Source organism: Pinus tabuliformis, chromosome 3_1, assembly GCF_031772625.1.
Source record: "Pinus tabuliformis cultivar Carrire ecotype Pingquan chromosome 3_1, CPIR1, whole genome shotgun sequence".
Taxonomy (NCBI): Eukaryota; Viridiplantae; Streptophyta; class Pinopsida; order Pinales; family Pinaceae; genus Pinus; species Pinus tabuliformis.
In genome coordinates, this window is record NC_142301.1 from 853,761,114 (window position 1) to 853,833,202 (window position 72,089).

At 37.0% G+C, this 72,089-nt stretch overlaps 1 long non-coding RNA gene and 1 pseudogene across 1 annotated transcript; both read right to left on the minus strand.

The window, feature by feature from the left end:
• Window positions 1-47,831: 47,831 nt before the first annotated feature.
• On the minus strand, window positions 47,832-48,663 carry LOC149190236 (uncharacterized). The gene is made up of 3 exons (XR_016256465.1): window positions 48,506-48,663; window positions 48,339-48,416; window positions 47,832-48,231 (listed from the first exon to the last, which is right to left on the minus strand). It is a non-coding gene; the product is annotated as an uncharacterized LOC149190236 (long non-coding RNA).
• An 8,397-nt stretch (window positions 48,664-57,060) lies between these two features.
• Window positions 57,061-58,559, minus strand: LOC149190237 (protein COBRA-like; annotated as a pseudogene).
• Window positions 58,560-72,089: the final 13,530 nt, after the last annotated feature.

The following is a 72,089-nucleotide window of genomic DNA, read 5'->3' on the forward strand; positions in this document are numbered from 1 at the left end:
AGCTATGCAAAGATCCAGTCCAGCATCAGCGCAGCAAACACATTGAACTACACATGCACTTCATCAGAAAGCTCATTCATGACCATGTTCTTGAAGTGCAATATTGTCCAACAGATGATCAGGTTGCAGACATCTTCACAAAGGCTCTCACAGAGGTGAAGTTCACTAAACTTCGATATATGCTTGGAGTTCAGGAAGTTGTCACTAAGGGGGGATAGGCTCTAGTGCCTCCTTCCTTCTCCTATTGTGTCATATTTGTAAATCCTTCAATCCTATCCCAAGTTGTTCTTAAGGGGGGATGTTAGGATATTCCGACACATAGGATATAGTTAAGTTCAACTTGGTCTAGTATAGAGTTAGGTTAGAGTTAGGTAAAGTGTGTTTCTTTACCGTTGTAGATTTTGTAACTTACAATCCGACGGTCACGATATGTAGTGATCCGACGGTTCACTCTCACCTCGGTATTACCGACACTTGATCCGTGGCTTGACACCTGATTGGTCCATGAGTTCTATTTAAAGCGCATGGAGGGTCATTGTTCGGGTAATCCGTGCATGAGAGAAGCTTATGTAAATTTTCATTCTTTGATTAATAAATTGCCTGTAGTACCCACGTTGGGACAGGCCGTGGACTGTTTCCCTCCTTGCACTCTGAGGGTTTTAACCACGTCAAAAATACTGGTGTATTGATTTGAGATCTGGTTGTGAGCGGTGTCCTTTTGGTATTCTTTCTGTGGAACTTACCCTGTAAATTCCTACAACCCCCAACTGCCTTGCCAAGTAAGGAATAAGCAAAGAAAGGAAGATGCAGAGAATTTATGTGCGGGTTAAGGTGCACATGTAATAATGCACGGTGAAAGATGCACGCGCCGGGACAGTTGCATGGTGAAAGATGCACGCGCCTTGCCGTTGCAGAGGGGGATACATCATACGGGTCAGAGAAGGCAAGCAAGTAGAGTAGACTCGGACTCGATGTCCATTCTCCTGTCGAATGTCGCTGTCGTGATACATACATTGACGTACGACGTTTTCGTAGTTATGTTTTCAATTCCATTCCTGTAACCTGCAAATAGGGCGCTTTTCTTACCCTCGATAGAGTATAACCTGCACATAGTGCGCTCCTCTTAACTAAATTCTAATTTTTGCGGCGTCGTGACAACATTTTCCACATTTACTGAATTACACGACATATGTCAATCCATGGGATTTTTTCTATTAACATCATTGTGGGAGAGTGAGAATATTAGAAACCAATTTAGACATTGCTGCAATACATGTGTAATTGAGCATAGTTCAACATATGTAATAGTGTAAGTTCAATATATGTAATAGTGTAAGAAACTAAAATATTTCCCTAAACAACCCATATGGCTCACATGTAGATATCAAACCACAAGACCATCTTATACAGCAATAAAATGGAACCAACTCTCTTGAAATGAGAAACGTGAGGTCCACATGGATGATGTGTGTGCATATCAAACGCTCAGATTTTGCCTTCATTTTCCCCGATAGTTGAATTCTTTGCGCGCTAACTATCCGACTAGCTAAAAGTCCAACCAACTATCTAATTGATCCACTAAGTGCATTGTGCAATCAATTCTCAATTCTCCTGATACCTACAAAATATTCAAAGGTGTTATGAATATGCATAGTTTTCTTTTCGAAATCCATATATCAACATAATCCTCCTGAAATTGAGGACATGAAATTACTTATGTAAACACCCTTGATAATTGCAGTGTCCCGAAACCCAACTATAACTTGATGTTTTACCGACCTAGATTTTGATAGAGGAACCATAAAAGCATTAGCAACTTGATCATCTTTTCTAAAATATGTATCACATTATTATGCATCAACCTTCTCCATAAATGAACATGAAAAATGAGAATGTTTAATCTTACTATGTGACACATAAATAGTCACAACTTATATGACACTTTGATTTTCACACTATACCACAACCAATGTCTCAATTTGAAAACCAACTCCACCCATTATAATGTCAAATCCATTACTATATTTGTGACAATGATGTAGTGCACCATGATACTTTACTTTTGTGGGTCAAAAACAGACCAAGTTTATTGTTTTTCACAACCAAGTTGTAATGTTCCTTTAATATAACAAATAATTCTATTTGTGAGTTTAAAGTGACCTTCATGTGGATATTGCATATAATATAGGGAAAACACTCTTTAATGAAGAATTTTGTGGAGGCATTTCATGTTACAGGACAACGAAATATATATAAAAAAGCTATCTTACAAAAAAGTTTCGCTATTTGTAATAGACATTTTGTTTTTTGGTGTACTTATATCAATAGTGTGAATCAATTTCCGCAATATATGTAATATACATCAATGCGCCATGTTTTGATACACACCAAGGTTTCTGAATGTCTATGCTAAGCAATAGTATGGATGACATATTTTTTGAGCTTCGATGTGTAATTTAAAAATTAACAACACTAGAGAACTTCTATCAACAATATGCATTGGTGTGCCATATCTTGATATGCGAAAGCTTTAAAATATACTAAATACACTCGTGTCTATGGCATATATTATTAAGCCTCAATTCTTAGTTTATATAATGAATAAAATCAATGTGTCACTACATATGTAAAAGCATATGTGCTTATCTCATCTTACAAACCATAGGTTTTTGTGAAGTAATACTTTTTTTTTTAAGATTTAAAATTACTATGAATTGAACTCTCACCATGATAACACATCTCATTGCAAATAAAAATATTAAATTAATGTCTTAAATTTAAAAGTTAAAAATTTATTTAATAATTAATTTTTCCATAAATATTAACCACACAAATACCATACCATAAAATAAAATAAAATCTTATACTAACCATACAAATACCATATTCACAATCCTTTATAATAACAACATAAATATCATAATGAAATCCTCTTAATTGTCACTTGTATTTGATGGATAAAATAAGTTATATAAAATTTACTTAAAATATCTATAATAAATTAGTAGGTATAAAATTATTTACTAATAAATATAAAAATTTATTATTATTATTACAATATTAATAAAAATAAGATCATTTATTACAAAATTATTTTGGAACTCGTATTAATATTCGTTTTATTTTCGGGGTTTTTGAGTTTTTTATGATTTTATTTATTTGATTAAATTTTAATTTTAATTTTCAGATGGCAACATTATTGTCAATTGTGAATTTTATTATTGGAGTCATAATGTATTTATATGATAGCTTGCTACGCTTGGGTTTTATTTATTAACAATATTTTTTGAGAATCTAGGTAGATTAAAATATTAGTATTTGAAAAAAGAGAAGGTGTCTAAGAACATTGCTACAACACATGTAACCGAGCACAATTCAACATATGAAATAGTGTAAAAAACTAAAATATTCCCATAAACAACTCACATAGCCCATGTTGCATATACATGTACACATATATACATTTATATATCAAACCATAAGACCATCTTTTACAACAACACGATGGAACCAACTCTCTTGAAGTGAGAAACATGAGTTCTACATAGATCATGAGTTTGCATAGCAAAACCAAAGACTTTTGCCTCATTTTTCACGGTAGTTGATTGGATTACACCAATTATCTAACTAGTTAAATATATGCCCAACCAACTATCTAGTTAATCCCTTAGTTGGCCACTAAGTCAATTGTCTAATCAATTCTCCTAGATAACTCCGGACTATTGATTGAACACCTACAAAATATCCAAATGTGTTATGAATATGCATAGTTTACTTTTCCACACCCATATATTTGCGCAATCCTCTTGAAATTTAGGAGGTGAAATTACTTATGTATATAGCATTGATAATTGTAGTTTCTTGAAGCCCAACCATAGCTTGATACTTTACAAACTTAGATTTTGATTGAGGGAAGATAAAAACATTAGAAACCTGATCATATCTTCTAAAATATTGATCGCATTATCATGTATCAACCCTCTCAAGAAATGAACATGAAGATGAGCGTGTTTAATCTTACTATGTGAAACATAAATATTTACAACTTGTATCACACTTTTTTTTCACAATATAGAACAATCGATGTTTCAATTTGAAAACCATGCCCATGCATTATATCTCAAATCCATTACTATATTTTTGAGAAACATGTAGTGCACCATGATACTTTACTTTTGTGGGTGAAAAAATGACAAACTTTAGGTTTTTCATGACCAAAATATTGGTTTAGATCCAAGAAAAACACATAGTGAGATGTAGACAACACACCATCACCATATCTTGTCCAATCCAATTCAATGCAATTGACTAAAACATCCACATCCGCTTAGCACTCCAACATTTTATACCAAGTTGTTAAGTTCTCTTAATATAAAAAATAATTTTATTTTAGAGCTTATAGTAACCTTCTTGTGGATCTTGAATACAATATAGGGAAAGCACTCTTTAGTGAAGGATTTAGTGAAGGGATTTCATATTACAAGACAAAACAAAATTATTAAAATAACATCTCTCACAAAAAAGCTTCGATATTTGTAATAGATGTTTTTTTGTCATTGTGCTTATATCAACCGTCTCAATCGATCTCTTGATTACACATAATACATCAATACATCATGTATTGATACACACGAAGGTTTCGAAATGTCTATACTAAGCACTAGTGTGTATCACATATTTTTGGAGATTTGATGTGTAATTTAAATATTGACAACACTAGAGAACTTCTATCAATAATATGAATTGGTGCACCACATCTTGATATGCATGAAGTCTTTAAAATACATAAACCACGCTAGTGTGTATGATATAGATTATGAAGCCTCACTACTAGTTTATATAAGGGAGAAAACCAATTTGTCACTACATATGTAAAAATATATGTGTGTATATCATCTTGTAAACTATAGGTTTTTGTAAAGTAGTAATTGTATTTATAGAGTTAAAATTACGATCAATTGAAATCATGAACTTGATAATTGATCTCATTGCATCTATATATATATATATATATATATATATATATATATATATCAACAATGATAAGACTACATCATGGTCATGTCCAAGAAAAACATCCTAATATGGTGGGGAATTGAACCAACGACTTAACATCTAGGAGTACAACTATCTGGTCCTAACCAGAATTAGTCGTAAGTGTTTTTGGCAACAACTCCACCTAGCTAACCAACATGGAAATCGAACCATTTTTCTTGTAGTTCTCCTTAGGTCACCTTGCGTTACTTGTACCCTTTTGGTTCCCTTTTTCCAGAGTTTTTATTCCTCAAGAAGAGGTTATGGGTAGGTAACCTCCTTGTCGATAGTTGTCTAACTACATAGGGTTGTGAGGCTCATTTGACATTATTGTCCATTGTGACTTGTGCATAAGATAAACAAAGAAAAACTAGTAATTTTACAAATTATTGTTTGATGTTTACAAGGTCTGCATCCATCATAAATTATTTTCAACTACAATGACTTACTATTTATAAATTTTTAGGGGATATTACATCTTCCCCCTCAAAAGAAAACACTGTGGTAGTGTTTTCACATCTTGAGAATAAATTTGGGTATGCTTCCCTCATGAACTTTTCATCCTCCCAGGTTGCCTCATTCGTGCCAAGGTGCCTCCACTGCACTTTAACTTGGGTGGTTACTCGCTTTTACAACGTTACTTCTCTCTGATTGAATATACGTTGCAGCTTGACTAGGAAATCACAATTGAGTTCGACCTACAACCACAAGTGCAATTTGCCAGATAGTTTTTTTTTTATCAACCAGTCAACTCACAATATATAGACATACATACATATATATACATATATGTGTGTGTGTGTGTGTGTGTGTGTGTGTGTGTACACACACACACACATATACACACATATACATACCACTTACGGACTCAGTTACCTATATATCTTGCCAATTGATAACATGCTTAGGATCATATATATATATATATATATATATATATATATATATATATATATATATATATGTATATATGTATATATGTATATATGTATATATATATATATATGTGTGTGTGTGTATATATATATATATATATATATATGTATATATATATATATATATATATATATATATATATATATATATATATATGTATATATATTTCTTTAACAAAGAAACAAGAAAAACATTATGAATACGCATGTGGCTGGGTAAGGCTAGCTAGTAAGCCACAGGTCCAATTCGGGCCAAAATCTTAAAAGGGCTGTAGTATTGGGGAGCTAATTTTGTACACCCTACTTAACACAAAGTGATCTTCTTGGGTTTCACTCGTACATATACATGATCCCCAACCTCAAATTCTCGATAACATCTCTTTTTATCTGGATAATGCTTTTGTCGGTCCTCGGTAGCCTTCAAATTTACCCTTACCTTCCTTAAAACTTCCTCCATTTCTTCCAACATATCAGGGCATAACATTAATTTTTCTTCAGGGCCAATCCAATTTATAGGTTTTCTACACTTGTGTCCATATTACACTTCGAACAAACTCATCTTTAGGGAAGCATGATAACTATTATTGTAACCAAATTCTACCAAGTGTATATAATCCTCCCATTTTTCCAGTTGTTTCATTTGTAACAGCCCCGGTGAAAATATGTGTAATAAAAGTTAAAAAATACTAACCATAGTTGATGGGACACTTATTCCAACCTGAATGTTGGGCAAAACATCCTAGTGGGTGCTCATTTGGTTTATTATGGCTAGGGAAATTGGCAAGGGAAATGGATAAGGCTTTGCAAAGAAAAATGGCATTTTTGACACATTTATTTATGAAAATAATGGAAGTTAGGAGAAAAGGAAGGTGAAAGGTCAATAGTTGAATGTGAGGAGAAAAATAATGGAAAATAAAGAAAATAGAGGCCAAATTGATAAAATGGCTTCTAAGAATCAATTTGTAACCTTTTTCCAGTTCAGTTTAGGAGCTCTCTCATTATTCCTTCTCTCTCTCTCACTCTTAGACACTTAGAGTTTTCTTAGAGCATTTTGGCATTAGATCAAGAAAAGAAAAGAAGGCAAGATAAAGGAAAGAGCAAGCAAGGAAGAGTAGGATCAAGAAGCTACATTAGTATTTTTTGCAGCTATCAGTTTGCATGTGTATTTTCCTTGCTAGATTTGACAACCATGATATTGCATGTGGCTCTTTTGCTATTATGGCATGTGTTTTTCCAGGTGTGACAGTGTTTCCAGCCTAGCCCTTCCATTTCTGGATAGCCATGGTGTGATGGCGTTCTCATGTTTTGGTTGAGCTCGATTACAAGATGGATTCAAAGCTAAGTGAGGTGGATCTTTGAATGATAGAACACATGGCCTAGTGGTCCATGAACCAGACTGTGGATCATGGTAAGGCCATTGGCTTAGTAACCCTTGAGCCAGAACGTGGGTCGTCGTAAAGACACGATTGTGTTGCTTCAATGGGCCTATGAATCCTTGCTGGTGAATGGAGAGATATAGGGTAAAGCCAGGAGGTGGGTTGGTCTCCGTTGGGTCTAGTAATCTCGGATTGGGATATGCGGTAAAGTCTAGAGAGTGGGCCTCAGTTTAGGGAAAAGTGATTTGGTGTGGATTGCGGTAAAGCCTAAGAGACTAGGATATAGGAAAATTCCTCATTGTGTAGGTGGAGAAATCTGGTGGCATCCATGCTTGTTTGGCCTAGTGATTGGGTGGAGATCATGGTAAAGCCTATTATTACATGTTTATTGTGTTGGACTAGAGATCCGAGATGGATTATGGTAAAGCATGGTTTCTATTGATGAGGGCGAGGTAGTTTAGCCTCAAGATGCCCTAGATGGTTCTTTTGGTTTAAGTCCCACATTCATGCATGGAATATGACATGGGGGTGAATGGATGAAGAGAGATTTTTCTCAGCCATTTTATGGTCGGGTGGAATGTGGTAGTCCCATCTGAGGTTTGCATTTTGCATCATCAATATGAGGTTATTTCTCCTTGTAATTCTATGAGTATTATACTAGTTTATATGTGGATCATATGGTTGTGATTTCCTCGGTATTTTAGTTTCTATTATGTTGGTTATCTATATGTTTTATGATAGTGGCTATGTATGGTTCTCATCATGTTTTTACTTGTAAATGAATGAACAATGTATCTATGACCTAATAAATGATAATGAAGAAAATGATATAAGGGAATAATTCTCTTAAGCAATTCTCAGATAAGTATGAGATCCCTATGCTTAAATATGTTGTTTACACCTATAGATTACATATTTGTGATATGTTTGATGAAATGCATGTCATGGCTAGTAGGGGTCTGTTTAACGTCTTGTTTAAGTATTTACATTTTCATCATTATTTCCTTGTTATATTTTTGTTCTGAAGGTGTCATTCAATTCTGAGCAGTGACCTGGGCCTGAAAAAATGGCTCAAATCCCAGGGATGCTAGCACAACACTCATCAAAATAGTCCCTTCACACTAGCATGCCTTTTCATGAGAGCATCCAGATCCTCCTTAACGATGTTAGGCCCATAGTATAGGATTGTCCAGAGCCTCATGGACATTATTAGGCCCATAGCATGGTGGCGTCCAGAGGTCAAGTGGTCTAAAACCTCAGTGGAGCCTAGTGCCTAGCTACCTGAGTGGTTGGGATGGTTCCTGGGAGTCTTGTAGTTGATGTGGAAGGTATGCATGTTGTGTTACCATCAATTCCACTTCGTTAAGGTCACATAGGAGGTTTAATCCAATCATAGTAGCCTCTCATCACATGTTTACCTCAGTTGGACGGTTACTTAGGCAGATGTGGGAGGAAGGTGTTACAGAGTGGTATCAGGGCAAGGTTGCACTCTCTTTGGGTCATATCTTATACCAAAAAGTGGTATAAGAGTATGTTTCACCCCTCGGACTAGGTGGGCAATGTGTTGGTCATGCATTCATGTCATTGCATGTGTGTTAATAATTCTTGAGATCTATGTGCTTGTTACATACCCATGGTGTCATTCATGCTTATAATGATGTCACCATCTGAAAGAGGATGTTTTTGTTATGAAGTGTGTCGTCATGAGTGTATGATTTGCTACATATTGTTTATGCTTGTGTACTGTCAATGTACATTGGTATGGTTGTGTTGTCATGCATGAGGTCATGGTATGTGTAGTTGATATGGTCATGCATTAATGATTGGACTATAGCTAGACTGATGGTTACATGGTTATATGCTTATGTATTATATGTCCATAGGATGTTATGATTATTTTATACATGTATCACACTGGTTTGATGATCTTGAAAATGAGATATCCTCCCTAAATTTGCTAAGGCACGTTGGTTTTTGTTATTTGGTTTAGTTAACATAATATTCCTTGCAGGAAAGAGATCAAAATGACTAGAAACATGATATACTATAAAGACTCTCCCTATGAATCAAATGAGCAACGTGGTGTTGGGCACTCTTTTGATTTGGAAGACATGTTGAGAAGCTTGAAGGAAGAAATAAGGAGTTGTAAGGTAGACAATGACAGGACCATACAGGAATAGGAGAAAAAAGTAGAGGCTAATGCTATACTCCTTCAAAGTTTGTCAGAATTGTAGCAACAAGGGCCACTTCGGATCAACCATGGACAAGAGGAGATAACTAATGGGGCATATGGCAATAGTTCTCATGGTGGTCACATTTCATATAGAAAAAACACTATTAGAGATGGCAGGTTGTTGTACACTCCAGATAGGAGAGGTGATGGATACAGGTACTATTCTAGTTCTGGTTCTAATAGGCATCATGATCGTCATCGTTAGCATCCTTACAGGAGGAGTGATAGGGGATATTTTCCTAATGAGTTTAACAATGTAAAGCCACCTACTTTTGATGGAGACTTGAAGGAACTAGAAGATGAAAAGGCTTGGATACTTGGGATGAACAGGTTCTTTGAGTTGCATGAGTACAAAGAAAATATGAATGCCAAAATAGTTATCTTCAGGATGAGAGGTAAAGCAGACATCTGGTAGGAAGATGTGAAGCGTGTTAGAGACATCAGGAAAGATGACTTGACTTGGAACGAGTTCAAGAGGCTTTTTAGGAAGAAGTAGTTGTCAGAAAGGTACTACAATAGTAAGGTCAAAGAATTCTATGAGCTAAAGATGGGATCAATGATAGATCAAGAGTACACGACTAAGTTCCTGGAGCTATTGAGGTATGTACCATTACTTAAATATGAGAAGGCTAAAGTTCAGAGATTTGTCAGTGGATTTCCATTAGCATTTAGAGATCAGATTGAGTATGATTAGCCTGAGTCACTTAAGGAAGTCATTGAGAAATTGAAGCATTTTTATGAACAGTCAAAGCATAAGAATGAATCTCAACAAGGATGTAAAGGAAAATGCAAAGGTAAAGGTAAATGGCAGCTGAAAAGAGCAAGGCCTCATAATGCAAACGAAAATAAAATGTGGCACCATAAAAGAGGTTCAATGCAGCTAGATAAGGAAATGTGTTGCAACAACATAATAGAGGTGAGGGTACTGGTTGTTTGGAGTGTTGGACATGTAATAAGGAGCACCTTACGAAATACTATCCATAGAATCAGGGTGGTAGGCCTTAGATATATAGTGCACAAGAAGCACAAATTATTGGGGATGTTGGTCAAAGCGTTCCTCATATTTATGAAACATTGGATAAAAAATAGGCAAACCATCAGGCATCTATCATTTAGATGGATGCTAAGATTTGTCATCAAGTTATTTCTATTTTGATTGAACTTGGATCTAATTATAGCTATTATAATCTTTACTTGGTGGATAAGTGTGGTTTGAGTAAGGAATTGCATGAAGAATATTGGTTAGTGCAGTTGGCTATAGGTACAAAGAAGCAAGTTCATCATTGGGTAGGAGATTGTGCATTTGATTTGAATGGTATGCCTACCACAACACATTTGAATGTATTACCATTCAGATCATACAGTATGTTGTTGGGCATGGATTGGTTGTATCTTCATAGGACCAAGGTGGATTATTACGAAAAATCCATTGAGTGTGTGGATGCAAATGAGGAACCAAGAGTCTTATAAGGAAAGAATAAAACCACATTAGTTAGGATGGTGATAGCTATGTAGGCAAAACATAGTCGCATAAAAGGGTGTATGTTATTCACAGTGCACATTTCTAATGACAATGGTAAGGAAGTTCTGGATGCAGATTTTTTGAGCAGGTACCCTTTTCTGCAACAGTTCCAATATGTATTTCCTGAAGACATTTTAGAGGTTCCACCTCACATGGTGTTGGCTTATAGGGGCATGACGCAGGTTCAGAAATGTTTAGCCAAACAAATCTCGAAACTACCGGCCCTTTCGGCAACAGTCCGTGGAGAGTGGACTGAGGTCTGACCCGAGGTAGTAGGGGAGGGTGTTGGAACTAGGTTTCGGCACCCTAGGGATGTCTTGATGAGGTATGGAAAGTTTGCAAACCGAGCCTATGCATTGCGCTACTTCAGCTGTCTGTTCAGTGCAACTACCTTCGCGCAACTAGGATGATGAGCGTGAATATTCTTTACCCTTTCTGTGCTTAGTATTATTATAGTTCTGGAACTAGTTAATTAGGCTCGATACTTTCAGTTATCATTTAACATAAACAAACATGCGCGTAATCATAAACCGTAACAGATGCATAAACCGGAATATAGAAATAGATACGTAATATTTCAAACCCAACTTATCTTTATTAATGCCTTTCATGTTATAATCCACTTCCTACCCTGTGCACATAGCTGCAGGGGTCTGCGCACACAGCTGCGGACTCTACTAGGCCTCTACGCACACAGTTTCAGAGCCTCTATCACCTACTACAACCCTCGACTTAGATTTACAGATTCAAAGCGAATATCACTGTAAACAACTCGTATCCCTTCAAATCTTATCTAAAACTTCCCAAAAACTTCCCTCTACACCTAGAGCCTTGCTTTATTTTATACATTCCCATGTGTTATAGACATTTTTGTGCCTTACAGCATGAAGCATGAAATGTCCATAATTTAAGGGATCCAAAGTCCCTAAACATGTTGTTTCTACCCCTAGAGGAACAAGGTCAGCAAACCACAGCACTGAATAAAAGTTCTCCACCTGAAAAAACTCAAAAACAAGGCAATTCTAGATCATGTCAACTGCCCCACTAAGCATCTGCGCTGAATGTCAAGTGCTCCACTGTCTACCTGCGCTGAATGTCAACTGCAAAGAAGGCTACCTGCGCTGGGCGAGTTTGGACATGTGGCACAGTCATTCCTCAAGGTGTCAATGCCCAGGAAGCTTCCAAAATGACACTTGGATCAAGGAATTCCACTGGTGATGAGTAAGAGGGTCTAAATCTCCAAGTGGAAGCAAGAACCTCCAAGTGGACTCAAGAACTGAAGAATAACTGAAGTGAGAGAGGACACTAGTCAGCTCCATGCTGGCCTCAAGCTGACTCATCCTTTCTCCAAAACTCCTATATATAGATCTCTCTCATGAGGTCTAGGGAGGCTGGAATCTTGTGAATGTAAAGAATTGTTGTTGGTTTGAGTTTAGAACTATTGGGTGATTTGCTTTGAAGGAGGTGAAGAGGAGATTTCTTTCTGCTGGGAAGGTGATGCTGGATTGGGCCTCTTATGGTTGTATCACTTCCTGAACTTTACTTCTTCCATTAATAAAGCATTTGAGGTTCTTCTATATGCATGTGTCTCAATGATGTATTGTTATACTTGTGTATTTGATTTATTCTAATCCTTGAATCAATTATGAATGTATGCTTCTTGTAGTTTCCCTCTCTTGCCATTTTGCAGGATCTTGGTGTAGCTGGGCCAGTAAAAGAGCAAGGAGCTGGGAGCAAGCAGCAAGGAGAGAAGATTGGATCAATCATTAGCGAAAGACATCGGTTAGTGGATCTCTTTCTCTCCTATTTTACTTTCATAAAGAAGAAATCTTAGATAGCTTTGCTTTGATTGTTGCTGAGGTACTATCACCCTTAGAGTGGGATAGGGTCATTCCGTATTGGATACTTTTCCCAACAACAAATTGGTGACTCCACTGGGGATCGTATCTTGTTGGTTGTTTGTGTTTTTGCTATTCATTTCATAAACACAGGGAGTACCGAATTGAACTGCATTTGGATCTTTCAAATGCAAAGTAGAGGGCAGCTACTCTAGCTCAGTTTCTGGGCATGTTTATGATTTGAAGAGCTGATCCACAAGGACTCTGAACAGCTCTAAGTGATAGCTTTTCATCCTCCTAATTACCCTTTAGTGTGTACTTGATTGATAGCTTTTGATTTGGCCAAAAACTGTGGATTTTTGAGCAATCTGTAACCCGGAAACCAAGAGAAACGAGAGTTTCTCTGTTCATTGCAGGCACTGTGAAGGCAGTCTGCATTTCATCGCAGGTCCCGAAGGGGCTACCTGTGCTGAATGTCAAATTGACAGTGTACTACCTGCGCTGAACCAGTTTTTCCTTGTGCAACTGGGGTTCCCTGCTGTTTGTTGCCCTGTTTTCATCCCTGTTTTTGCAGCCTGTTATCAGTCAATGTACCTATCTGGAACCACTTTTCTTTGCCAATATTCCGCCTCGGTTTTATAAAGAAACTGTGTTTGTTCTTTATGTATTTCTTATATCATTTGCAGTTTCCCATAACAAAAGTGAACTAGTCTTGCTGTGACCTCTTAGATCTAGACCTGTGATAAGTGTCGTTCTGATCTTGAGAGTTAGTTTGTTTGCTGTTCATAGCTGATTGGGCTTTTGCTTTCGTCGTATGGTTTGAATTTATGTATTTCTAGTGTTGAAACAAGTAAATCTTAAGGTGTCTTTTGATTTTGGACAAAAGCTTGTTTGCTTTCACTTGAAATTGAATTCAAAGTTATACAACAGCTTTCTTTTTGTAATACATCAACATTAAGAAAGAGAAAAGAAATACCTGCATCGCTCGTTTTGCATTTGATAAGTTTGCATGTTGATTTAGGAAAAAGTGCATTAGTGTGTGCTCTATGATCTGCGTGAAAAGATGATGTCTTTCTTTTCGCTCAGTAGTTAAGATTTTCATAAATCGAAAAGATTGAAAAAGATTGCTTATCATCTTAGACTGCATTTAGGAATTTGTATCATACATCTCGTGGTGAAAACTCGGAAAACTCGGTCCTTTTCATTTTTAGAGAGTCTGAAAAGGTACATAAAGTCAACTCCAAAATTCCTTTTTCGTCATCTAATCCCTTAAGTCCGAAAAAGTATAAAACAATACGAAAGGGATGAGTTTTCGATAACTTTAACGAGCCGAATAAAACAAGCGCTCGACCTTTTTGTGCAATAATCTCTCAGGTCCAAAAAGATTAAAATCTAGAGGAGGGATAGCTCTCCCGGTCTTTTAATGAGCTGGAAGGCCAAAACTCGGCAAACTTTTCATATTTTACGAGTCAGTTGAAAAGAGCTCAAAGAAGACTCGTCTTTTGAGGAACAAGTGATAAACAGGGATAGCAGCAGATTCCAGGTACAGGTTGGAATTTTCCAATCACGGCAGTGTCACAAGGATGGCTAGGTGAAATCACTCTTCGCAGCTGTTCCTCAAAATGGGTAAACAATCATATGGAGGTGAACGATCGGCCAAATGAAAGTGAAGGTGGTAGGTGCACATACGACCAAGGCTTTTATGGCTGATAAATTTACGATCACAGATGGTTATTTACCGGGATAGGTTCATTTTTTATTTAAAGAGCTTGAATGCGCCAAAACACTGCTCAATCTTATGTTTATTTTTTAACGAGCATGAACTATGTGCTAAAACTGCTCGGATCTTCGCTTTTCTATTTTTTAACGAGCATAAATTCCGCGGTAAAACTGCTCGATATACCAGTCATAAGATAAGAAATGTCCCCTGTGAGATCTCTATTTTTTAAGGAGTTTCATCTTCACCAAGCTTTACTCCATATCCTTTCTTTATGCAAGTTTGGAAACGGCTAACCCAAAAAATAGATAAATAATCGCTCTTAGCTTGCACTCCAAAAGGTTTGCATGCCCCCAAGTATAAAATACAATTTCAAGGTTGCCCCTCCTCCTTCCCACCTCCGCTTTTCTTTGGGTGTTCACAGCTACTTGTCGTCTTGCCAGTCTAATGTTAACGATACTTGTCTTCTCGTTATTTTTAATGGGTCTTATGCGATACTTGTCTTCTCGTCAGCCCAACTTTTAACAGATCTTTCGCAAGATCGCAAGAGAATAGCTACTTGCGACAAGAGAGCAGCTACTTGCGACAAGAGAAGAAAACTACTCAAAGACAAAACATTGGTGTTATTGAGGGAGGCTTACCTCTTTCTGGTTACCCAAAGATTGTTTCGTTAATCTTCCAAACAAAACACTTCCTCGGCAAAGTCTACCGAAATAGACAAGGGTGAATGACCTTTGTCAAACACGTAACTTTGACAAAAGAATCCTTTTCCAGAACAACCCCTCTTCCATCCACGGACGGGGTACAGACTAGTCATATTCTCTCGCGGAAATTCTATCTTATACCCAAGGTTTTCTCTGCCCGAAGCAGACCAGGATGCATGCCCCCTGGGTTCCAGTCCCATCTTTCCGAATCACTCGCACTCATCGGGAAGGAGGACTGGGGGTGGAGACATTTCTTGATTGAATAGACCATTCAGGGTTGGTATGTGACTATTTGCGATGCGTGATCCCGGAAATGAAAGTTGGTCTACGAGCTTGACCATTCTTCCTCCGTGTGGAAAACACATTACTCTAAAGAGTGAGGAGACTATTGCTCCCATGCAATATATATAGTCTCGTCCAAGGAGTAGGTTATAATCCAAGGGTCCTTGAACGACCATCACGTTCATTTGAACGATCTTCCCTTTCAATGTAACAGGCACATTGGGGAGAATCCCTAATGGTCGACTGGTTCCTTTATCGAAACCCGAGAGATTTCTTATCTCAGGCAAAAGCGCCGGGGAACCCAGTGCTTTCCAAGCAATAGAGGAAAGGATACTCACAGATGCCCCTTCATCAATGATAGTGCCAGCCATTACCATTCTGTATATTTGGACTATGATTCTGAATGGTATACTGGCTGGCAACCGGGGTCTGCCTAGTTGGTTCCAATCAAAGGACACAACCAGGTTGCTTGGTGGTGGGACCGAATACACGGCCGGATATGACCCTGACGATGTTCCTTCCTGCGATAAAGGAATGGGCGCATTGCCTTGACGCTCGTCAGAGTCTGTGTTGATGAAAAGAATCTGGATGGTGTCATCCTTATTCTCTTCAGTGAGGGTGTCATTTGAAGATGAATCTTCAGTGACGGTGCCATTTGGAGATGAAACTTCTGAAGGGAGAACCGGGTCAACTGCCGTATCGACCTTTGGACTTTCGTCCGGTCTGGATTCAGTAGGTTCATTTTCAATGACTGACGCTTCAGCTGACCACTTGAGCGGGCCAGCTGTATTCTCAACCAACGAAGGACATGGCACGAGTTTTTTGTATCCAGGAGGAAGTCTCAACGGTGAAACCAGACGATCTTCCAAAACTCTCTTCGCTTCATCTAAGAAGGGACAACGGTGGATGGCGTGATCGCCTTCACACAGTCTGCAGGGGGATCTTGCTCCCCCTCTTTGTCTTGAACCTTCACTTTCGCTGGTTGACGGTAAGCATTCAACATGGCTATCAGAGGTTGATGCTCCCGAACTGTGAAAACGAGGGGACCAGTCCCTTAGTATCCGGGGAATACAGGGACAATCTCTATGGAAGTGGTCTCCTCTACATATGACACATGGAGATTTAGGCCCGGTCTGTGCTGTGTGTGGATTTTTGTCAGATGTCTTTTGCTTGCCCCCAGTCGCCTTAGGCTCCTTCTTCTTCTTCTCTCTCTTCTTCTTCTCCTTCTTCTCCATGGGAGCTTGGCTTTTGCCGGCTCTACCTTGCGAAGATGAAGGATTGGAGGAAGAGTTATAGGAAGTAGAAGGCTGGTGGGCAGCTCTAGACTGATCTAACTGTTGACTCGACTGTTCAGGAACCATGGTATTCTGAACTACATTGGTTGAGAATAGCCAAATCGGCAGGCCAATTGTCAGTCCTGTAAACGACAATGTGGCCATGTGGGGCGCACCAACTTCTCCCCAAGAGGAGAAAGGACTAGGATTTCCATCATGGGGAATTCCTTGGTTGGGGCGTTCCATGCTCTCAACCTACAGATCAACGCAGGAATAGGAGGTGATTATGTTCCGTTTAAAATAAATTTTTATAACGACGCTTTAGACACAACTTGCTTTTTCACTTTTTAAGAGTCGAGAAAAAGCTAAAGATGACTCTAGTCTCCTTCGATGTTTTAACGAGCCCAAAGTGACAAATGCTCGGATGGACTTTTTCAGTTATAGATTTTGAAAAAGGCCAAAAGAAACTACTCTGGAGTTCTAGGCAGAGGGTGTCCCAAACTTTTCGCAAAACCACAGAATACGTTTTACGGTACGGGTGGTCGATCTTCGTGAATGCTGTGTTCAGTGCATTGCGATCAGTAGGGCGGCCGACACGGCTTCCTATGGATAAAGGCTTTGTTCCTATAGGGGTCTCCCAATATATACGCGACGGTACGTGGGAGCACAAGTCCGTATTGATACTTATCGCTTCACCGTGGAGGAATCACCCAACCACTCAACGCTAAGATATCACGTTTAACGACGCCGGAAAACGTCTCTAGCTTAGACCTCTATGTGTTTGCGTTATGTTTCAAAGCGTTGTTATGTAAATTCAATTCATTTTAGGTTGATCTTGTTTAGCAGTTTGCCTTTATGGATCACCACGTGAATTGTACTGCAGTACCTTGAGGATCATTATCATTATCGGTGATTCCTCTCGCGCTTGTTAACGGTTTACATCATTGGCCGGTAATCAAGCGATGTCTTTCCATGTTCGACTTCAGCGCAATTCTCACATGGATTGACTTGTACTTAGAGTGAAGATCGAACGAGTTTGAAGACCCCGGATCTAGTTTCATCCATCCGGGCTGCGATATATATTCAGGAAATAAAGACATTGACATGTGCAGCAGATGATCATCCTACTCAAAGGATGATAATTTCAGCAGAGATTTATCAGTCTATCATCAGACGATCGTCTGTTCTATGTACAGAAAAATGTATTTATAAAGCTGAGCATGGGAATGCCCGCCTCAGCTAGATCATGAAAGCAGAATGAAAAATAATGTATTGTATTGTATTTTATTACAGGTCACCTCTCAGCGGTTGAATGAAATTCGGATCCTCCTGATAAAGCATTTCACCCGATAAACGACCTCATACTTTAGGGGGCAGCTGTTATAGACATTTTTGTGCCTTACAGCATGAAGCATGAAATGTCCATAATTTAAGGGATCCAAAGTCCCTAAACATGTTGTTTCTACCCCTAGAGGAACAAGGTCAGCAAACCAGAGCACTGAATAAAAGTTCTCCACCTAAAAACACTCAAAAACAAGGCAATTCTGGATCATGTCAACTGCCCCACCGAGCATCTGCACTGAATGTCAAGTGCTCCACTGTATACTTGCGCTGAATGTCAACTACAAAGAAGGCTACCTGTGTTGGGTGAGTTTGGACATGTGGCACAGTCATTCCTCAAGGTGTCAATGCCCAAGAAGCTTCCAAAATGACACTTGGATCAAGGAATTCGACTGGTGATGAGTAAGAGGGTCTAGATCTCCAAGTGGAAGCAAGAACCTCCAAGTGGACTCAAGAACTGAAGAATAACTGAAGTGAGAGAGGACACTAGTCAGCTCCATGCTGGCCTCAAGCTGACTCATCCTTTCTCCAAAATTCCTATATATAGATCTCTCTCATGAGGTCTAGGGAGGCTGGAATCTTGTGAATGTAAAGAATTGCTGTTGGTTTGAGTTTAGAACTATTGGGTGATTTTCTTTGAAGGAGGTGAAGAGGAGATTTCTTTCTACTGGGAAGGTGATGCTGGATTGGGCCTCTTATGGTTGTATCACTTCCTGAACTTTACTTCTTCCATTAATAAAGCATTTGAGGTTCTTCTATATGCATGTGTCTCAATGATGTATTGTTATACTTGTGTATTTGATTTATTCTAATCCTTGAATCAATTATGAATGTATGCTTCTTGTAGTTTCCCTCTCTTGCCATTTTGTAGGATCTTGGTGTAGCTGGGCCAGTAAAAGAGCAAGGAGCTGGGAGCAAGCAGCAAGGAGAGAAGATTGGATCAATCATTAGCGAAAGACATCGGTTAGTGGATCTCTTTCTCTCCTATTTTACTTTCATAAAGAAGAAATCTTAGATAGCTTTGCTTTGATTGTTGCTGAGGTACTATCACCCTTAGAGTGGGATAGGGTCATTCCGTATTGGATACTTTTCCCAACAACACCATCGTCTACGGACCATGGGTAGGCCGAGACATTCTAGATTAAATTACAATATTTTAGGGCGGTCTACCCTTAGACTTGACCCATTACAATTTGCACTCTGCGTACTTTGCGGAGCCTTTACAATACCAATACCTAGAATTATGGGCTTTAAGCCCCAAAACCATTACGCGGGGGATCCGCTACCCAACAGGACCCCAACACAAACATCATGACTCGTCCTGAGTCACTTGGCCGATGCAGTAATCTTCGCGCGAAGTTCATCCAACAATCTCTGCACTTTGCTTACATTCGCAGCACATTCTTCCACTGTCTGTTATATCCGTTGTATGCGTATCTCAAATTTTTCGTTGTCAGACACAAGTTCTTGCCTGAGTGCATATATAACCTGCATGTGTGCTAGCTTTCCCTCGATCTTGGTGGTGATCGTGAATGCTTCCTTGAGCCAAGTCTGGATGCATTCTTTAAGCATTGCTTCTTTCTAACACGCGGCATCCACCTCGACCTTTAGAGCCTAGGTGTAAGGTCTTCGCAACTCGGGTAGGCGAGCGACGGGCGCACGGCACGGTGGGCGCACACGGGTGCGACGAGCGGGCGGACGTGCGACGGGCAGGCGCTCCTTGGGCGACGAAGTGCGACGAACCTTCGAACCTTATGCGACGATATATGAGAGCACATGATACTTAGTGCGAAAATGAAAGAAGAGCGAAAGGTTTATACCTTGGTTGAGAGGCTTGCACGATGGAGCAAAGCCGACTTACACTTTGGCTATGTTATGGGCGTTATAACATGATTTATGGGGTCGGCCTTAAGGCTGGACACCCCTTACATTTGAGCAGGCATGCGTATATATTAGAGGATGCAGAGCTCATTTGGAACAAGCAACTTCGCATCTATCTCTTCTACGCATTGGACAGGGATAAAAGGAAGGCGCAAAGATAAGGTAGAGTGCGCATAACTCATGTGCTCTATAGTAGAAGTGCGCAGTTTTACCGGGAGTCAAGTGTAGGTGATGAGGTACGGTTTTGAGGTGGAATTGTGCAGGAATTAAAGGAGGAGTTCTTGGTGTCTCGGGTGAGCACCCTCCTACCATATGAGGTTGGCACATGCATTGTAAAGGCTGTCTTTCCCTTGGTTGTAAATTATTCTAAGTATAGACTTGGAGTATTGCCAAGTATACTTGACGATGTATTATTGAAGAACTGTTATAATATGTTATTGTCGGGCAGACTGTTCGGGAGTTGCCCCTCCCTTTATACTTGTTTGCAATTGTTGATGTTCTTGGTTAATTGCATATGGATAATGAATGAGTATGGGCTTCATTAAGTATAAAGGATAAATGCATTTTACTTGGTTTCGAAACACAAACTTAGTAAGGACAAGTGAATTAGGCGTAGTCCATGTGCACGAGTATTGTTAAAAAGAAAGTGTTCGGTGGTGCCGCACCTCGCCGGCACGGTTGAAAGACCACCGTAGGCTTGGCGGCGTGACAGGTGGTATCAGAGATCGTGTTTGGGTTGATGATGAAGTGCTGATCCCACTGCACTATCGTGACAGGTGGTATCAGAGCAGCTGATCCGGGTATTGAAGGTTGTGGTTGTTACACAACTTCACCGAAGTGAAGCTGGTATCAGAGCAAGGTTTGCTCGTGACAGGTGTGTATACACTTGGAAATTTGACAACTGATGTTTGAGCAGGGTTGCTTGTGGCAGGTGCTGCAGGTGAAGGAAATCGTTTCACACAAGTGGAACAAGGATTGGTTCTAATTGCAGGTGACTTGGTGAACATGGAGAAGGCTGAAAAGGGCATAATGGTGGATGATGGTGAATCCAACCACAATGCGGTTAAGGCTCTCCGGTACGAAGTATTGGAACACATGACTCGATGGAGTTCTAACTGGGTTGCGATGCAAGCTGAGAACATGAAGATTCGAGAGAGCTGTTCGGAACTAAGGAGGGAACTTGAAGAACTTAGAAGCCAATGCGGAAGTACGACAGATGTTGAACTCAATGAATTTGATGAGGAGATCCAACGAAGTGGACTTGGTCTTCAAGAGCTCTTTGATTAAAGAGCCCGGCTGAGGAAGGAAAGTGCCAAGGTGGAAGCCGAAATCAAGCAGATTGAGGAAGAGGTAAAGAAGAAGCTTCTTGGTAAGAAGGTTGTTGTGATTGAGCAGGAAGAGCTCGACTACATTGACAAGTTGGGGACTCACTACCGAGAACATCCAGAGGATATTCGGAAGTTTAGTTCCATGAGCTTGATCAATGGACACTTGGTTGGTGCACTTGAGCAGAACACGGTGGAAGGAAAGCTTGAAGTAAGTCAAGCTAGAGCGGGGCCGAGTTCCCTAGAAGAGCCAAGCAAGGAGGTAAAGTACCTTAAGAGGAATGTCAAGAAGGAACATAAGCCTATTGACACTTCTGAGGTCAAATTCTTGAAGAAGGTTGCTGATGTAAGGCGCAAGACAAAACCGATAAAGGAAGATGGTTCCTTGAAGTTAAGTTTTGTGTAGGTGACCGTGAAGGGCAAGAGATTTGCAGCTTTGGTAGATACGGGGGCTACTCATAGCTTCGTGAGCAGGAAGGCAGCAAATTCTTTTAGGAAGAAAGCAAAGATGGAGAGGGAATGTAGTGCTTTCAAAGCAGTTAACTCTTCCATTAGAGCTGTTGATGGTGTGTTGAAGGACACTCAGGTGAAAGTAGGATCATGGTTCGGGAAGTTGGACTTGAGAGTTGTGGACATGGATGATCATTCTATGGTGTTGGGGCTGGACTTTATGGAGCTTGCACAAGCCAATGGTGACCCGAGACATTCTCTTGATCACAGCTGAAGGGAAGAACATGATGGTACCGATGAATAGAAGAAGTTGCTTGGGGTATAGACCAAGGATGGCTTCTATGACTTTGTATCCCAAAGATCCGAATGTGAAGCATGAGGATGTGGAGCAAAGAGGACTTGGGAGTGTGGTTCAAACAACGAAGGAAAGGAAGCTTGTTGACTTCGTTGCAAGAGCTGGAAAGAAGAATGAAGGAAGTGAGAAGGAAACCTCACGAACATGGAGACACTTGGTAGGAGCATCTTCTACTAATGATCTTCACAATGGAGCTACAAGTGAAGGAAGCCCGAGTGCTACTTCAGAGGCAGTGGTTGATGAGGGTTATGAGGGTAGAGATCCTGCTAGGATAGTGGACTTTTGCAGGTATGCTATGGGCATATATGATTTTCAGTTAACAAAGAACAAGCTAGGAGAGCTTGGATGTACATGTGAAGAGATTGAAGCTGTGCATAGATACTTGAGGACACAACATCAATCTGACACATGGGTGGATGAGAGTCAGGGAGGAAACTTCCTGGCCCTCCTTTCTCTATAGATAACCTTGGAGGAAGGTTGGTGTGGAGGCCTTGGTAGGGAGGAACCACATCAACTTTACAAGGGGCCTTGGAGGAGGCTTCTTTATGACGGGTGAGAACTTGGATGCAGATGACCAAAGGTTGAGATGGAGTCTACATGGGTTGGACATCATGGACAACTAGAGTCATAGACATCAGGTTGGAGACATGGAGCATGGCAGTCTTATGTAGGGACATTATGTGGAGCACTTGTAGAGGTGTCACTTATGGGCATCCAATGAGGAGTGCCAAGGCAGAGATGTTGTGCAGATGGAGTTGCTGATGTGACATGGAGAGTTGGAGTTTGAGGAGATGGTCTCTTCACATGGAGGAGACACACATATGGATGATGTTGGAGTAAATGTGGCTGACTTCGTGTAGCACATTAACACCAAACATCATGGATGACATGTTGCAGATGGGATGAGGATTACTTCATGGACCTGAGCATGGGTTTACTTACATGGATGGATTCTTGATCGAGTTCAGGATGTGGCAGTATGTTTTGAGAACCGACTGATGGTGACATGAGGATGTGCATTCTCATAGTTTGAGCGTGACAGTTGGACTGATCACCCGACTAGTTCAAACATGGGGACTAGTAGTGTACAGAGATATGTTGGCATTGTGTTGGAATATCATGGCAGCAGTTCACATGGGGACGACACATGATGATTGATCATCATGGATTGAGATGACATCTGATATATTGAGGTGATGATGATATGATGAAGTTGACACATTGTTGCAGTGGACATGTAGCTTGAGTTGGAGGGATCAACCTTCCATGGTGGAGAGAAGCATGAGGAGATTGTGACAAGGTGGTCATGGACATCTGATATATAACATGAATTAGTATGGAGTATCTTGGTGACAGTTGGTTGCTAAGGTGGAGCATGATGGAGATGGGATTCTACATATGTTGCAGGAATGTTTGCCTTATGTGGAGGAGTCGACATCATGGTTGATGATGATCTTGGTGGAGAGCTACTGAGATGGTATGTTGTCGAGGACGACAACGATTTCAGGTGGAGGAGGATGTAAGGTCTTCACAACTCGGGCCGGCGAGCAACGGGCGCGCGACACGGCGGGCGCTGTCACGCCCCCAAGCCTACGGTGGTCTTTCAACCGTGCCGGCGAGGTGCGGCACCACCGAACACTTTCTTTTTAACAATACTCGTGCACATGGACTACGCCTAATTCACTTGTCCTTAGTTTGTGTTTCACAACCAAGTAAAATGCATTTATCCTTTATACTTCATGAAGCCCATACTCGTTCATTATCCATATGCAATTAACCAAGAACATCAACAATTGCAAACAAGTATAAAGGGAGGGGCAACTCTCGAACAATCTGCCCGACAATAATATATTATAACAGTTCTTCAATAATACATCATCAAGTATACTTGGAAAAACTCCAAGTCTATACTTAGAATAATTTACAATCAAGGCAAAGACAGCCTTTACAATACTTTTTCCAACCTCATATGGTAGGAGGGTGCTCACCCGAGACACCAAGAACTCCTCCTTTAAGTTCTGCACAAATCCAACTCAAAACCGTACCTCAACACCTACACTTGACTCCCGGTAAAACTGCGCACTTCTACTGTAGAGCGCATGAGTTATGCGCACTCTACCTTATCTCTGTGCCTTCCTTTTACCCCTGTCCAATGCGTAGAAGAGAGAGATGTGAAGTTTCTTGTTCCAAATGAGCTCTGCGTCCTCTAATATATACGCATGCCTGCTCAAATGTAAGGGGTGTCCAGCCTTAAGGCCGACACCATAAATCATGCTATAACGCCCATACCATAGCCAAAGTGTAAGTCGGCTTTGCTCCATCGTGCAAGCCTCTCAACCAAGGTATAAACCTTTCGCTCTTCTTTCATTTTCGCACTAAGTATCATGTGCTCTCATATATCGTCGCATAAGGTTCGGAGGTTCGTCGCACTTCGTCGCTCAAGGAGCGCCCGCCCGTCGCACGTCCGCCCACTCGTCGCACCCGTGTGCACCCGCCGTGCCGCGCGCCCGTCGCTCGCCTGCCCGAGTTGCGAAGACCTTACATCCTCCTCCACCTGAAATCGTTGTCGTCCTCGACAACATACCATCTTGGTAGCTCTCCACCAAGATCATCATCAACCATCATGTCGACTCCTCCACATAAGGCAAACATTCCTGCAACATATGTAGAATCCCATCTCCATCATGCTCCACCTTAGCAACCAACTGTCACCAAGATACCCCATACCAATTTATGTCATATATCAGATGTCCATGACGATCGACCACTCTGTCACAATCTCCCCATGCTGCTCCCCGCCATGGAAGGTTGATCCTTCCAACTCAAGCTACATGTCCACCGCAACAATGTGTCAACTCCATCATGCCATCATCATGTGCAAACTGCCCATGTTATGTCAACAAGAAGTCATCTCAATCCATGATGATCAATCATCATGTGTCGTCCTCATGTGAACTACTGCCATGATACTTCAACACAATGCCAACATATCTCTCTACACTACTAGTCCCCATGTTTGAACTAGTCGGGTGATCAGTCCAACTGTCACGCTCAAACTATGAGAATTCACATCCTCATGTCACCATCAGTCGGTTCCCAAAGCATACTGCCACATCCTGAACTCGATCAAGAATTCATCCATGTAAGTAAACCATGCTCAGGTCCATGAAGTAATCCTCATCCCATCTACAACATGTCATCCATGATGTTTGGTGTTAATGTGCTACACGAAGTCAGCCACATTTACTCCAACATCATCCATATGTGTGTCTCCTCCATATGAAGAGACCATCTCCTCAAAGTTCAACTTTCCATGTCACATCAGCAACTCCATCTGCACAACATCTCTGCCCTGGCACTCCTCATTGGATTCCCATAAGTGACACCTCTACAAGTGCTCCACAAAATGTCCCTGCATAAGACTACCATGCTCTATGTCTCCAACCTGATGTCTTATGACTCTAGTTGTCCATGATGTCCAACCCATGTAGACTCCATCTCAACCTTTGGTCGACTGCATCCAAGTTCTCACCCGTCATAAAGAAGCCTCCTCCAAGGCCCCTTGTAAAGTTGGTGTGGTTCCTCCCTACCAAGGCCTCCACACCAACCTTCCTCCAAGGTTATCTATAGAGAAAGGAGGGCCAGGAAGTTTCCTCCCTGACTCTCATCCACCCATGTGTCAGATTAATGTTGTGTCCTCAAGTATCTATGCACAGCTTCAATCTCCTCACATGTACATCCAAGCTCACCTAGCTTGTTCTTTGTCAACTGAAAGTCATATATTCCCATAGCATACCTGCAAAAGTCCACTATCCCAGCAGGATCTCTACCCTCATAACCCTCATCAACCACTACCTCTGAAGTAGCACTCGGGCTTCCTTCACTTGTAGCTCCATTGTGAAGATCATTATTAGAAGATGCTCCTACCAAGTGTCTCCATGTTCGTGAGGTTTCCTTCTCACTTCCTTCATTCTTCTTTCCAGCTCTTGCAACGAAGTCAACAAGCTTCCTTTCCTTCGTTGTTTGAACCACACTCCCAAGTCCTCTTTGCTCCATATCCTCATGCTTCACATTCGGATCTTTGGGATACAAAGTCATAGAAGCCATCCTTGGTCTATACCCCAAACAACTTCTTCTATTCATCGGTACCATCATGTTCTTCCCTTTAGCTGTGATCAAGAGAATGTCTCGGGTCACCATTGGTATGGCTTGTGCAAGCTCCATAAAGTCCAGCCCCAACACCATAGAATGATCATCCATGTCCACAGCTCTCAAGTCCAACTTCCTGAACCATGATCCTACTTTCACCTGAGTGTCCTTCAACACACCATCAACAGCTCTAATGGAAGAGTTAACTGCTTTGAAAGCACTACATTCCCTCTCCATCTTTGATTTCTTCCCAAAAGACTTTGTTGCCTTCCTGCTCACAAAGCTATGAGTAGCCCCCGTATCTACCAAAGCTGCAAATCTCTTGCCCTTCACGGTCACCTGCACAAAACTTAACTTCAAGGAACCATCTTCCTTTATCGGTTTTGTCTTGCGCCTTATCTCAGCAACCTTCTTCAAGAATTCAGCCTCAGAAGTGTCAATAGGCTTATGTTCCTTTTTGACATTCCTCTTAAGGTACTTTACCTCCTTGCTTGGCTCTTCTAGGGAACTCGGCCCTGGTCTAGCTTGACTTACTTCAAGCTTTCCTTCCACCGTGTTCTGCTCAAGTGCACCAACCAAGTGTCCATTGACCAAGCTCATGGAACTAAACTTCTGAATGTCCTCTGGATGCTCTCGGTAGTGAGTTCCCAACTTGTTAATGTAGTCGAGCTCTTCTTGCTCAATCACAACAACCTTCTTACCAAGAAGCTTCTTCTTTATCTCTTCCTCAATCTGCTTGATTTCGACTTCCACCTTGGCACTTTCCTTCCTCAACCAGGCTCTTTCATCAAAGAGCTCTTGAAGACCAAGTCCACTTCGTTGGATCTCCTCATCAAGTTCATTGAGTTCAACATTTGTCGTACTTCCGCATTGGCTTCTAAGTTCTTCAAGTTCCCTCCTTATTTCCGAGCAGCTCTCTCGAATCTTCATGTTCTCAGCTTGCATCGCAACCCAGTTAGAACTCCATCGACTCATGTGTTCCAATACTTCGTACCAGAGAGCCTTAACCGCATTATGGTTGGATTCACCATCATCCACCATTATGCCCTTTTCAGCCTTCTCCATGTTCACCAAGTCACCTGCAATTAGAACCAATCCTTGTTCCACTTGTGTGAAACGATTTCCTTCACCTGCAAGCACCTGCCACGAGCAACCCTGCTCAAACATCAGTTGTCAAATTTCCAAGTGTATACACACCTATCACGAGCAAACCTTGCTCCGATACCAACTTCACTTCAGTGAAGTTGTGTAACAGCCACAACCTTCAATACCCGGATCAGCTGCTCTGATACCAGCTTCACTTCGGTGAAGGTGTGTAGCAGATTACACCTTCAATACCCGGATCAGCTGCTCTGATACCACCTGTCACGCCCCCAAGCCTACGGTGGTCTTTCAAACGTGCCGGCGAGGTGCGGCACCACCGAACACTTTCTTTTTAACAATACTCGTGCACATGGACTACGCCTAATTCACTTGTCCTTACTTAGTTTGTGTTTCGCAACCAAGTAAAATGCATTTATCCTTTATACTTAATGAAGCCCATACTCATTCATTATCCATATGCAATTAACCAAGAACATCAACAATTGCAAACAAGTATAAAGGGAGGGGCAACTCCCGAACAGTCTGCCCGACAATAATATATTATAACAGTTCTTCAATAATACATCATCAAGTATACTTGGCAAAACTCCAAGTCTATACTTAGAATAATTTACAATCAAGGCAAAGACAGCCTTTACAATACATGTGCCAACCTCATACGGTAGGAGGGTGCTCACCCGAGACACCAAGAACTCCTCCTTTAAGTTCTGCACAAATCCACCTCAAAACCGTACCTCAACACCTACACTTGACTCCCGGTAAAACTGCGCACTTCTACTGTAGAGCGCATGAGTTATGCGCACTCTACCTTATCTCTGCGCCTTCCTTTTACCCCTGTCCAATGCGTAGAAGAGAGAGATGCGAAGTTTCTTGTTCCAAATGAGCTCTGCGTCCTCTAATATATACGCATGCCTGCTCAAATGTAAGGGGTGTCCAGCCTTAAGGCCGACCCCATAAATCATGTTATAACGCCATAACATAGCCAAAGTGTAAGTCGGCTTTGCTCCATCGTGCAAGCCTCTCAACCAAGGTATAAACCTTTCGCTCTTCTTTCATTTTCGCACTAAGTATCATGTGCTCTCATATATCGTCGCATTTTATTGTCGCATAAGGTTCGGAGGTTCGTCGCACTTCGTCGCCCAAGGAGCGCCCGCCCGTCGCACGTCTGCCCGCTCGTCGCACCCATGTGCGCCCTCCGTGCCGCGCGCCCGTCGCTCGCCTGCCCGGGTTATGACATTTATGTATGAGTTAATATGTTTTGATATTATGTCATACTAATCTAGACTACCTGTGCAGGTGTGATTATTATGTATGAATGATAATTGTTTATGAGTTTATGATGTCAACATGTTAACTAGTCACTATTATGGATTTCATGACCTCATTTATGTTTTAGTTGATATGTCATAAATTTATCTCATGCTACTATGGATTGATTGTGTAGGCAAGATAGCCTCCCCTGAGATACATTAAGGTATGAGTTTTCTTATGTCATATATTTGGTGTTTGAATGTTTGGTGTCTATTATGTCCTCTAGTTGATTTATTTAACATGGTATGTTTGCAACTTGGTTGAATGTTTGATGAATTGCATAATATGAGTATGTGTTCAAATGATATTGTTTTAAGATTATTGTACTAACACATATGTGTTGACTAAGTTGATATGTACTTGAGTGTAGTAGGTGACAATTGTAGCATTATGGCTTATGATTGTTAGTTGATTGTGACCTGGTTTCTAGACTTGGTAAAGGTTGATTTCAAATTTATAGATATGATGTCTTGATTTGTGGAAGATTTGACTAATATGTGCGAACAGTTGTAGGGAAACATTCTTGGTATCAACATCACAAGGTAACATTTGATTTTCTTATATATACTTAACAGCTTGGTGAAGTTATAGCATATAGTAAGACTCAATTGTAGCAAGGTAAAAAGGTAAAGGAAAGGAATTGGGCAAGAATTCCTTTGGCTCTATTTGGAAATCCTAATTCCAAACGAATGAGTGCTTTGCATATAGGAAGTCTTCTCAACCTTAATATTATATAACATTATGTGGATATGTGCTAGATTCATTAACTTGTGTTTCATAGGTATATTAGCTAGTCTCTAGTTACAAGTGGATATGTCAAGGGAATTAGAGTCCCTTGAGAGATGGCTTGGATGTGTTCAGTTGCAAGCAACATGCTTAGCACAGTAAGGTAAGGTAACCACTGTATTGTTATGTTTATGTAAGAACTGGAAGTTATGTGTTGATGGAAGTATGATGCAAGGGATTGCATGGAAAAGAAATTATCATGGAATCTTGAAGAAGGGTCAGGTTGAGCTTTCCCTTGGAAGCATTGGGAACCATGGGGATTGAGTCATGGTGTCTGTTGTTAGTATTGAGCTTTTGGTATTTGGTGATTTGTTGTGCTTGGTTGAGGTTTTGCTTGCGTCTTGTGCATGGCCATGCCACTTTGGTTTTGTTGTCATATTGTTGTTGGTTTTCCATGGTCTTATTCTTGTTTGTTTCTTCTCTTTCCTTTTATGTTTGGGATTTGGAGAATTGGTTGGGAAAGAGGAAAGTTATTGGAGTTCAAGGAGAACTGAATGAATTCCAACATGTGATGTAAGACTCAGATGAAGCCAATGCATGTATAAGGGTAGTTGAAGGAAAGAGTATGACAGTCGGCTAAGTTGGTTGGGTCAATTAGTTTATATAGACGGTGGCAGGGAAAACATGAGAAAGTTAACAGGAAAGGTGAAGAAAATGAATCTGAGGCATCAGATGCCTTGGTTATGTTGAGATAGATGGTTATCAATGTTGTGAATGGTGTGCATAGATAAAGGGAGTTCTCTTAACTTTGACCTTATGTTATCTAGTAATTATGTTATCATCATGATTATGTTGATGTTTATATATGTATGTATGTATGTATGTCGTTGTCTGATAGGATCATGATTGTTTAATGTTAATATTTATATGTATATATATATATATATCTATATATATATATATATATATATATATATATATATATATATATATATATATATATATATATATGTATGTATGTATGTTGATGTCTGACATGGTCGTTGGGAATCATTCTCATGAAGAAATGATTGCCTACACAGGTGAACGACATGAATAGGTTCCTGGTTCATGAGGAATCAAGTGGGAAGGGTAGTCCTGAAAAGTATATGAGGTCAGTATCATGTGGATATGAATTGATATTATATTATCATAGTATATTTATATTATGGACAGGCTAGGCTAAGAGATATATCCTTGAAATGAAGGCAGTGTCGTCTATGACATGCTGGGACAAGCATAGATAAGAAACTGGAAGCAAGGTTGCTTTGTAGAGGTAGTGTAGTTTTGGATGTGCGGTACTAATGTTGTGCATATATTGTATATGTTGTACATGTTGCATCTGTGTTGTTGTGCACATAAGGTGTTGTGTATATATTGTGTGTGTACATGCTGTCATGCAATGTTATGTACATGGTGCTACAATTAGTGTTGTGTAAATATTGCATATGCAGTGTTGGACATAAATGGTACTAGGTACATGTTGGATATGTGACATTGTGTGAATATGGTGTTGTGCGCATGTTGAATATGCATTGTTGTGTACATAAGGTGCTATGTACATGTTTTATATGCAGTGAACACATTGTGTAGGTGGTCTGGTGTACAGGTGCTACTGTGTACTTGTTTTACATATGGTACTATTGTACATGTGTTATTGTGTGCATGTCATACACGCTGTGTTGAGGGTATGCAGTACTATGTATGCGCACTGTGTAGTCAGGGTATCATGACATGTGTATTCATTGTGTTGTACGCAGCGTATGTATATGTATTGTGTAGTGGTGTACACCACATGTATGTGTATGTGTTGTGTTGTGTTATACACTGGGTGTAGGTGTATGTGTTGTATGTCAGGTGTAGGTGCATGTATTTCATGGTGTGTATGTCATGTATGGTTGTATGTGTGTATTTAAACCTGTTTGAGTAGAAGGCACTGGGTGTTTGTCAGGTTTGGAAACCAATCCAGAGTGTGTACAGAATAAGGAAAATGGTAGAAGCTAAGGATTGACTAAAGGATAAGTATCAATATTTTATTTTAGTTTTATTATGCATGTAATTTATGATTCTGGTCTATGATGATTACATGTGATCTATGATTCTGGTTTATGATGGTTACATGTGATTTATGATTTTGATATATGATGGTTGTGTTTTGAGCTAACCTGATGTGATATATTTATACATGATGATTTGGTCAAAGATGCTAGTTTGACTTGTTGTGATAGGAAGCGAAGAGAATTCAAAATGTACCTTATTGATGAACCACCAATGAGGTATGATTTGAATTTATTTCAATTTATTTTGAATCTAACAGAAATTATGTGCTTGGTACATGAAAGCATGAATTTATCACTTGGGTGGTTGAAATTGACTGCAATCATTAGCCGCATCAGTGAAAGAAATTGGAACGAACAATAGTATGTTGGTAAAGCACATCAGGAGCAAGGCCATTATGGGACACTGGTACCCAATAGTCTCCATTGATTACCATGAGCATGCTATGACCGGTAAGATGGTTTTGAGGCAGGTATATGCCTTGTTGGTGTGACCTTTTGATGTTAGGAATCCTTGCCAAGGGATGGATCGTCTGGGATATGGGATGTCGCAAAACTTGGAAGGTGAGTGATTGCACAAAATGGGTGACTGGATTGCCTGAGGGATTGTGTAGCAGAGAATGGAAGGTTAGGGATATATTTGTTTTGGTCGTGAGAATTTCTAGATGGAATCAGATGTACATTGGCAGTTCACCTTGGAACGACGAGTCGCTAACTGCTCACTGAGACGACAAGTGGCACAAGGTTATAGCATTGGACATTGGATGCAACTTTGACTATGACAGTGGATTTTGGACTTCCTAGGAAGGAGGTGAATCATGGTACTACCTTTGAGGGTGGATATGTGTTCTTATAGATTCCCTTATTGATTGATATAGGCATCATATCCTTTTATTTGTTGGTTTAGCAAATGTGCATATGTGTATATGTGGTTATTGTAAATATCGTAATGAGTTGTGTTATAAATATCCAACAAACGGTATGTTTGTCCTGTTGTCATGATGTTTTGCTTTTGAGTAGGCCATTCATTGTAAATGCTACAACGAGCTAAGTTATAAATCTCTCATGGGCAGTATGTATGTTTTTCAACAGTTTTACTGAGGTCTTGTTGTGGTTTAACACCGAGGACGGTGTTCCCCAAGTGGGAGAGTTCTGTAACAGCCCTGGTGAAAATTGCATGTAATAAAAGTTAACAAAGGAAAAGTAAGATCACGATCAAGGGACACATATTCAAAGCTGAATGTTGGGCAAGACATCATTGTGTGGGTGTTCATTTCGGTTTATTATGGCTAAGGTGTTTAGAAAAGGAAAAGGTAAAAGTTTTAAAAGGAAAAAAGACATTTTCTTCACATTTATTTATGAAAATAAAGGAACTTAGGAGAAAAGTAAGGTGAAATGTCAAAGGTTGCATGTGAGGAGGAAAATGAAGGAAAATAATGGAAAATGAAGAAAATAAAGGCCTCATTGATAAAAACGCTTCTGGGGATCATTTGGCAAGCTCTTGGCTCAAGTTTTTGGCTCAAGTGTTGCTTCAGAGCAAGGAAAGGAAAAGCAAGCAAGGGAAGGACAAGAAAAGGAAGGGAAGGAAAGTAAGGATCAAGCATCTTCATCAGGAATAGTTGAAAGTAACATATTTCAGGTGTCATTTCCTAGCTGGTTTTGACATGCATGGATTTTCATGTTTTTTTATGGTTCTCTTGTTGTTGATGGCATGGTTTTATCGAGTTATGACAGTGGTTTTCAGCCTAGCCTTTCCTTTTTCCAGATGTCATGGTATGTTGGGATGTTTATCTCGGTTTTGAGCTTTGGTTTAACGGATGGATTTCAAAATCTAGGACGGAGGTGGTCTCAAGGTTCATTCCCAAAGGCCTAGGAATCCCTTGACTGTTTTTGGCGGAACACACCCTAAAGCTTGAGCGAGGAATCTCGGTTTAGGGGCTAGTGATCGGGATTTGGATTGTGGTAAAGCTTGAGAGACTGGTCTCAGTTTATGGCCTAGTGATCTGTGATTGGATTGCGGTAAAGCCTATGAGACAAGGAGAAATAAAATTCCTCAAGGACAGTGATGGATTCCATATGGCATTCCAAGTTCGGTTCGGTTGTGATCAGAGCACTGATTTTGGTGTGATCACAGTTTGGTGAGGGTGGAGGTGGTTTAACCTATGGATTCCCTTGGCTGTTTTTGGATTGGTTTATCCATGAGTTCCCACATTCATGCTTGGAATATGGTATGGGGGTGACTGGCTAAAAGAAAGATTTGGTTCAGCCATGTCTATGGCCAGGTGGTACGTGGAAGTCCAAAACCTAGTCGGATTTGCCTATGATTAATGAAAGCTAAGCTCTCTTTCTTTTTCACTTGTTTATATGTGGATTTAATGGCTGTTATATCTCTTTTATTTACATGGTGTTATGTTGGTTATAAGCTTGGTTAATTGAGTGGTGCATGTCATGGTTATTTCATGTATTCACTTGTATTTGTTAAAATGATGGACACAAGACCTAATTGATGTCATAACAGTTCAAGGGAGGCAGTGGTGATCCTTACTTTCATGTTTCATAAAAGTTTTCAGGCATTCATGCTCTGTCTTGTATCCTAGACCTGTAGGTTGCATTGATGCCAAGTGTTTGACATAATTTCAGTCCCAGTTGGGGATGGTCAAGCCTAGTACAAAGATTATCTTTTTGTTTATTAGTCTTGTCATCATGTCTTTGATGGATTCTGAAAGTTACAACAAGTTCTAGGAAGTGGGCAGAATTCTGGGCTAGAAAAGTGCCTATAATTTCGCGGATACTAGCACAAGTCTGTTGGAAAAAGTCCCTGGATGCTGGCTTGTAGACCTGTGAGAACATCCAGAGGTCCCTAGACATGAACCAAGTCATGAAACACATAGGACATGGCATGCTAAAATGTAGCTCTAGTATTATGAATTCCAAAGGGAATTAAGTTATATGTGAAAGTCCCCTAAGGAGTGGTGAAGGTTGTAGCATCCTAGCCATTATCGAGATTCATAGCATCGTCAAGCAGGGTGCATCCTGGAAATATCCTTTATTTATACCCTCACTTAATCCATAATTAATACTATGGGGAGCGTAGGTCCCGCTGGCAGGTGTGTAAGGAAGGAAATAAGGAGGAGCCAGCCCGTCCGTTCCACCGGAAGTAGTATCTCCCTTGCTTCTCTGTTTCGAGCATACATATAGAATGAGAGCGTCTAGAGGTCAAGAGGTCTAAAATATGAGTGGGATCCAGGGACAAGATGTCTGAGTGGCTGAGATGTCTCTTAGGGGTGTTGTTGTTGATGTCGATGGTATGGTTAATGTGTTTCATCGATTCCATTTCCTTAAGGTCACCTAGGATGTTTAATCCCTTCATAGTAGCCTCTCTCATCGCATATTTACCCCGGTTGGTCGGTTACTTAGGTGGATTTTGGAGGAAGGTTGTTACACTGCATAGATCTTGTAGTTTCTTGGCTTGTGTTATATGATTGTGCAGGTTCTAATTTTTGCAATTGGAGTTGGAATTGGAGCACTAAAGAAGGAGTGAAGCTCATGACTGATTCCAGGTAGGCTTCATTATGTCATCTATTTACTTTAAGGAAAACATTAGGTTCCTTGTCTCTATATTGTTCTAGGTTAGCCACCAAACCTAGGGGAGATACTTTTGTCCACAATCGTAAATACCACATAACACTCACCACCGAAAATGGGCGCAATCCAAGTACCCCACCTTCTTCTTAAATTGCATTATACTCCATTAATAATTTTAGACTTTGTTGTCAGATTTATAAATCATTTGCAGTATGTCTCTTTGTTCTTCGACTTATATCTTTTAATATTGGCTAGTGGGTGTGAAGGGAAGGGACACCAACAATGAAGATGAATTTCGTAGAGTGAAGACAAAATTTAATAATCATACACGTTGTTGTCATATTAAGAAGTATTGCAATTTCCCTGCATGGTCTTTGACTTACATATTTTAACAACATGAGTTAGTTGGTCTATAGGGAATGGAGGCTAATAGTGAAGATATAATCTTACAAGGAACTCCAATTCAAAATACATTAGCAAAGTGATTTCATTTATTTATTGTATCTATAAGAATTGACATAGACTCGAACCATTATAATAGTGTAAAATGTCTTGAAAATATATTGTGTATTCATGAAGTTTAGGAGGAAAGAGGTTTGTGTAGGGAAAAGTAAGGATTCCCTGCCCTTATGAAAGCACAAGAACATAAATAGGAGAACATAGAGAGTTATTGTCACTCCTGTGAAGGTGCACAAAGACAAGTGGCTAGAATGTAATGCACATACCACTAGACTTCATGTTTAAAGATGGATGTGTTGATTCTTGTTGACAAACAATGAAAATAGAAACATGGTTATAAAATATTCACATTCGCTCTAGATTAATCTATCGACATACTTTTTCTACTTTGTTTCATTCTTCCTTTCCAAAAAGTGGCTTGTGATTTTTATTTAACAAAATATTAGAAAAATAATATTATTAAAAAATATTTATGTAAACCCTTTCATATAAATTTGATGATATGATGGTTAGAAATTTTCAACGAGAGTGGAGGTCTATGGTCGCGATATGGGTAGGTGGGGTTTGAGGCTATTGTTAGACCTAGGTCCGCAAGAAAAATCTCATAGGGTCATCAACATTATATTTGAGGCATATATGAGGTTATTGTTAGACCTAGTTCTATGGGAAAAAGCTCATAGTGTCATCAATGTTTTGTTTGAGGCATCTTTCTTTAGTTGAAGTCATCAGGAGTTTGGACAAAGGCAGTAGCATGGACGAAGTTGGTATCTCCTCTAAGCATACTACTAATGAGTACTAGCTAGGCTCATATGTATATGTTAACATATCATATGAGGTCAATGGAAATATGATCATTACAGGATTTTTGGTGAATTTGGCTTCATGGATGGAATTGATAGTTGATTCAATATTACCTACCAAGGCTATGCTCACAGGAAGATCCTAAATTATGAGGGCATCCCCTTTATATGGCGTAAATTCCATAAGGTCATTCATGTTTTGAGGGACCGTCCTCTTCCCTACACTAAAAGATCAAGGGGAAGAATCAAAGCAAGGAGAAAGAAATGAAAATTAAAGAGGCATCTCAGGGATCCCCATTCTAGAGTTAGTCTTCTCCTGAGATATAATAGACAACACCTGAGGCAACGCCAATAGAGGAAGATTTGAGGTCGAGGACCATCTCTAAGAAATCTCTAGGACCATATCATAGGGAGGAATTCCTTTTTTCTTTTGGCCCTCCTATGACAAGGATTATCTCACCTACCTCACTTATTTTTAATCTTAATAACTCTTTTGGTTATCTTTCTATGGGTTCTTCATTCCTTGTGTAGTCAGTTCCTCAGTCTTGTAATGTTAATTATGGGTTCGATTTAGGCTCGATTTCTTGTTATTTCCCTTTTACCCCTATATGTTGCCTTGTTCCCATTCCTTCCCCTTCTAGATATTTTTCATTAGCCTCTGAGTAGTGCTCTCGCTACAATCTTATATCCAAGGCCTAATCAAAGGATCCTTCTTCCCCTTCAAAATCCATTACGAATCCCTGGAGCAGGAAACCTTATATCTCCCAAGAAAAGTTTAAAGTTTGTTAGGATGTGGCAGCTAGTAGAACAAAATATATTGTTGGGGCTCTTGTAGTAGTGAAGGCCCCTGTTCCTATTCCAAAATCATAAACCTATCCTTTAATTGTTGAGGCTTGGCTTGTCCCCCTAAAAGTGTCACCCTAAAGAGGTTGATGCAAGCTAAACCCATAAATGTAATCCTCCTTCAAGAAACTTTTGGGAACAACGAATTGATTGAAAGATTGTTTTTATCTATGGATTTGGGGTTGTTTTTTGTGGTGGTTGACACTAAACGAAGATCAATGGGTCTAGAAATTGTATTGAATCCAAAAATATGTGAAGCTCCTTGAGCCATGGGGAGCCAAAGGAGTCATAGGAGTTGACCTCTTTGACATAGGGTTGGGAATGAAGATGAAGACTGTTAATGTATGTGGACTATGTCATGATAGAATGTCCTTCTACGAAATTCTTATGGCATTATATTTTATGGACACTAAAAATGTGGTAGTGGATGGAGATTTAAATTTCTTGTTGGGTGCTTAAGAAAGTTGGGGTCTTCATGCCCACTCAGATACCCTTACTAATTTTTTCATTCATCTTTTAGAGTCTCACAAATTATGCGATGTGAACTTTGTAAATTATAAACCTCCTTGGAGGAATCAGAGAATGGGTGATGCGATGATTACGGGAGGCTAGATAATGTTTTGTTAGTTAAAAATCTATTGGAAACAATACCTCTTTTTCATTAATGGGTTGGGATGGGGGTTCAATCTGATCTCCACCCCATATTTCTTGAGCTAAAGGGTGGATAGAACAAGCGAAGAGCCCCATTCAAACTTAATTCGATGTGGTTAAAAGACGAATATTTTCAGCATATTGTGTTCGATCATTGGATACCTTTCAATCCTAAGCACAATGATTCAATTTCTACCCTATTTGAAAAAAACATTAAAAGAGTCAAGAAGGTCATTGTGAAATTGTCAACCTCCAAGAAGCAAAGGCATGTGAAGACCCTTAACAAAGTTGAGTAAGAGATTGAGCAAATAGAAGATATAGAAGGTGGGGATTATATATCAGAGGAGTCAAAACGAAGGGCCATTCAGATCAAAGACTGAAGGAAAAGATTTCTGGAGGAAAAGGAGGATTCTTGGAGACGTAAAAGCAGAGAGATTTGGCTCAAAAGTGGGGATAGAAAAACAAAAAATTTCTAGCAATTTGCTAAAGGGCTTTGAGACAATAATACTATTTGGGCCTTGGATGATCCCAGTGGGGAAAAACCCTCAACTTTAGATGATCTAGCTAGTTTGGGTATAGATAGCTTCAAAAATGTTTTCAAATCCCCTTGGGAAGCATCTTTACTTGAAGTTATCACATTGGCCTGGAACTTTTCCAGGTACAAAATTGATGAAGTCAATCACTCTCTTATGGAGTCGGTATCTGAGGAAGAGATTCAGAAAATTTTGAATCATTTTCAAAAGGAAAAAAACTCAATTCTAGATGGATGGCTGATAGAATATTTCTCTAAGTTTTATTATCTCTTAGGGGAACACCTATTAAGGGTGATGGATGAATGTAGGAAATCAGGGAAAATTTATGATTCGATCAATTCTACTTTCATTGCCCTCATTCCTAAGAATGATTCCCCAAAGAATTTCAACAGATTATAACTTATTTCATTATGCAATGTATATAGAAAATCATTGCTACAATCATTTCCTACATACTGAAGTCAGTGTTATCATATAACATTTCGAAGGAATAGTTCTCATTTCAGGAAGGCACACAGATTCATGAGGCCATATGTGGAAGCACAAGAAATGCTACACAATCTAAATATTAAGGAATTAAAAGGTAAGGTGCTAAAAATTGATCTGTCAAAGGCTTATGATAAGGTTAACAAGATTTACCTTAGAATTCTCTTGACATACTTGGGATTCGAGTTAAGATTTATAAACTGGATCATGTGTTGTATTACCTATGTATCTTTTGTAGTACACAAAAATGGCTTTGCGTCTTCCTTCTTTCATGGTGAACGTTGACTATGTTAGGGCTGCCTACTCTTACCATTATTATTTCTTATAGTGGTTGAAGGTTTGAGTAGATTGTTATTGGAGGAAAAACATACGGGTGGCCTGAAGGGTGATTTGGTGATTCGTGATATGGATATAACATACTTATTTTTTGTAGAATATGTTCTCTTATTCTATGATGAAACCAGACATGACATGTTAGCTCTTAAGGAATCCCTATCTATATTTGAAAAAGTGACAGGAATGATGATTAATTTGTAAAATTGCTCCCTATTTGAGTGGGATTATGTAGGGATGATTCTACAAACACACAAAATCTATCCCCTTTCCTCATAAATAATTTCAACGATAGGATTAAATACTTGGGCTTCTATCTGAAGCCCAATGACTATAGAAGGGTTGACTAGTTGTGGTTGATTGCAAAGATAAAGAAGAGAATAAGAGTGTGGAGATTCAGCTGACTTTCAAGGCTAGGAAGGTTGGTGCTCATAAAATTTGTCATGGAGGCCATTCTAGTTTTTTGGATGGCATTGTCATAATTTCCAAAAGTGATCTCAAATTCTATTTGCAAGATTTGTTATAGATTCCTTTGGTTGGGTGTAAAATATGGACTTGTCTTCCCATGGGTTAAGTGAGACAAAATCACCCTGCTAAAGAAATGGGAGGATGGGGCTTAAAAAATATGTTTTCCTTTTCAAAGGCCTTGAAAACGAAATCAGGTTGGTGTATGTTTTCTCCTCTTTCCATTGTGGATTGGACTAGACCCCCAAATGAGTCGAGGACTAATGTTTATGTGATATGGAAAGTTGTAGTATCATCTTTTTAGTGTGATTGAGAGGGGGTTGGTTTAGAAGATTGGCTCGGGATAAAATGTAAAATTAGGGGTTGATATATTTGTTGGTTGTGATGAAAACTACATTCTTCCATAAGATCCGGTGGATCATGTAAATGCTTAAGGGAGTAAACCATAAACCATGTGGTTGATTCGTATAGATCAGCAATTTGGGTACAGGCTTGGACTGATGTTGTTCAATTAAATATTCCAGAAGAATGGCAAGGGTAGTGGTAGAACTACACTATAGCTCTCAATTATTCTCATGTCAGATTGAGGGATACACCTAATTCTCTAAGTTGGGTTCCTTCTCCCCATGGGTAATATGAGCCAAAATTGAGATATTTATTCATCAATGCTAGAAGAGAGCCTGAAACTCCAACTTGGTGGTGGAAGAAGTTCTAGTAGTTAGGTTTTCCAGCTAAGTCTAGATTGTTGATGTGGCGCATCTTAAAAAATAAAATTCCCACGAGACAATACTTAAAAGATAGATGTTTCATGGGTCCTAGTTGGTGCTCTATGTAAAGGCGTATAGGAAACAGTGGAACAACTTTTCTGGTTTTCCTTTTCACTATTGTTGTCTGAAATATTGTAAGACAGTCTTTATCTTTAAATTCTATGTGGTAGGGAATTTCTTGCAGCAAAACTTGGAAGCTTTGGTAGGAGTGAGAAGGCCCAAAAAAGTTGAGAAATTTATCTCTCGTCATAAATTGGGGCATGTGGATTGCTCGAAATAATGCTATTTTCCATGAAAAGTCTTCATTCTCGGAAAATATGGTGGCTCAAGTTTTAACCACGTGTGATTTAATTTATGATTCCATATCAATTCACATACCATATAATATATTTCCTGAATAAGTGGACCATACACATACATACGCATACTTTGATGGGGCTTCCCTCCCTACGCATACTTTGATGAGGCTTCAACTTCAAATATTCAAGGATTCTATGGTTGTTAGTAATTGGTTTAATATGGTCACCATATGTCAAATGCACATACTACTTCCCATTTTGGATGAGGTTATGGATTTAAAGTAGTGTTTTGACTAGATTTTTTTATGTCGCACCTAAAGGGAGACGAACTCCATTATCGATGGTATTTCCAAGGTAGGTGCAAAGCACAACTTGGGCACATGGAAGGTTATGGAACAGGATGGAGCCACTTTCTATGAGCACTTCCACATAAATTTCATTGAAGGCCTGCAACTTGACCTATGATCTTCTTAGAGGAATTTTTTTTATTATTAATTGTGATTCTCTTATGAGAACTTTCTAGAAGCTAGTTCTTCCTATTTTTGAGTTATGTATTTATAGTAGATAAGTTTTCAGATAGTGCTATGACTATCGTGCTATTTTTAGTGGCTAGTTAATTTCAAAATAGTTTTTTTAAATGCACACTCATGCATATACAAAAATGTGTTTTTCAATTAACTTAATCAAAAAAATTATAAATAATAAACAAAATGCAAAACATAATACAAATTAAGGTAGTATGGTTAAGGTTGTATATTCTTTTTAAAAAAGAAATTCTCAATTTAAAAATAAAAAGTAAAAACAAATGAGTTAGAAATAAAGAAACTTTATAGAAAAATAATAACTTAAAAATTAAAAATGATAATAATAATAATTAAATATATATTTATTTATAAATATTAATGGATAATATTTCATATTAAGTGCATGTAAATTGAAAAGTTAAAAATATGGAAAATAGACTTATACTTCATCACCGGGTTATAATGCATTATATTTTTCAAAAGAATAAAAGAATTTGAAAAAGTTTAATTTCGAGGTTTTACGAAGAATCTTCAATATATTTTATTGAAAGTTATGAGTATTTAATAAACATTGAAAAGTAAAGCGTGTAATGTATGAAGACGTGTTCACAGTGCAAACCCTAAGTTTCTGGTCCAATCTATCTCCACCTCGCTCCCTTAAAAAAATCCCGATTTTTCATTGTCTGCGACTCCTTGTTGGGTATTTAATGAAACGGACATCATAATCAGGGCTTATTCAAATTTCAAACAAAGCACTTTCGTTATATTATTTAGTGTGAAATAGGCTTTTTTATATATTTTTAATTCAATTATTAATAATAATTATTTAATTGAATTAAAACTACTTTGATATATAGGTTAATTTTGGAATAAGGTTTATTGGATTTTAGTTAAGTATTTCACTAAATGGTATATATTCATTGAGGCCTCATAATCTCATGTTTATTTAAATTTTAAATTAAGCATTTTTATTTAAGTAAATTATTATATTTATTTTAGTAAATTATTATATTTATTTTGAAATATTTTTTTTAGTTTTAATATAATTATGATATATTTTGAAAATTTTTAATTTAATTGTCTATAATTATTAATTGTGATTTAATTTTTATGGAATATTTTGATTAGTATTCACAAATTAAAGATTGGGATTTATCTTTAAAATGGTTTTTCTCTTTTTTCTCTTTTAACTAAATTGATTAATTAAAAATGTATATCATACTAGTAGTCTAATTAATAGACGAAATAATTTTTTTTCAAATTTTTTTCTAGTTAATTTTATTCAAAATTGGATAATGTTTTTTTAAATTCTATAATTTTTAAAAAAATCATAAGTTTAAGTTGTTTAATGTGCAAAGATTTAGTGCATCAAGGGTTTTTTATGCATTCAAAAGAGCATTTTAAATGATAAGAAATCACAATCTTACTAAAATTTGTATTCCTTATTCTAGTCAAAAAGCAAGTGTGATATGAAATGACTTGTAGTTTTTTGGCATGTCTTGTTGATAAGTCATAGTATTGACATATGATATTGTAACAAATCCATTTACACATTAAAAATATTTATAAAATGATGGGAGTGAATCTCCATGTTTAAGAATATTGTATATATATATATATATATATATATATATATATATATATATATATATATATATATATCTATGAGTGTAATATGAAATGGCTTATGGTTTTTTTGGCATGTCTTATTGATAAGTCTTGGTATTGACTTATTGTATTATAATACATCCATTTACAAAATAAAAAAATTTATAAAAAAAATGGGAGTTAATCTCCATGTTTAAAAATATTGTTTATATATGTGTGTGTATGTTCAACTTATATGTTAATTTTTTTTAATAATAATAATAATAATAATAAATATTTTGATGTGTATTATAAATTGATATCTATTAACATTTACCAGTTAAGTAATTTATATACAATTTGTATAATGATACTAGTTATTATCAATATATAATAGAGATTATTCACATAATATTTTTAAAAAATATGACATAATATGCTAAAAAAATTATATTTCAATAAAAAATATCCTATACATAAACTACTCACACATAAAAAATAATTATATTTTTTTTTGGTTATTTTAACTAAATTGATTAGTTAAAAAATATAAAATGAAATACTATTTTTTAAACCTATGATATTAGAAAACTCTAATATTATAATAAAATCTATTTACACATGTTTTTTCTTATTTTTTTAATAAATTAATATTGTGAAAATGCTCGGATACATATCGGAGATCATTAAATGATGCATTACCATTTAAGTCATGTCCTGCGCCGATTACCAACTATTGTTTTTTTTTAATAAGTTGATACTGTGAAAATGCTCGGATACCTGTCGGAGATCATTAAATGTTCATAACCATTTAACTTATATCCTTCGCCAATTACCAACCATTTCAAATTTTAAGAGATGTTGTATGGATTAATCCATGACATTGGTAGATGCGTGAAGCGCAAATTGATGGTCTGTATTTGTAGGTATACCTGTACTTACAAGTTTCATAGCGGCGGGGCCTATTTAACACGTACGATAGACCAGAGACAGGCGAGAGGATGACCATACAAAATCATTTTCTGATGCTCACCACTGACAATGGGCGCCATCCGAGTGCCCCATTTTTTTTTTCTTTAAATCACCAGTATTATGCTTATGCTCCATTAATAATCCGGAACTTTTCTGTCAGATTTATAAAGTATTTGCTGTCTACCTCGCTGTTCTTCGGCTCATATCGTTTAATATTGGTTCGTGGGTGTGCAGGGAAGTGGGCCTAATAATGAAGATGAAATTTAGTGGGGTGAAGACAGAAATTTATAATCCTGAACTTTGCAGTCTGCCTGGCTGGTCTTCGGCTTATATTTTTTAACTAACATTGGTTAGTTGGTTTGCAGGGAAGGGAGGCCAACAGTGAAGTTGAATCTTACAGAGAACTCCAATTCAAAATACATTAGCAAAGTTATTTCCCCACTTCATTGCATTTCTAAAAATCAGCATGGACTCGAACCAATATAACAGTGCAAACTTTCTTTAAAATTTATTGCATATTCATGAACTTTCGGAGGCAAGATGTTCGCCTAGTCATAACGGAAGGATTCATCTCCCTCGTGAGAGCAAAGGAAGAAAGAACATAAAATGGAGAGAATTAATGTTGTTGAGGTGAAGGTGCAAAGGGACGAGTGGCTAGAGGTAAAGCACGTACTCGAGATTTCCTGTTCAAAGATGGACGTGTCGATGGCTGCTGACAAACTATGAAAGCAGAAAAGACGGTTAGAATTGATTAGAGAAGGTAAGCATTAATGGAGAGACTGGGCGGAGATGTGTATTCTCCTGGAACGTTCTTTGCTCCTTCGTATCCGCTTTCTGCATCGTTTGCACACTTCCGTTTCTAAAAGGTTGCTTGTTTCTTAATTTAACAAAATATTGAGAAAATTATAGTGTAACTAAAAAAAATTATGTAAGCATTTCATATAAGATACTTTTACAAATAATAAATCAAATGCAAAATATAATAAAGATAAAGGTTGTATGGATATTTATATAAAAAATTAATCAGTGTAGAAAAGCGGTTTTAATAAAAGTTAACGAATATTAATAAAAAATCAATATTTAATATTACAATTTAAAATAATGTTTAATATTATGATAAGATTGATATTGATTAATATTAAAGGATAATATTTAATATTATAATTCTAACCATGATAAAGATGATATGATCGATAAGAATGGATGTCAAATGAAAAAGTTAAAAACATGACAAATCCGTTTAGAGTTAATTATATGATTGTAATTAATTAACTAATTAAAATAATAATAATTTTAAATTGTTTTATGGTGGGAAGTAGCACAAAAAGAACAGTACACTGTCATCAAAGAAGAAGAATATTCTAGAGAAAATGAGTCACAAGAAATCAAAGAAGAAGGAAGCAACTCTCAAAACAAGCAAGGAGAAAGCCCGCCCCAACAAATCAACAATTATGAGGATTTGAAGACCGCAGAAAATAAATCTTCATCTCCGACTATTTTCAAAAGAACGAACACAATAGATCGCGAAGCTAAGACACCAATGTCCCAAGAACCAGACGAGATGAAGGAGATGCAAGACAAAGGAAGTTGGAAGACCGTAGAGAAAAGAAAGAAAGCTACAACACCAATCTCGCCAAGAAAGACGAGGAGCCAGACAAGTAAAAATTAAGAAAATTGTAGGTCCGATAGACCAATTTGGTCTGAGTGGACGTTAACCATCATCATCATCATCATCATGAAGTATTTTTAATAATTTTTATAGAAAATTATAATTAATTTAAGAAATAATGGAAATTAAAGTGATTCCATATAAATGATTTTTTTAATTTAAAAAATATTAAAATAACAATAACACATTCATATATCATTCATAATTTTTGGATACCAATAAAAATATATTTACCATGTCAACAAACTTCATAACTTGAATAAACATCACAAGTATAAACGTAAATTCCTGTGTCTCAACAATATGGTATTCAAATATATAAATTATATAATTTATGTTGGTTGGAAAATATGGTATTTAAATATAGAAATTAGATAATTTAAGTTATTTTAAAATCAATATACATTTGGTTTTTCTAATTAAATTTAAATTTAAAATAAATTTATGTTATTTTTAATAATATTATTTATATTTATATAAATTTCACATTTTTTATATATAAAAAATATTTTTATATATAATTTTATTAAAATATTAATAATTTATATATCACATATTTACATTGATATCCTTCTTATTGGAGTTGGGCACTTTAATCATTTTCTTAATTAATATTTTTGATTGGATGGCCTAAATTGAAATATGCCAATATATTCTCGTAGTTGCCACTCCATCAATGATTGGAATTCATACTATTAACTTCCATGCATATCTAAATCACATGTTTAAACCATACTTAAATTAACTTTTTACAAAACATAATTAAAAATTTACTATACCTATTGTTCATAACCACCTCTCATAATTACTATAAAAAAAATATGCATTGAAACGTGTCCAACCATTTGTGCATCTGTCCCTATGCATTCCTTTGTGAAACGTATGCGGAGTTGGATGTTAAATGTAGTGGATGAACTAGTGAATGATAAATGGAAAAGTGCACGAAAACGTTATGTGCCCACTTCCTTGAGTATTTTCCATTGATTTAAAAATATTACCAGTGTATTAGGACAAAAACTGAACTGTATAAAAACTTGACAGATGTGAAGGGTTTATGTTTATGGGAAGCTATCAAATTCTGTCTTTTTGTTATTCTGTTGTTTCTTTCTCTGTGATGCAGTTTGCGTTGCCTTATATGATTAAGAATCAAGACTGCATCACCTTATATGATCAAGAATACTTTCTTCAGGCATTTAAGGCCATAGCTTCATCTTTTTACTCCCACACAGTCACTACTACATGTAGGGGGTTTTAAGACAATATTTGAGTCAATTGTCTTAACTTGAGACAAAAAGAAACTTGTTTATTGTCTTAAATACTGTCTCTAAGCGGGTGTGGCAAAATATAATGTCACAAAAATTTGTCTTTATAAAGACAATATAGAACACATATTATTATTGTCTCTATAAAGACAAGAATTATTGTCTATTAAGAGACAATTTGATTTGTCTCTCTAGAGACAATTTGATTTGTCTCTCTAGAGACAACTTCATTTGTGTCTCTTTAGAGACAATTACATTTTTGTCTTTTTAGAGACAATAGCTGAGATTAAAAACATATTGTCTCTATAGAGACTATATGTCCATAATTCAAACTATTGTCTCTCTAGAGACAATATAAAAAATTATTTAAAAATAAATAAATAAAATCATTTTGAATGTTCTTTCAAAGTAGTTTCACATTCAAAGTTCACAAATAGTACTCGTGTATGAGAGAAACCACCACAGAAATTCCTGTCTGATAGAAACCAACACATATGGGTTATTAATATTACATTTGTTTAGCAAGAGGGGATTCAATTCATTACTAAATTTACGCCCAAGTTTTACTACTTCAAATGGGAGTCAGAAGTTTGGATTTAAGATGCTACCTTAGCTTTGATAAGCGTTCCATCTCCTAGTTTTACTATAGTTAAAGAAGAATCTGTAGACTGTTGAATGGAAACGACTTTAGATTTAGAAAATGCGAATCTTTATGCAGAAATCAATCAAGAGCCCAATTAATGAAATGGCAATACCTTTATGTGTTCGACAGACAACATACCACAAGAATGCCTAGGCAGGCTTGATAGCCACAGTTATCAACTATGTAAACCAATTTCAGAGTTAAAATAAATCCTCAGACATAGCTAGAATTTTCAGAGAAAGTTTTAACAAGCCATAATATATTACAAGCAACAATCATCGCAACTAGCATTTCCCCCAACAGTACACAACGAAAGGCACTTGAGCATTCTTGAAATATTTGAAGAGTACAAAAAGTTCTTGTGCAAAATGTGCAAGAGTATATAACGGAAAAAATTGTCTTAGCATATAAAAATAGCTCTGTAATGGAGTTGAACTAAGATAGCTTAGCCAACTCCACCGATGAAAACATCTGCACAGTACCCAAATCACATATAGAGAGATGCGATAATGCTATTCTAAGCCCCAAATACAAATTAGAATTAAATGTCGAAACTCAAGAGCAAACTCCAATGATACAAAACTAATTGAATCCACCAATCCCTAAATATGCAAAAGCATCTTAACAAAGCTATTCAAAAGCATCATCATCGTCATCTGGAAGGGGTTGGGCCGCAGCTGCTACAAGTTCTGCCTCGTACCTGACAACATAAAAGATTGTAAGCCAAAGTTTCAATCTTTTAGAAATGGAACAAATTATTTCAATAAAAGTTAACAAAAATTAATAAGAAAATAGAATTCTACTTACTGCTGCTGGGTTGCAAGGTCTATCTGAACCTCAGGAGGAGCAAGAGCAGGTGACTCCACAAAATGAAGGTTTGGATCCCTATAAAAATAACCCATTATAGAATCAATGCAAATTTTTTAATATAACATTCATATTAGGGAGCATCAGAAACTAGATTAAAGGCTCACCCTGAGAGCTTCCGTGCCAAGTACAGGAATGGCTTCTCAAAGTTGTAGTTACTTTTTGTAGATATCTCATAGTACTGAAGATTCTTCTTTCCATGAAAAGGAACTTGCTTAGCTTTCACTTGCCTATTCTTCACATCAACCTTGTTTCCACAAAGAACAATAGGAATATTCTCACACACCTTGAAATTCACAAAGATATTTAGCTAATCGGTTCAAGCAGTTGTGCCACCACACAATTAAGGAACCTTCATTTCTACTTAGAGATCCAACCCCTCTACAAAAGAGATACCTGCAAAGATCTTTGTGCCACGTTGGGACATTCTTGTAAGTCAATCGTGCAGTAACATCAAACATGATAACTTCACATTGCCCATGAATACTGCAACAAAAAAAATCCCAATCAGTAAATAAGAAGGAAACAAATAAATAGAAGTGGAAAAACATGGAACCCTCGCCAATTCAATCAGGAAAATGCCAACAGAAACAGGAAAATCAAACCAGTATTGATCAAAACAACCAATAACAGAGTCTGTCTATAAATTCAAAATTAAGCTAAATTAAAATTCAAATAAATATAAGTGGAAAAATACAGAACCCTCGCCAATTCAACGAGGAAAATGCCAACAGAAGCAGGAAAAGCAAACCAGTATTGATCAAAACAACCAATAACACAGTCTGTCTATAAATTCAAAATTAAATTAAATTAAAATTCAAAATAAAGAGACATAAACGAGTAAAACAGAGTGCTGATAAAAAGGAACCAAAAAAGGGCTCATAGTTTCTCCATTGTCATTGATATTGAGGGCTAAAGGTGTTGCTACTGAGCCCACACTACATACATATCAACACGGGAAAATAGAATTGATAAGTCAAAAGTTCTCTTGGGATCGATCCAAGTTTAAATCCATGTAGGACCTTTTTAAACAAAAAGTTGAAAAGGCACCCAAAAAGCTTAAATGTACAGTGGTCCAATCAACAGGTGTCTACTACACCTGCAGAGGATGACAAAAAACACTACTTTCGTAAAGTCCCAAGAGACCAAATTTCAAGTGAAAATCAAAATCAATCTGGCAAAATACAAAAATGGGAAAATAATCAAACTAATTATTGACGTACCTTAACCACATTTTGTCATTAAAACTTACCTGACTAAGCTATAAAGTTGGGTCAGCATTTCATCCTTGGCTTTCTCAACTTAACAAAGCACCATAGCCTCCAAATCATCAAATCATTAATTCAAGTATCATGGACTGAATAAACACTGAGATTCTATATGGTTGTATTGTGTGCTCATCCACATGGATGTCTTACTTTGGGAACATTTGCAGCAAGACTATTCAGAACAGCTTCCACATAACCACGGACTTCTTGAGCCATCATTCTGAGCTCCTCCTCCGGATCTACAGGCCTTCTTACCATGGTTTCCTATATTATAAACAAGAAAATCAAACTGAGGTTGAATATTAAGTTGGGAAATAATTTTTCTATTCTCATCGTTGTATATGGTCATGGTATCCTAGGCTAAAATGTGTATTGATTCTTAAATTATTTAATAGCAAACATTTTGATTATGTACATGTTCAACTTACGATGGAACTTTATGTGCTTCATTGCCTATATGCAAGTGTTTCAATACAAGCTATAGTTTTTCACGATTATACTTTGGGTTACATAAAGTAGTCTTGGCCTCTGGCCAGCTAAATATTGCCTACCCTCTACCTTATATCTATTTAAGTTTTAACAGTGGAAATAGTTTGTCTTGAAGATCGAAGAAAACTCAAAGGATGTTAGTCCTAGCTGAAAGCAAAGACTAGCAATATATTTTCATTTTCTGCTAAATAGTTCTCTACCAGAGAAACCAAATTTTTTGGTTACCTGTAATTATTCGTAAGTTGAAAAATTGTCCAGCAGCACAATGCCTACTTATCTGCAATATAATTGTCCAGCAGAAAATAATGTGACTAGCATGCATTTGAATGTAGTTTACTAATTTTTTAACCTTAAACAGACATGTGAGTACTCGATAGTAAATCAAGACAATTCCATATAACATAATGTAATTCAGTTAATGAAGGCTTCTCACCAGATCATGCCATCATTATGTCAGTGGTTATAATATATACAATGTACAGTTGAGGAGGAACTTCTATTTATGGATATATAATAGTGAAATCAACTCAGCTTCCATTTTATTTGTCTCAAACAACCTATGAAAGGTTTGTTGTAGTATAGAGGGTGCATCTTTATCCAATGCTTTAATTGTCTTTGCAGATTGACATTGTAATGGGCCAAAGGTTAATGACTCTATCTTCCAGCAAGAATTGGTAAGCAAATGAATTTCACCAATGGCTCAAACATAGAACCAAATTTCAGGAATGGCAGACTAGTGCCTTTCTTGCTAGGAATATCCTAAGAATGGTCCCTTCATACGGGATGTCCCAGTGACATCCAATGAGCCGTTCCCACAAAACTCGAGATGCATCAAATGATATTTGTGGCATTCCTGTTCTCATCCCCATTCCATAGAAAACATGTAAAAAACATAGGAGAACATGGATGCCTCAAATATCATTTGAGAATCAAAGTCTATAGAACGATGTCTCTAGAGGGGCTCAGGAACTCTGTTACATTGTTACATTCCAAGCATATGTAATTATTCTGCTTCAACTTTAGAAGGCTTATTGTAGCGTAACTGCCAGGTAATTTGTCAGAATTACGCCCAAGTTTTACTACTTAAAATGGGAGTCAGAAGTTTGGATTTAAGATGCTACCTTAGATTTGATAAGCGTTCCATCTCTCAGTTTTACTATAGTTAAATAATAATCTCTAGACTGTTGAATGGAAACAACTTTAGCATTGAATCTGATCATTCCTAGAGCCAATTCTTTTGCAAGGGTATCTAGAAGCATACTCCTTTGCATGCATCGAACTTCATGATTTCCACTGATAGACAGGAAAAGTACTTAGTATTACAAAGCATGCGAAAAAAAAGATGACCAAAATAGTTAATGGGATAGAAAGTACATCATGTCATAGTGGCAATGAGGGAGTGCTGAAGCCATCTCCTAGATGCAGAAATGACTAGGAACAGAAATAAAGAATACAAACAAGTATGCCCTAGACAAAGAAGCAGCAGGTGAAGCATTAAAGCTAAAAAAAAGAAGCAGAAGCATTAATCTGAAAGAACCAACCAGTAAAAAGTGAGGGATTTGAGACGAGAAGCATTGGATCACAAAAAGGGCAAATCAAGAAAACATCCAATGTAAGTGAGATTTTCTTTTAAATAGAAGTTTAAGGTACCCTCTAGATGCGAAATAAAAAGCTACCTGATATCAATCTGGATAGCCATATTTTTTCTCCTCTATTTTATTATGTTGTTTTTGGATACCAGGTTTCATAGGTGCTGTGATTGCAAAGAATGTTAAGAATGTTGTGCCCAATAAGAATTGGCTTATATGATTTTGAATTTCTATTGGTTAAACTCAGGGTTCACACCTTTTAGGAGTCCATATTCTAGCATGGCATGGACTATCTGCCATGGAAGACCCCTCTAGTGAGCCCTACGGTCATTGTAATCTTGAAAATATTCAAATGAATATGGACATTTTTCTAACTGTCCACTGGGTGCACCTATATCAACCCCCTGTAAACGGTAAAACTAAAAACCTATTACTCTAAATGCAACGCTGCATGCCTTGAGATAAGTTGTGTGTTGGCCATTGTGGTCTTATTGTTTTGGCGATCAAATCCTGAATGCATGAGGGCAGAAACAATAATATGGTGAGCTTTTACAATTTCTACATATATGTTTGCTATGGTCTTGCATGCTTTTCGAGACATTTATCAGCCAAGAGTTATGATGGCGTACTTACCATTTTCCAAAGCCGGTGTACGAGAGCTGTTTGGTAAATGCTGAAGGGAAGGAAGTCACCTGTGCCCTGTAAATTGGCATACAAGAAGCTAAATTATAGTGGGAAGAGCAGCTGGAGGTAAAGTACAGAGGATCAAATTGAATGATGTAATGACAATACCCCTGTAACTGCGGATGCTTCAGGCAAAGGGACTCTGCAACACCGAGAACATCGAGAGCCCTCCATAGTAGTCTACATACACAAATGATAGTTTGAATATATCGACTAGTCACTAAACAAAGAATGTAACTTATGAATTCATGAGGCAAGTGCTAGAATGCAGGGTTTGGAGCATACAGACAAATAAAGAGTATAATTGAGTAATTCCTAATGAATAGCTAAAGTAGCTTACTTTAAATTGTGAGTCTCCTTATAGCTTCTACTCTAAACGCAACGCTGCATGCCTTGAGATAAGTTGTGTGTTGGCCATTGTGGTCTTATTGTTTTGGCGATCAAATCCTGAATGCATGAAGGTAGAAACAATAATACGGTGAGCTTTTACAACTTCTACATCTATGTTTGCTATGGTATTGCATGCTTCCCGAGACATTTATTAGCTAAGAGTTATGTTGGCATACTTACCATTTTCCAAAGCCGGTGCACGAGAGCTGTTTGGTAATAGTTAATGGGATAGAAAGTACATCATGTCATAGTGGCAATGAGGGAGTGCTGAAGCCATATCCTAGATGCAGAAACAATAATACGTTGAGCTTTTACAATTTCTACATCTATGTTTGGAAGGAAGTCACCTGTGCCTTGTAAATTGGCATACAAGAAGCTAAATTATAGTGGGAAGAGCAGCTGGAGGTAAAGTACAGAGGATCAAATTGAATGATGTAATGAAAATACCCCTGTAACTTCGGATGCTTCAGGCGAATGGACTCTGCAACACCGAGAACATACACGAATTATAGTTTGAATATATCGACTAGTCACTAAACAAAGAATGTAACTTATGAATTCATGAGGCAAGTGCTAGAATGCAGGGTTTGGAGCATACAAACAAATAAAGAGTATAATTGAGTAATTCCTAATGAACAGCTAAAGTAGCTTACTTTAAATTGTGAGTCTCCTTATAGCTTCTACTCTAAACGCAACGCTGCATGCCTTGAGATAAGTTGTGTGTTGGCCATTGTGGTCTTATTGTTTTGGCGATCAAATCCTGAATGCATGAGGGTAGAAACAATAATACGGTGAGCTTTTACAATTTCTACATCTATGTTTGCTATGGTCTTGCATGCTTTCCGAGACATTTATCAGCCAAGAGTTATGCTGGCATACTTACCATTTTCCAAAGCCGGTGTATGAGAGCTGTTTGGTAATAGTTAATGGGATAGAAAGTACATCATGTCATAGTGGCAATGAGGGAGTGCTGAAGCCATCTCCTAGATGCAGAAACAATAATACGTTGAGCTTTTACAATTTCTACATCTATGTTTGCTATGGTCTTGCATGCTTTCTGAGACATTTATCAACGAAGAGTTATGTTGGCGTACTTACCATTGTCCAAAGCCAGTGTACGAGAGTTGTTTGGTAAACGCTGAAGTGAAGGAAGTCACCTGTGCCCTGTAAATTGGCATACAAGAAGCTAAATTATAGTGGGAAGAGTAGCTGGAGGTAAAGTACAGAGGATCAAATTGAATGATGTAATGACAATACCCCTGTAACTGTGGATGCTTCAGGCGAAGGAACTCTGCAACACCAAGAACATCAAGAGCCATCCATAGTAGTCTGCATACACAAATGATAATTTGAATATATCGACTAGTCACTAAACAAAGAATGTAACTTATGAATTCATGATGCAAGTGCTAGAATGCAGGGTTTGGAGCACACAGATAAATAAAGAGTATAATTGAGTAATTCCTAATGAATAGCTAAAGTAGCTTACTTTAAATTGTGAGTCTCCTTATAGCTTCTACTCTAAACACAACACTGCTTGCCTTGAGATAAGTTGTGTGTTGGCCATTATGGTCTTATTGTTTTGGAAATCAAATCCTGAATGCATGAGGGAAGAAACAATAATACGGTGAGCTTTTACAATTTCTACATCTATGTTTGCTATGGTCTTTCATGCTTTCCGAGACATTTATTAGCCAAGAGTTATGCTGGCATACTTACCATTTTCCAAAGCCGGTGTATGAGAGCTGTTTGGTAAATGCTAAAGGGAAGGAAGTCACCTATGCCCTGTAAATTGGCATATAAGAAGCTAAATTATAGTGGGAAGAGCAGCTGGAGGTAAAGTACAGTGGATAAAATTGAATGATGTAATGACAATACCCCTGTAACTGTGGATGCTTCAAGCAAAGGAACTCCACAACACCGAGAACATTGAGAGCCCTCCATAGTAGTCTGCATACACAAATGATAGTTTGAATATATCAACTAGTCACTAAACAAAGAATGTAACTCATGAATTCATGAGGCAAGTGCTAGAATGCAAGGTTTGGAGCATACAGATAAATAAAGAGTATAATTGAGTAATTCCTAATGAACAGCTAAAGTAGCTTACTTTAATTTGTGAGTCTCATTATAGCTTCTACTCTAAACACAATGCTACATGCCTTGAGAAACGAAGAGCTCATCTTGCTCAGAAACCTATCTTGAAGATGCAAACATACCATGGATCCAATTTCCAATTTAGAGAATCGAAGACCATGTCCAAAGATCCATGTAGATATCTTCGAACACGCTCACTTGAGAAGAACTCATCTTGAAAGAAATAGGGATTTTTTATAACACAGTAAATCTCAAGGAAAAAAAGCTACCAAATGTCTTCGGAATGATGTGGAGAGAAGAATTGGACCTCTCTTATGCAGAATCACTCCAAAATGCTTTCCACCTTGGATATTTTGAAGGCACATGGGAAGTCACAACTGACCGCCTGTCAAACTCAAACCATGCTTTAATAACAAAATAAATATAACATGTCCTCCTACTGACACAAGATATGAATTGATACTCTGTTTCAATTTCTGAGATGAGAGAATTACTTATGAGAATATTTAAGATATCTGCACATTCAGACTGAGGTGGAATTCATCGAATGTTTAAGTTCCCTCCCTCCCTTCAGAAAACCCAAACAGCAATCATTTATCGGTCGCCCGAAGGATGAAAACATAGACCCACTAACAGAAAAGTAAAATATTGAACAATCTACCTAGCTGGTGGGCAGGTGAAGCAGATGATAATTACTACTGAAAACACTATAAGTCCCATCCATCTATTTGATTCCATGATCTCGACAAGCCCATGCGCTATCCATTTTTTTCTACCGGAAAAATAAATAAATAAATAAACACCCAAAAAAATAGAAAACCATTGGAATCAGATGTATGAAATCAAATATTGTTAGTGATTAACATATAGCATCACAAAATAGATACAACAATGTCAGGTTTCTTGTACAGTCCAATCATAAGGTGCTTTATAATAACAATTTGACATCTGGTAGAGTAGATGAAATGAGAATACTATGAATAGAAATATCTGCAAACAAATTCCATGAAACATTCTTCTTTCTCATAGCATACCAAGAGCCATTCATGGATATGATCATGATCCCATGATGTTTATGAACTACAATGATTCCTTCTGACATACATATCCCACTCTCAACACTTCTAATTAATGAATATGGTTGGTTATAACTCTATGAAACGAATCAGGACCAATTTCTCTAATTAATTTAGATGTAAGGTATCAATCTACACGTACCTGGTCATTTGGAAATAATATATTGATGTGCAAAGCAGCTCACAAATCACAACATATCTATTTCATGCCCTGCAAAAACTTGTAAACTCAACCATTGAGATAAAATAATGAAATTAAACAGCATTTTGAACTGTTAAAAATAGAAGGAACGAAGGCCAAGTACTATGTAATCCACACAGTCCACCAAATGAAAAGGCTAGCTAGCCTGGCTACTCACCAACAAAAGAAATTTAAAAAACCAGTGGAAGCACAATATTTACCTGGCAGGAAGAAGCAGAGCACTATCACTGTAAACCCTAAAGCCTGCACTACCTCCTCCGTTTTTCTTTGATTTGGCTGGACCGCTTGTAAAATTTGAAAGCCATCAAAATTAAATTATGGACGACATCAATTATTGCCATTAATCGAGTTGCCCTCCAATATTACATTTATGGGCAACAAAATAAATATAACAGGATCCAACTCTATTTCAAATTCCAAGATGAGAGAATTACATGACGGAAATATTTAAGATGATAGGATCTGCACATTCAGACTCCAGCGGAGTGCATTGAATGTTTGACTGTCCTCCCTCCCAATAACCCGAACAACAGTGATTTATTGGTCACCTGACGGGTGAAAAGTGGAAAAGCTAACCAAGTTTGGGTCTGCGTCCCGGCTGGATTAGATGAGAAGACGTCGAACCAGATCAAGCGCAGGTAGTTTTAATTGACAGTATTAGTATTCATATACAGATTACAATTAACAGTTTTGCAGATTTCAGAAGATCTTGGAAATTTGATGGACATGAGATGAATTCATTCATTTCTATCAAATTTCTAAAATATCCCTAAATCTGAAATAAGGTTAGGCTTCAGGTGAATAGCATCAATTCATATTTTAATCACAATTAACCATTTCTATCATATTTCTAAAATATCCCTAAATCTGAAATAAGGTTAGGCTTCAGGTGAATAGCATCAATTCATATTTTAATCACAATTAACCAGAAGTCTGTATAGTTGATTGCAGATTCCAAAATATTCTGAAAATTTGATTTGATAGATATAGTTAAATTAACTGTGCTTAAAATCAATAACAGTAAATGTTTTCGAAATATGTACTTACTGATCGATCCATATGGAGTTAAAGATTTATAGTTGAAGCTGAAAACTTGGGTTACATTATCAAAGTTTGGATGCTGTGCAACTAATGTCCAGTCGGTGTAGTTCATTCTGTAATTGAAATTTGTCACTGTGATATTCACTCTCCAGTACTCTTTGTAATTCAACTTCACATGCCAGTGTACTCTGATCGGGCACATATGACGGGTGCACCGTAGAAGTGGTGGCTGCAAGGTGTTTGTGGCAAAATTTGTCCCCGACAACTTAAGAACTGGTGAATCGGTACTGCATCAAATTAACAGCACAGTTTAGAATCTGATGCATCTAGATTTGGTAGAAGATCAGGGTTTTTTTGCCGAATTTAATTTGATTGAAGATTTTAAGAATATTTTGAAATCTTATTAACAGTAACCTAATTACATATTTATTGGATTTTAAAATATTTTACCAATCTGCCATAAAGATAGAAATGACTTCGTATTGTTGAAAATATTTTGGAATGTAATGAACCAGAAAGAAAAAAGAAGTTGCTGCTATCGGTCAGATTTTAAAATATTTCACAAATCTGCAAATTTAAAATTAATTGAATGAATTTGCAAGGGAATAAGAATCATACTCAATACAAGCAGGTTGAGTTATGTTGTTCCGGCAAGCGCAGGCGCAAGTAGGGCATGGTGTTATAGTATCATTATAGAACAATGATAAGGATACAAAGCATGTTGAACTTTTCTGAGCCAGGAACTAAGAATATGTGCATGTTACATTCCATGTCACTGCACAAGGACAAGGGAAATTCAAATATAAGACTTAGCCAGCTCAGAGTGAAACACATAACATTCACAAATATATAAATTATGAGGGATTATAATAGTGTATTACTCAGAACTTGAGTGGTTCTGCGGCAATCTAGACTAAAGAACAGGCTAGGTTTAACAATCTTAGCAGGGCCACAAGTATAACCCGGTCCTGGAGCCTTCAAAGTGAAATTGGCAATTTGACAGTTTTGTTAGTGGTCCGTGAATTGCCCACACTAACTTGGAAGGATGTGATGGAATTTGGAGGATCCTGAGCCCAAGATGCCAATGCTCCACCTTTGCAGCAATTAGTAAATTGTTGATTGTAAGGCACACCTAGTAAGAGATCAACAATGGTGGGGTCCTTCTTGCAACAATGTGGAACACCTGCTTTCCATTTGGAGCAATCTCCTTGCTCTGTTGTCTGGCCACCAACCACAGCCCAGATGACCTCCTTTTTTGCCCAGTGCCAACCCAAAGTCCATCTTGGGGGGCTTGGTATATGGCGGTACTGCTGAAAATTGTGCATGGTCACGACCACCTACAGAGGGAAGCTCATTAGACTCAACAAAGAGTAAAATAAGTTCTAGCATGAAGATTTTCAAGGAATTTTTAGTAAATTGTACCAATGTTTCTAGTGAATACTTACTTAATTTCAGGGACATAAAGCTAATTAAAAATGAGTGAAGTATTTACTCAAAATATCGAACATACCAATCAATACAACACAATTTATCAGAAATTTTCATCAATATCAAAATAAACTCTACCTGACTTGAAGGTTTTCCAAATTTGTCATCATGTCAAGCTTTGAGAATTTAACTTGTAGGCTACTAGGAATGAAATTCAGAAAAGCTCAACATCTATTTCAAGAAAATGAGGAAAGGGAATTATAATTCAAGACCTATTTGATGAAAGGGCATTACTTGCAACATATCCATCTGCAGTCCAAGACACAATATCCCATTTGATCGTTATGTTACTATTTGGATCCAGTGGATCATAAGCACCTGTAAAGCACACAATGTAGATAAATTTTAAGTTAATATTGTATTCATATCCTTGATAAGGATGGAAAAGTTTAAGAATGGAAATTGATCTTAAAACTTAAAATTTTGCCAAATTTTATGGTAAAAATAAGTTTATATTATAAATCTTGGCGTGTTATAGAAAACAAAATGCAAAATTTAAACATGTAAAATGGAAATTAGCAAAATTTAACCCATGAATTGAAACATCACCTGCAGGTGAAAATGCAATAGCCAAGATAGTTAATGCCAAGAAAAACCCAACTGCATTCCTGATCAACATATGGCAATTCTGCATGCAACTTCTTCCCTCTGAAAACTTTAACTCTCTTCTATCCATGATGCCTTTGATATTATCAATTAATGAATTAGGCAGAAACCCCAGAGGAAGAGTTCAACAACCCTTCTGAGCAGCTACAGCTCCACAAATGCAATGGGAATGGGAATGGAGAAAACATTAGTTTATGATGAAGAACCAATAACTGAAGTGTATAAACCTACAGGCCTGTAATGGTTGGTTGCTTCATTCTTCAAACAAAGTAGTGAAAGTGGAGAAGAACAATGCTTGCCAAAAGCCAGGGAAGAAGAACAGCAACAACAACTGGCAGACCAAAGAAACTATTAACTCTGAGGCCAAGAGTGACATAAAAGAATGGGAAAAAGAAGTAAAAATATCCAAAGAAACGATTAACTCTGAGGCCAAGAGTGACATAAAAGAATTGGAAAAAGCAGTAAAAATATCTTCAAGAGTGACATAAAAGAATGGGAAAAAGCAGTAAAAACTCAACCGATATTTGGAAAAAGCAGTCACACTTCAAATCAACGGTTGAAAGTGTCTCACTTGATCGAACGGAGCAGGGTAAAAGTGTTGACGATTGTTGATGCATAGGAAGGCCTATCGGCCTAATAACCAGACAAAGCATAAGAAATTGATAAATGAAAACAGAGCAAGCTAACTGGAAACATTGTAAGACATTGATCTATAAAAGCAGAGGAAAATAAAAAGTAGGTACATGAGCCAGAGGTTTACTTTTTCATTTCAATATAGAATAATAAAAACCATTTGCAAAACTGCTATGACAAAAAATAATTTTTGAACTGAATTGGATAGAAAAAACAAATCTAAGGATGGCACATGCATCTTTCAGCAGATTTGCAGCAACCTCAACCATATATTAACAGCCAAGTTGGACACTAAATTGGTGTCTGATCCCCCCTTGTTTGTGAGACAAGGGATCTCATCCACATAGCAATTTGACTGCTAAAGTCTACCATACATGTTAGGGAACCTATCTACTTTTTTTACATTGATGAATCAACTAAATCTGAATCTGAATCTACTGAAAACTTCAAAATATGTATCATAAAAGTAGCCTAGGTTTTATTGTCCATTATCCAAAACTTCTTTAGAATCTCAATTTCTTACTTACCTGTGTTCGAGGACCAGCTCACCTCAACTCAACCAAACCTCCAAGACCAAGAAATAATACATGTCAACTTCAATTGCCAGTTTCTTATTGCACCATGGGATAGAGTTTTTAAACTAACTGTTAGGAATAGGTAATCTACATACAACACAGATATAAGCATATCAAATTTATCATAATCAAACAAATAATAAAATTTAGGACCTGAAACGGTCTTAGTGATGCCCATAATCTGTAAGTACTCATAAATCCATAAGTACCAAGAACATGAGGCTACTTTAGCCCAGAAAGGGACTTCTTCAACTTGCACACATGGGTATCCCATCCTAACAAAGATATTATATTTGAACCCAAGCTGAAACAAAACCATGAATCACTCTTCCTGCCACCTGCATCTCTGGCCCTGTCAACATCCACTAAAGCATGCAACAGCTCAAAGCACTGTGCCAGTGTGCCCTTTAAGTACCTCGCATACCTCAGACCATGGAGCATATTTGCGGCAACCTCAGCTCAACCATATATTAGTAGCTAAGTTGGACACTAAATTGGTGTCTGAGCCCGCCTTGTTTGTGAGACAAGGGATCTCATGCACACAGCAATTTGACTGCTAAATTCTACCAGATATGTTAGGGAACCTATATACTTTATGTACGCTGACGAATCAACCAAATCTTAATCTTAATCTACTGATAACTTCAAAATATGTATCATAAAAGTAGCCTATGGAATATTTTCCATTATCTGAAACTTCTTCAGAATCTCAATTGCTTACTTACCCCTATTCGAGGACCACCTCACCTCAACTCAGCCAAACCTCCAAGACCAAGAAATAACACATGAGGTGTATGTCCTTCATGTCAACTTCACTTGCCAGTTTCTTCTTGCACCATGGGATAGAGTTTTTTTAACTAACTTTTAGGACCAGGTCATCTACATACAACACAAATATAAGCATATCAAATTGATCATAATCAAACAAATAATACAAGTTAGGACCTGCAACAGTCTTAGTGATGCCCATAATATGTAAGTACTCATCAAAAAACAAAGTATCTTCAAAATTTGTTTTGTTGCACACATAATTAGTTTATGTTTGGACCCTCACAACCTAGTGTGCTCCTTAGAAGCTAGAGCGATGCATGTTCAAGTTATTAAAATTTAACAGATATCAATCCTTTTTGTCCTCTTTTTGGGAGGCGCTACATTAATTGTGGATGTGGAATGCTCATCACATTGAACACCCTCCTCATTGTTTCTGTCTCCCATTCGCTGAAATTCAACAATGGTTTCTTGCCAAGGTTCAGGAATGACTATTTGTGCAACAAGCAAATCATCATGTGCTTGTATCTCCTCCCCATGCTCACTCCCAGATGTTTCACCTGATTCCTATACACAACACACTTTAACTTGTTATAATAACATTAAAACCTCCAATTGATTTATTTCATTATTCATATAATATTATAAACAACTAACCTCGGATCCATAACCAGTAATTAATTTTTCCCCTCGATTTATCATGTGTTAGCGAAGACCTTGGGAACCATGTAATAAAGCATATTTTAGGTCTTCCTCTGAAGCTTCCTTTTGAAACTGGTGAACCTACATTAACAAAGATAATCATATCTATAAGGTAAAATAACTAATAAGATACAATTAACTCAATGTGACCATGGTTACTTTGCCTAAAATAGAAAATATAATAGATGGAAATCACTTACCATACCACCACGGATACTATTATATCCACCAGAGCCTAATTTGTGAGATCCAATTTTTGACACCCTAGCTTGGGTTGCTTTTCTTATATCTCGTAGGCATCTCTTAGCTCCTCCTTGTGCAAATGGTGTATAGTTTGGATTTCTGAGGACTTTCCTCTTAAACTTGGCATCTTTCATAAGTTCATCCCACGTCACTTGGTCTGTGATCCAAGCTGGACGTGGATACATCAAGTTTTTCGTCAGCTTTTTCCTTAAATTGGACCTCTTTGAGTGCATGTATTTACTTGCAATCTGTAAAATAAGTTCCTTATCAAACCCAGAATTACCAAATTCTATTACTACATATTTAAATAGTTCCTCTTTTTTGGCATTGGCTTGTTTCCTCCAATCCATTTGGATGGTATTTCCAAATAATTGTTCTGCACGACAAAAAATAAAGTGATAAAATTTTAGCCCTGTTTCATCCTTCAAGACATTTCCTTCTGAAGTGAGCAAGATTGTAACTTCTTGCATTCCTTTTGTGGTCACCGATGATATTGTTGTAGTCTTGGGGATTGAGGAAGGTTCCCTTATAGATACATTAGGCACTGTGTCACTTACTTCCTGCATTTACAATGAAATTATGGAACTATTAAGAACCCAACCAAAATATGAAACTATTTTTCATTTCTAAAATAATGATCCTAAACATAACAAATGAAATTATAAATAAAATAAAATAATTTTACCTGTTGATCTCTTGCAGGGGCTACACTCTCCAACAATGACATTTCCCATAATTGAATTTGTTCAATTATTTCTTGTCTGATTTGAACATTTGCAGGAATATCTGGTAGGAGCCTTAACATTCTTGTTTGCGAGTCTATAAGACTCCTCAAAGAAACTTGTCCTAGTCCTGGTGGAAGAATGCTGCCTAGACCCACATTTGATGTAGAGGGCATGTCATGGGGTTCTGGTCTAGGTGTAGATGGCATAACATGACCCTCTATACCAACAAATTGTGTAAAGGGCATGTTATGGGCTTCTGGTCTAGGTGTAGATGGCATAACATGACCCTCTATACCAACAGATTGTATACTTGTTGGAGTCACCCTAGAAACATCCTACAAGACACAAATATAAATAATAAGATGGAATAACAGATGAATAATGTTGAAATATGTAACTAGGTTCGGTCTTCATAATGACATATCTAATCACAATTCTATGTAATTTATGTAAAAAAAGGAAAAAGAAGATTATTTTTGTTATGACTGAGGCATGGGTTTCATGAACACATGAAGAAGCAAGTCCCATTATAGAATGACAATATCTCAGAAGACTCATTAAAAGAAGGTCATGAAGGTGGCAAATGATCAATGAAATGTATAGTAAAGTTGCAAATAATCATGGCAACCAAAATACTAATTAGTACAGATAGGTGTCCATGAGGTATGTATAATAATTTTCTTTTAAAGGGTCCATCATAAGATGTAGTAGGGTTGAATTTATGGGTTTATATTTTAAGAAATACCCTAGTATTTAGAAACCTTAATCTTAAGGTATTTGTTCCCTATGATTTGATTTCTAGGGCATGGGATAAACTATAGAATGACATAAAGGGAAAAGAGTATGATCTAAGGTTTGAATTTAAGAAACCCTAAAAAGGCCTCTTGATTACATAAAAACCCTAAAAAAGTAACTTGACATCATGTTTTGGAATAATATATTGCTTGGGTTACTTGTTAAAATAGTACTGTATGTACAAGAAGAAAAAAACGGATGGGGTGATCCATTTGAAGGCATGATGTAGCTCTTTGTAACACCTCATAAATCATGGAGTCGTTGTGCAAAAACTTTATTAAATATATGCCCTATATTTCTCAACAAATAACATAATCAAACTCACATAAATAAATGGCTGAATCTTACATCTTGCATAACATTAGATGTATATGGGGGCATTAATGATCCTCGCATGCCAACATTGGTTGTATTGAGGGGCATAAATGAATCCTGCATGCCAACAAAATGCACGATTAGTAAAAACACAAATATTAATAAATATATATAGTGAAATAAGTTAACTAAATGCACAAAAATATTGATCAAGTTTTACCACTATCATTACCTTAGATGTTTTATAAGGTGTTATAGGGGTTGGAATGACTTTAGCGATTGCCTGCATTCCACAAACATAAATTAGCATAATATAATAAGGAATATAAGATAATTGAACATATAAAAGACAATATTCAAGCTTACCTCATGCATCATCATAGCAGTGTCTTGCCCTCGTGCATTTGTTAACATTTCCATAAAAGTAGTGAATATCATTGAATCCCCCATAGTAGCATCGGTAACACCCATGGGTACATTCTTAAAAAAACACATAATAACATAAAAATAAGAAAACCTTGATCAAAAAACCGATAAGAAAATAGAATCGGTAACACCAAATATGTGTTGAGTGAGCATTGAAGATCTGTCCAACACTTTGAGGCAAGCTTATGAGAGTGTTCGAACAAGCATTTAACTAGTCACAAACAAACTTTTGAAGTATCATTTTAAAGTTATTTCTAAAAACAAATCCAACCTCTAACTAAATCAACAACATAAATAATACAAATACCAAAAGCAGCATAAATACCTGCTCTGCCATTTTGTATAGAATAATGTAATAGAAATCTGCGAAGAAATGTTTGTGGACACTAGTTAGGATCATTACATAAATAAATGTTGAAATATATGACACATGTAAAACCATAAAATTATTCTAAAATATGTTGGTTTAAACTTCTATGCATGTAATACTAATTTCATTGAGGAGTTCTCTGGATTATATTACAAAGGGTAATGCACTGTCTTAAATTGTTGTCACATAATGCAAAGTAGTATCTGTAGAATATCTCCTTGCTGCCCTTTAAACATTACTTCACTATCTCATTGCAGCCACAATAAACTCCAAAGTAGACCTTGCTTGCCTCAAAACCCCAGACCATACCTCAAGATGATTTGCTGCCACATAAAAACCTTAGGGGTGATTCATTGCCACAAAAAATCCCTTATAGGTGGTTCGCTGCCACAATTGATACCTCAGGGATGATCTGTTGTCATCAACAGTGCCTTAGAGGTATCTTTCTATCTCAGAATTGCTTCATAGACATATTGCTGCCACAGTGAAGCCTCAGATTTAATGTGTTGCTATAGATAATGCCTTAGAGATAGGCCAATGCCTCAGATAATGTCTCAGGGATGATTCGCTACCCAGATAATGCCTCAAGATAGTTTGCTACCACAGTTAGTGTCTGTTTGATCATTTATATAACAACATTCAGAAGTTGGATTAAAGTGAGAGATTTTAGAAGATTAAACGAAAGTTACGTTGGTTGACTCTCTGCAATTATGGATTGAAACCAACGAGGTTCCATATATGGTGCTCAAAAAATAAACAGTGTTCCTAACAAACAAGCATCATTTTGTATATAAAATATTTAAATAAATTATCACCAGTTTATATTAAATTGTGAAATCAACATTTGAAAAGCAATGCATATGAAGCATATTAAGCATGCATGGAAACTAGTAATCAGAGTCCAAAGAATTATTATGGTAGATGAAGCGATATGGTGTGTTGCCTTAGAAGAGCACTAATATGCAATAAAGAACCCTGAAATATGCTTGGAAAATGAAAAGACATAAAATAATGTAGAGTACTAGTGGCAGAGAGGGTATAAAAACTCAAAATTATGTTTAACCCTCCAATATAGTTAACCACACATGGAATAAGTGAATTCAAATGAATGACAATGCAGTGAATGCCCATGAGCTCTGATTTCATCAATTCATTAGTAAATGTTGGTGTGGGATTAAACCAAATAATGCCAATTTCATGCCTCATACTTCTCAAAGACCCAAGCTACAAATATCATGGCTTGGTATTATACCTATGTGCAGATTTGTGGAGATTTGAGATGTTCAGAGGAGAATCAATCATATTTCCATAACACCCCTCTAGAACCTATTTCATGCTAACGAATTAGAGTCTAGTGCCAAACACATGATCACATATCCAAGCAAAAGATCATCCCAGTGCATCTCCTAGAATGGTGGATATCAAGTGACTCAATGTGGCCATTTATTGCACAGAAGTTGAAATATATAACAATGAGTCAATGGGGCGTGCATTTTCATAAAAGGATGACCTCATTTCTCAAAACACACCCAAAGGAACTAGGATTGTTACAATGTTGTATGTTGGTTAGAGTGCAACACGATCATGTTATAAGACACAATTGCATATAAAAGGTTATACTCCATTATTAATTTAAATTATGATGCTAATTTACAACTAATTATTGAATATTTTGCATTACAACACTAAAAAGAAAATATAATTGATTGAAAAAAGTGGAACCAACATCATAAGAAAAACCCAATATGGTATGATGTCCTCTTGAAGAAACCAACCGTGTCAATTGTGAGGAATATCAAGAGAGGATGAATGTAGAAAACCCCTAAATCTTGCAGAAATGGTGAGGATCCTAAAATAGAAACACTCCTAAATCTTGCAAAAATAGTGAGAATCCTAAAAGAAATACTCTAAAGCTACGTGATAGATAATGAAAGGATAATCCAAGAGAGAGAAAGACCGTTAGAATTAAATTCATTGTTGCTAGAAAATCTATCTGAAATTCAGAAGCAATTGCTACAAAGACCTAATGATACCAATGATTAATTTCAAAGATAAAGATTCGTTGAGAGGTTAAAAAACACATATTATCTACAAATAAAATGAGGAAAATCACCTCCATAAAAATACACCATGCTAAAAGGATAGATACATCTAGTAACAAATCATTATTTGATTCGTCTAAGGTTGGGATAGTCAATTCATATGAGCTTCTTGGAAATGATTCCAAGAGTGAATTACATAAGAAAAAAAAAATAAGCATTCTTGAAGAAAATTTCCTTGAAGGAGAATAGATTCAAATCACAATAATGCAAGACTTTAGGAAATGGTACCAAGATGAGTTTCTTAGCCAAGATAAAACTATAATAGAAAGATATAAGTGTGAAAAAATACTAGATAGTTACTTGCAAAACAAGAAACAAGAGAGAATAAAACCACTAAGAAATTAACTAATGAACCAGAGAGACAATTCAAATTTCTAATAAAATCTAATAATATGTTATTGACGAACATGAATGAAATATATAGACTCTGCTAGAGACCAATTAATTCAAATTAGGTTGGGGTTCCATGTTCATGCACTAGTATAATTCAAAAGTACTTTCCCTAGTTGGAAAACACGTTAAATTATACTCACAAACCCAAATATACCCTGAAAATAATCCCAATGCCTACATCTATACCATGAAAATAATCCCAATTCCTATAGATATACCAATGAATACAACTACACAAGGAAAATAATACCAGTGCCAATATCTTTGCAAGGGAAATACATCAAATTGAAAGGAAAATACCTATGGAAAATAAACCCTTTGTTGTCTTCCTTGAAACTTCTAGCTCAGCTTTGAGTTCCTTTGCAAAATAACAGTGAAAGCTCCAGAATATAAAAACTAAAACAATTTAGCGCCAAAAAAAATTTCGGCCTCTGCACCAAAAAAGTTTCGGTGGTTTCAGCTGTCTTGTTTCCATTTTAAGATGGCCTAGCCCACTGTTTCCCGCTGTTTCCCGCCCATGTCTCCCACTTTTCATAAGAATGAGGGTCTTAATATCTATCTTTCGCCACCCACGAATAAATGAGTATGTACTCTTCTGTCGTTGGGCCTCATGCCCTTAATGCCCATCACAGATACCCTAGTCTCGTGGCTCTCAAACATTGGTGTTTGTCCCTCCATTTTCTCGACAAACCCTCCATTGCATTGGGGCAAATGAGGAGGAAGGTTTGGTTGTAGAAGCAAAGGTGTTGGTTCATTGCAATGTGGAAGAAGGTTTGGTTGATGAAGATGCAATACCATTTTCCAGTGGATTCGCAATGGAAATTCATGGCAAGAATCAGGCAGGGAATGGAGTAGTTCCGCCAAGCCCAACGCTGGATTCTGTTCCATCAATTCCTCCCAAAAGCCCAATTTCTCTTGCCGTCTGGAGAATCCCTCTAGAACAAATCGAGGCGATTCTCTATCCATCTCTTAGCACAACAGAAATAAAAGTGACATTGGTGTGGCACTGTCACCATCTTCATGAATCTGCAAACATTTCTCAATCTTTTTTGTTCCTCTATTCCTTACAAAAACCCTCTTTGTTCCTTGAAACCCTCTATGTTCCTGTATATACTTTTGAATACAAATTGGCAAAACCAAAGTAATTAAGGTATCAAACCAATGAGTCATGAGTGATCTTGCAAAGCCATGGTGAATATGGTGCACGTTGGGCAGCACATTGAGATCGACACAGCTGGCACGTTGGGTAAAAGTGGAGGAACAGGGCAGAGTGAAAGAACTAGTAAATGTGGGGTGGACTGAAAATCTATCAGGTTGCAGGTTCCAATCCCGGGGGCCTCTCTAAAAATACCAAGATGCATGATGGGCGAGCAGATGATAGTTCTGAGAAGAGGAAGGGGTGTAGAAGGAATCTCTATTGTATTTATCAGGAAGATTGACATGCGCATCGGGGCCGTATAATCTCCAAGCGGCCGCGTCATAAGACATGGCTGCTTCTTGTGCTGTAGCGAAGGAGCCAAGCCAGAGCCTAGTTTGTTTCTTGGGTTCCCGTATTTTGGCCACCCATTTGTCCCACGTCCGCTGCCTCACACCCCTGTACTCGCAGGTCGCATTCTCAAGACCTCCCTTGCCTCTGGTAGGTCCTTTTTTCCAGACCTTAGTGCCCACCTTGGTGCCCCTTCTCATGTCAAATCTTCTGTTAGGGCTCGTCCTCTTCGCCATCACTACGACTCGATCAAATATCCACAGTTTGTAACTTTTCCATAAAAAATGTCACAAAAAACCTCAACTATTTTTTCAAAAACAAAAGCACTTTCCTGCTCCGGTTATTGACGAATCCAGGAGGTAATAATCTAGTTATATATAGACAACATTACCAGAGGTCCCCACGATACAGCCATGTCATAACTCGAATAAAATCTCAGAAGCAGACTGCGTCTTGTTAGGACTCTTCTTATCCTCGAGAGACTCATAAAGCTGAAGTGGGCGTTACAGGCCCTTGAAATTGATCCGTTTCACAAGTCATATATTAATGCCCATTATTTATTTATTTATTTGTAACTGGCCATTCCCGTTCCTTAATGTTAATGTTATGATTTATGTGTGAGCCTTTCCATTCCTTGGATTTGACTTCACATTTTGGTGTCATCTTGGAAGTGACATAATCGAGGGTTTATGATTTATGTGTGAACCTTTCCAAGCTACACTTAAATACACAAGTGAGGTACCTTAATATATTAAGGTGTACAATAATAAAGAAATGGAATTTACATATTGTTTATAATTTATTTTGTTTTTTTATATTTTCTATATATTAAAAAGCCTATAATTCAATTTCAATAAATTATTTAATCAATTAAGTATTGTTTCAATGGGATAAATTTAGCTTCACAATTATTTGAATAAGGTATTGATACATTTTTTTTATAATTTATTTACTACAATATAAGACTATTCAAATATTGTAGCTTTTTAAAATTATTTTAAATAATTTGTAGGTTTGTTTAAATAATTTATATGTTTTTTTGTTTGGTTTGATTCTCGGTCGTTTTGCTAAAGAGACTTATTCTCAATTGATTGTATTAGTGAAATTTGACTAAATAATGTATATGTTAAATTTTTTTTTTTAATTTGGAATAAAATACCTTTTTTCATACTTCATGACCTTAATTTTATTATTATAATATTTGTGTATGTATATATGCATTTAAATATAATAATAGATTGTAAAACAGTTTAAAAAATTGTTTATTTATTGTTTTTATCATATATATATATATATATATATATATATATATATATATATATATATATATATATATATAAAAGTTATAATCCACCTAATCAAGTTTAAAAACCATCTTTCATATTAAATATATTATATATTTATATTAATGTTTAATAAAAATCATATAGTAGGATTACATCTTCATCATGTCCAACTTCTCACGCCAATTTCGGGATAGCACAAGATTTAAGTCCAAAGGATAGCACAAGATTTGAGCCCAAGACTTCTAGTTTAGTGAGACTTCATTTCCACGCCATTGCCAATTGAGCTACCCCAAGGGGACATATTAAAATTCTTATATAAAATAACAATAATATAACAAATTTATTGATAGGTGGTTTGGATAGTTTAGAAATACAACTTTTTAAAGGAGAAGTAGTATCATCCTTACTCTTTGGCCTTAAGAGCTCGAGTGTTATGCCTTGAATATTGGAAGAATTCTAGGGAGATGTGGATTCTCAGTGAAAAAAAATAACTTCTTATCCTCCTCCTTGGTTTTCCAAATAGTAAGAATACCCACTCAAGATTAATGGTGGAAGTTGAGGCTAGATCAAGATGAAATGAAGAAATGGAGGATTAATGGTGCTTCAAAGCATAATCCAAGGGTGGCAAGAGCAAGCTCGGTTATTCTCAATCCCAATGGAAAAATTGAATTTGAATACAGTTGGGGGTTAGGGAAATGAGCAAAAAATGCAATAGAGGCATATGGATTGCTGCAAGGGTTAACCTTCTGACCAAAGAAGCAAACATTGAATATTTGATGGTGTTGGGAGATTGGTTACCCATCACCTTGTTCATGGATATTTGAGTAAGGATTGCAAGTTGTAATGCATTACTGATGGAATTAGGAATATGAAATTAGCCTTATGACCTATTAGCTTCTTTTATTTTATGAGTTGAGAATGAACAATTCTACTCCATATGCTCTCACCAATAAAGGTGTAAACTTGGATGAAGGAGTCCTAATGAGGAATGGAAGTCTTAATGAGGAATGGTATTCTTTCCATTGCAACTATTCCTTAACAATGAGTCTGATATGCAGTGTAAATTTTGTTTGTATCTACATATCTTTAGTAGAATCTACACCTCCAAAGGCCTTGTGACCCTTTAGGATAGTAAAACAACTAATAGATATTGAGAATAAGACCATCATGAGATTACATGTATTGTTGACCTCAAAGGATTTTCATTGTACTCAGGTGTTGTACAAGACGTATAGGTCTGATCCAGGGGTAAATTTTGATTTAATACAATATTTACATCACCATTTAAAAAAAATATATTGTCTAGCTTGTTTATTTTGGAATAAAGCTTTTACAATTTTAATTTAATTATCAATGATTATTAAGTGGATAGTAAGGATTTAATATCCACAAAATATTTTAGAATATTCCTAATAGTAGTTATAAAACAAAGATTGAGATTTGTCTTAAAAGTAGCTATGTCTTTTAAATTCTTTTAATTTAATTGATTAATTAAAACATGTTATATAAACATGATTTATGGGTTTTAGGGTATGTGGTATTATTGAGTCATGATATTGACTTATGATATTGTAACAAAGCTTATTTACAAGAATGAGGATACATGTTTATGGTTAAGAATCTTGCTACATGTTTATTTGTTTTTTTTCTTAAATGTATAAATGTTAGCCTTGACAATGTGAACCATATTATAAAGTGAATATTTTGACAATATTTACTAATCATTTAATTGGCCATCACCATTGTTGATAGATGAATTAGTTAGTGCAAAAATATGATCGCGAGTTAATGTAGATCAACTTGTTTCTACAAGCGGATTTGAGAATCTAAGTGTGGAATTGCCATATTAGAATAATTTAGAACTGATTGTGTACGCAATTGGAAATAAATTAGTATTTAAATCGAACATTGGTTCCTTGTTTGATTTAATTCATTTAAAATG